Source organism: Pelobates fuscus, chromosome 10 (assembly GCF_036172605.1).
Source record: "Pelobates fuscus isolate aPelFus1 chromosome 10, aPelFus1.pri, whole genome shotgun sequence".
In the NCBI taxonomy this organism is placed as follows: Eukaryota; Metazoa; Chordata; class Amphibia; order Anura; family Pelobatidae; genus Pelobates; species Pelobates fuscus.
In genome coordinates this window covers 5815968-5888056 of record NC_086326.1, presented here as the reverse complement: position 1 = coordinate 5888056, position 72089 = coordinate 5815968, and the positions used below count along the sequence as shown (strand labels likewise).

Below are 72089 nucleotides of genomic sequence, written 5' to 3'. Positions count from 1 at the left end.
CTAAATCTGTTGCACTGTAATATATGGCATAAAATTTAGTCACGTTAATTCTATAGTTTTGTATGATACTGATGTAGAATTATTAAAAAATCTTATTGTATTTATATTGAATTGCTGCTCTAACTCTGTATTAACCTGATACTGTGACAAATCCTCCATTTTGTCCTCATAACCTGACTTCTTCATATGAAAACTACATTACATGACAGTATTTCTCAGCACATCTAATACAATAGACAAGGACTGTATTCTCCATAAGGATATGACTAACCCAGGAACTGTTGAATTTCCCCTAACTCGCAACATAGTATAATTTAAAGGCCATGAGAACACAGTAGTAATGAAATGTTCTATTCATAAGAGACCTTGCACCTAACCACGAGATTTGACATCACCGACCGAGTAAAATGACGCTCAAGACCCCTTGTCCCCCACCCGTGTCCGAAAAAGTACCACCTCTTGGTGGGTGGACACGGAACTAACCACTTAGCTTTTGATCCAATTAATTATATTGATAGGTGGACACTAACCCAGACACTTAACAATTAATCCAATTAATGATGTTTATTCACTGATATCTTGATAATCAATGATGACGAAATTGTCTCTTAAAAGGGCCTGCGCGCCCGCTGATTCTGCACTTGCCAATAAATTTCCTCGAAGTTATTTTAACCTGAACTCCGTGTGTCAGACTGAATTACTTCAGCGTATATACGCAATTCAATTCTCTTTAATTTGGACAGGAACAGATAGACACTTAAACATTTTGGTTTACCGAAAAAGTACCATAACAACTTTGGCGCCCGAACAGGGACTCCGGGCTATGTCTGGCCGGTGAGCCGTCCTAAGGAAGACAAGGGTGGACGGAGGAATCCAGGGGGAAGGAAGGGAGACTGATCACCTCCAAGTACACGGTAGAGACTTCTGCAGAGCCACCGGTATGTTCCGGCCCCTTTGATTGACCCGTCCACGTGTCTGTGACTGCTTCCCGGGAGGACATCAAAGACAGGTAATATCTTGCCCGGAGTCTTATTACCCATTTGTTACCTGCATTTAGTCTATCTGTTGCCTGGGTGTGTCTAGTTTGGTTGCCCGGGCTGAATGTTTATTTGTTTCCCCTTTTTGGGATAAAGGGGGGGGGTGGACCAGTGGTAGTTTGCTTGAGGGTCCTGTGTTTGTCTGTTTTCCCCTTTTTGGGATAAAGGGGGGGGTGGACCCGGGGGATTTGCCTGGAGTCCTGTTGCCTGTTTTACTCCTTTTAGGAGCCACGTGTTTGTGGCTGTAGGGAAAAAGGGGGGTTGACCTGTGGATGTGTTCCTGGGGGTCTTCTTTGCCTGTTTACTTCTTTTAGGAGCCTCGTGGCTGTGGCTGTAAGGAAAAAGAAGTTTGTGGAATTGTGGGATCTGTGTAGAATCATAGTTTCCTGTGATCCAATTTTGTGTCACTTTGATAGCCTAGCTAGCTTCACTGTGCGCTTTCGGACCATCCAGCTCTAGTTGAGTTGGGGACGTCCTGACCCGGACCCTTCGGCTCTAGTTGAGTTGAAGGTCCACTGATTATTTTAACTGTGGTAGGAGACTTAGCCTTGTGGCAGGGGACTCAGTTTCCTGGGGGGATTCAGGCAGGCATTGCTTGTTTTCCGCATCACGTGGTAGTGAGACTTATAGAGTGGGTTTTATAAGGGCACTACGGGAGTGAGGGTGGCGTGGCCACTTTAAGTGGACTGCTGTAACGAGGGAGGCTAGAAAGGATTTCGGACCGGTGTTAGCTGTTATCCTTGGCCGCTGGTAGTGAGACTTGAGGAAGTCATTCTCCGAGCGGGGACACTACGAGGTTGAGAAAGGTGACTTTGGAGTAAGCACATGTAGAAGGAAAGGGATTACTGTTGATTTCATTTGAACTGTGATGCATGCACTGTATTTCAACTGTACTGTTGTCTTGTTTGTTTAATGTGGAGTCATTTAAACTCCTGTATCTGTCTCTAAGGATTTTTTCTTCCCTTACTCTTTACCTTTTCTACACTTCCTGTACTATTATACTATCCACTCCCATTCCTCTTAATAGAGAAGTGATTGGTCACACACTTCTCACCTCGCTCCAATCCGTGTCTACCACCCCGGGTAGGCGGATTCAGTGACTAGTCTACGTTTTGGGAAGACGCACTTGAGAAAGACCCACGATTCTCAGGTGGCAGTCGAGCATTGTAGACGTTCCGGTTCAATTTTCCTTATCTTTCCCTATATCTGGGACGCTGGTGTAGGGGAGAAGGGATCATGGGGCAGGATTTAAGTAAGCCCAGTAAGGGCTGGTTAGCATGTGATTTAGTTGATGACAGAGAGGGTGAGGAGATGGTTAAAGGTGTTGAAAAGATTGCAAAAGTTTGTAAAATAGCTGTGCCGACATGTGGTAGATTACAACCAGAAAGTTGGCGTAGATTGTTGATGGAAAAGAAAGGCAAGCTTGCAAATTATGATTTATTAAAAACAGCTGAAGCATGGTACAGAGTAGCAAAGGCTATTCAGCAAGAAGGTTGGGTTGAAGAAGAAATAATTCACAAGGGTGTGAAAATGTTTGTGTATCATAATAATTGTGTGGCTGGGGCTCTTCCTCAGCCAGCGCCCCAAAATGGCGCCCGGGGGATGTCTATCCCAAAGATCCAGTCAGTAATGGGAGATTGCCAGCTGATTAATCCTCCCAATCCCCATCCCGTCACCTCTCCCGTTTGCCCGGTCCTAAATTCTGATGGATCCTACTTTTCCCCTTCTCCCTCCCTAACATTCCCATCATCCTCATCCATCCCCAAGCCACCTTCTGAGTCTAATGCTAACATCTCATCTGCCATTCCTTCCTCACACTTTGTCTCCGTAGATAATCCTACCCTCCCATCTGCATCTGCCCAGTTCACTAACCCCTCCTCTCCTGCCACTGTCAATCTTGCTGATCCCACTCCGGCTCCTCCTCCTTCAGGCACCTTTACTGACTCTTCCCCACCCTCTCCCTCGCCCGCCCCGACCACAGCCCAGTTTCCCACCCCCTCTGCTAATCCCTCCCCAACCTCACTGCCCACTCCAGGTTCCGCCCCAACTCCCACCCAAATGGCCTGGCCATACCCCTTCCCATACCCCTATCCTCACTGGCCATACCCCTTTCCCCAAGTCACTCCCCAGGTTCCGGTCATGCCCAGTCCGGTTCAGTCTGCCCCGGATGTGCCCACATCCAACATGGCCGCCACGTCTTCCCTTAACCCCAATGCAACTTCCTTCCCCGCCTCCAATATGGCGGCCCCCAGCCATTCAGCACCCCTGATGCCGGTGCTTCCCGGTGATTACCGGTCCCAAGGTTATGACCCAATGGCAACTCCCGCCTCCGGAGCTCCCTCCTATCCCCCGGCCCTGTCTCCTCAGGTGTTCCCCTCACGCAGAAGGTCCCAGATAATAGAGCTAGATGAGGAAGAGGATGACAGGCTGTCCCAGGGTTCAATGGAGGCTGCGAGAGCCCACCGTTCTATTGAAGATCCCTTCGGCCATCAGGGTCGGGGAGAACAGGCCCCTCCTAAATATGTCGCTTTTAACCCCACACAAGCTAGTGCTTTAATGAAATCTCTCCCTGACCCAGAGAAACAGCCTATGCCTTTTTACCGAGGGATAGTTCAGATACAAAAGACTTATTCCGCCGCCTGGCGTGACCTACTGAGCATTTGTGCTATTAAAGCAGGGGATGCATATTGGCCCAGCATGGCCCGCCACCTCAGTACAGATCTGCTTACAAGTGATGTTGATTATCCCTCCGGAGTAACCTTTTGCAATCAATTGAGAGATTGGGCTAAGGATAAACTTGCAGATCAAGCTGCTGGCCTTACTGATGTTGTGCAAGACAAAGGAGAATCAGTGGAAAGGTTTCATGCAAGATTATATCAAATGTTTACAGATTTGGGATTTGATCTCACTGACAAAATTCATTCACAAATGCTATCAGGTGCGTTTGTCCAAGGTGTTAAAGATTCCATACGCAAGGGAATCATTGCTGCACGCCCTGAATACAAGGTTGTTCCCCTAGATACGTTACTCCTAGTTGCTAGAGGTTTGGAATCTGCCCAAACCCCCAGAAGACCCAATTCAGCTCCTCTCATGGTGGCCCGTGCCACCCCCATCACCCCTGGCACCAAGGGTGTCAAGTTAGAGGACGTAACATGTTTTAATTGTGGGGCTAAGGGACACTACAGAAGTGACTGTCCAGAACCCAAAAGGGAACCGGGGGAGCCCAAAAAGTTTCCTACAGGGGAGCCCAAAAAGTTTCCCAAGCCTGCCCCGGCCCCTAAGACCATGAAAACGGTTCCAATTGTTGAGGAACCAGATGATGATTAGGAAATTGGCAAACCTGTGTCATTAACCCCTGTCATGGCAGTGTTTACAGGGGATAAGGGGGGGGGGCCACTTGCCACAGTGACTTTACCCATTGAAGGCCAACCTACCACATTTCTTATCGACACAGGCGCAGCCCGAAGTGTTCTCAGAGAACAAGACCTGCCAGACCCATCTTTCTTGTCAAGTATTGATGTCTCCTGTGTTGGAGTGGATGGCCAACCGAGACACAGTCCTCTAACAACCCCTCTGCGGGTTGGCACAAGCTTACTTGCTCGTTTTGTAGTTTCCTCCACATGCCCAATTAACCTGTTAGGCGCTGATGTCCTTTCACGCCTGCAGGCGTCTATAACCTTCACTCCAGATGGACAGGTAGAAATGTCTACACCTCTATCTGTTTCTGACACTTCAGCCCTGTGCTCCTTACCTTTGATGCTGCAATTAGATATATCCAATGAGCAAGCAGCAGAACCTAGGTCCAATTTCCCAGATGAGTTAAAAACTCAGGTGCCTGCTAAGTTATGGTCCTCAGGCCCAGAGGATATAGGTCATCTAAATGTCCCACCTGTGGTGGTTAAGCTTATCCCAGGAGCTAAGTTACCAAGGAAACCACAATATCCTCTAAAACCAGCACAGGCTGCAGCCATTTCTATTCACATCAAAGCGCTCCTGGAAAAGGGTGCTTTAGTGGAGTGTAAATCAGAATGTAATACTCCATTATTTCCTGTGAAGAAGAAGACTCTAAAAGGTGAGCCAGTAAAGTACAGGATGGTTCAGGATCTCCGTGCGGTCAATGAAGCCACTGTCCTGGACACCCCTCTTGTACCAAACCCCCATACCCTGCTCTCTGGCGTCCCACCTTCTGCAAAGTATTTCACAGTCATTGATCTAGCTAATGCCTTTTTCAGTGTTCCACTAGATCCATCCTGTCAATACCTGTTCGCTTTCACCCATGAAATGCAACAATATACATGGACTGTCATGCCCCAAGGGGCACAAAATTCTCCAAGTCAATTTGCCAAAGCCATGTGTACTATTCTTGACCCATGGCAAGCTGAACACCCAGAAGTTGTTTTACTCCAGTATGTGGATGATTTGTTGCTCTGTGGAGATGATATACCCACTACTGAAAAATGTTCAATTAGTCTGCTTTGCTATTTGGCAGAACAAGGATGTAAAGCTTCGCTTCTCAAGCTGCAATTCTGTCAACCCTCTGTGATTTTCCTTGGACATTGCCTATCTCAAGGTACCAGACATCTCACTCGGGACCGAGTCAGAACAATTCTGGACATTCAACCCCCAAGGACTTCAAAATCTCTTCATGCCTTCTTAGGCCTCATTTCCTACTGCAGAGCATGGATCCCAGAGGCCTCTCTGCTTATGCAACCTCTCTACGATGCACTCAAGTCAGATCCATTCGGCCTGACCAACGAAGCTCTGGACAATTTCAAATCTCTTAAACGTGCCATTGTCTCTGCTCCTGCCTTGGGCCTACCAGACTATACCAAGCCTTTCAAATTATTTGTCTCTGAAAGACTAGGTCATGCTACAGGAGTTCTTACCCAAACTAATGACTTAAAAGGCCGCCAGAGGCCTATTGGATACTTTTCATGCCAACTGGACATTGTGGCTAGAGGGACCCCTTCCTGCCTTAGGGCTGTTTTTGCTGCAAGAGAACTTATTGAAAGAACTTCAGACCTGGTCCTTGGCCACCCGTTGGTTGTTTTGGCCCCTCATGACATCTCTGCCATTATCAACCAAGTCCAGCTCAAGCACGTGTCTCCCGCTAGACACCTACGTCTGCAATGTCATCTTCTTCTGCCTGACAACATTTCTATACAAAGGTGTCAAGTTCTTAACCCATCCACTCTTCTTCCACTCCCTGAGGGGGGTATCTACTATGGGTTTGTCACAGATGAAACCTACATTTACCTTCTCTGTGGATGTATCAAGAAAATGCATCCACATTTAACTTTTCACGAGGACAAGACACCTCTCTGTGAAGGTCCAGATTACGCCTTCTGTACCATGTGGTACAAGCCAGACATTACTCCTGAACCTTGCTATGAAGATGAGCTCTACCACTGGTTTGAAGTAAAGCTCACTGCCCAAGATTTCTATTGTGACTCGGAAGGCAACAGCATGGTCCTGATCCAACTGCCCCCAGAACTCAATTACCTATACCATCATTGGGATACTGCTATTCCACATATTCCTGTTACCAAGTTAAAGACAAGATCATGGAATGACCTTGGGCCCATGGCAAAATTATGGGCCACCATGGATGAATCACAACTACAGGAAAATGGCATTGCCAAATACCCAGCAACTGACCTTCTTGAAGCATGGCCACGACATTTCCTGGAAAAAGAATTTAAAGACCTAGTTATAACAAATGACTATGACCCAGAAACTCCTCATGACTGTTTCGAACAGATGAAAATGGAAACAGTACACTTACCAACTGTGCATGAGAATCCATTACCGGATCCGGATTTTACTCTGTTTGTGGATGGTTCAAGGTATGCTGATGAAGAAGGAAAATACCATACAGGATATGCCGTAACCACAACAGGGGAAGTTCTCAAGTCATCACCTCTACCGCCAGCAATGTCTGCGCAAGAAGCTGAATTGCAAGCCCTGACTTCAGCATGCAAGATTTCCAAGGGAAAGCGTGCCAACATCTATACAGATTCAAGATATGCTCTGGGTGTGGCACATGACTTCGGCCTCATTTGGAAGACAAGAGGATTTCTTACCACTGCCGGTACACCAGTCAAACACAGCTCTGCAATCAAGGAACTAATGGATGCCCTCCTACTCCCTGAAGAAGTGGCCGTTTTGAAAGTAAAGGCACATGGGAAATTGGATTCAGATGAAGCAAAGGGCAACCATTTGGCCGATCAGGCTGCTAAGCAAGCAGCCAGAGATTTGCAGGAAGTGGATGAAGAAGTGTCCGGTCAAGAAGAAGAAGTTCCTATCTTTACCTTACAAACTCTTCCTACTGACCTAAGAATTCTACGAGAACAACAAGCTATAATTACCCCTGAAGAAATCCAGAAATGGAAGAAGAAAGGAGCTGTCCTAAAGGACGGAATTTACTACAACAATTCTAAATTTTGCCTTCCAAGAAACTTATACCCAGCAGTTGTCCAATGGGCCCATGGGCCTGCACATCTGTCAAAAGACCTAATGGCCGCCCTCATTCAAAAATATTATGAAGCACCTGGAATCACAACCCTGATCAACAGCTTCTGCAGGGCCTGTGTCATTTGTGCAAAATGTAATCCAGGAAGACCAATCAAGGTGCCTGCAAAGCACCTAGCAAAACCCATGTACCCATTCCAGAGAATTCAAATTGATCATATCCAAATGCCCAAGAGTGGGTCTCATGAATATGCACTAGTAATGGTGGATATGTTCTCAGGCTGGCCAGAAGCCTACCCTGTAGCCAATATCACTGCAAAAACAACCGCAAGACGCCTACTTACAGACATTGTATGTAGATTTGGACTTCCAGAAGTCATTGAAAGTGATCAAGGCCCAGCCTTTACAGCAACAGTGACTAAAGAAATTTGGACTGCTCTGGGAGTGACCCTAGCCTTCCACACCCCTTACCACCCACAAAGTAGTGGTAAAGTAGAGCGCATGAATGGCACTCTAAAAGCCAGAATGTTAAAAATATCACAAGAAACAAAAATGCCCTGGCCAGAAAGTCTGTCAATAGCTTTGTTCAGCGTTAGGCACACACCTAGAGGGAAACACTCGTTATCCCCATATGAAATTCTATTTGGGACAGCACCCAGGCTAGGTTGTTATTATCCACAGCAGTTACAGCTTCAATCAGATGTTTTAGTAGACTATGTAACTGAACTTGCAAGTGCCTTGAACAAAATACATGCCCAAGTTTTCTCTTCAATTCCAGATCCTGATCTGAACACAGGTACCCATAACCTGCTTCCCGGAGATTGGGTTCTGGTTAAGAAGTTCGTGCGGAAAAGCACCCTGGAACCAAGATTTGACGGGCCATTCCAAGTTCTCCTGATCACCGCAACTTCCGTCAAATTGGCCGGCAGGCCACATTGGATCCACGCTTCCCACTGCAAGAAGTCTCCTGCCCCAGAGGAAGCAGATACCGCACAACCATGTACCTCTGGTACATTGTCTCCTTAATTAGTTTAATTAAGGCCCAGCAAGTAGCCATCACTAAAGATGCTAGTGGGTACACCTTCTGGTATAATTCATCATGTACCCGTGTGGCTACCTATACCTTTGATTATTGTGACATCGTAGAATGCCCATTCACTACAACACAAATCCAGAATATCTATAGAGATATCCCTCATGTAAAAGATCCATATGTTTGTGTAGTTGACAAACAATGGGGGCATAATTGTGGCCATTGGGGGGCGGCGGGATGGAATGCCGGACCTTCCTGGGGCTACAAGCCAAAAAGTGCCTTATCTAAAGTAGATGATCATGGTAGGTCCCTCCTTCAAAGAATGACTCTGAGAAAGCCTGGAGGAGGCACACCAATGAAATTAATTCTTAATGTTGAGCATCCAAGCCCAACAGATGCAGACCAGTATGTATTGGGAATGTACTGGAAAAAGGGTTCCTATACTAAATTAGGGCATTTCTACCTTAAAGATATGTGTAATTCCCCTGAGTGGCAAGGAGCTACTCATATGGTCACAAACCCATTAAAACCACACATCCAGTCCTTTAAGGACATGATGGCCATTGCTAACCCCACCTTTGAAGATACTATGGCCGCTGAAACAGGTTTTAATGATGTTAACCTATGGTTAGAATGGATGAAATATAATGCCAACAAACATAACCGAACCGCATGCTATGTGTGTGGTGGTGCCCGGCCTCATCTGGGCACTGTACCTTTAACCCTGCCAGTAGATGAAGAAAATTGCATTTTAAGTCTTTTTGCCTACCAATATAATTTCAACAGGTCTCAATGTCAAGCATGGACAGCGGAGTATCCTCTTATAGCCAAAAATGTAAGACCTCCTCATGGTGTTACCGTATATAAAGGTAATTACACTTGCTATGTCAAACATGATGGGATTGGTAAATTTGTGGGTAACTTTCCCGCAGGTTATTGTACTACATATAGAACTGTTCCTGTACGTTTGCTGCAGCAGCACACTAGGTCACTGGGAGATATTTACTGGTTGTGTGGGGATTTACAGTTAAGATCCAGAATGGACACAGAGTGGTGGGGGGAGTGTACATTGGCCAAGGCCATTATGCCTATACACATTATTTCTGACACACACACCAACACCCATGAGTCCAGCCACACTAAGGCCAAGCGTGAAGCCCCAGTAAAAGGAAGTTTTGACCCTCACATTTACATTGATGCCATTGGGGTGCCTAGGGGGGTACCCAATGAATTTAAAGCAAGAGATGAAGTTGCTGCAGGATTTGAATCAATTTTTACCATAGTTACTGCAAACAAGAACTTGAATTGGATAAACTACATTTATTACAATCAACAGCGTTTCGTTAATTACACCAGAGATGCCCTCCAGGGATTAGCCGAACAATTGCAGGCAACATCCCAAATGGCCTTCCAAAATAGAATAGCCCTGGATATGATCCTAGCCGAAAAAGGAGGGGTATGTAAAATTTTGCCCGACACCATGACATGTTGTACCTACATCCCAGAAAACACAGGTCCTAATGGTAAAGTTACATTAGCCATAGCAAAATTAAATGACCTCTCAGAAGAATTAAAAAGGAATTCCGGGATAAAAGATCCCTGGGACAGATGGTTTGGTTGGATGACGGGTTGGAAAAAGGCTTTAATGCATATTGGTATGGCAATACTAATTTCTTTTTTTATCTTTGCTCTTCTCTTTTGTTGTGTCTTCCCCTGCCTGAGGAAAGCTCTCACGAAGACTATTGACCAAGCGGCACCCACTTTCACACTACTTGATGTTGATGACCAAGATTTCCAGGATCTCAACTCACCCTGTTTGCCGCTGCAATCCATCCCTTTTGATGATAAAGTGCGAGAGTTCTAGGAAGGGACCACCTTAGGGACAGCATCTGTCAGTGAATGGTAAAGGCCCCATGTGGAGAAGTGGTGGGTTAGCTGCCATGGGATACCCTTGGGTGTGAAGTGTTCGAGAGCCATACTGACAGATGAGCTAGCCTAGTAGGGTCAGAAAATAGGGACAGACTTGCACTTTGCATTAACACCTAGCTAGCGGCCACGGGGTTTCTGTGCCTTTGGGCTAACACGTCTTCTGGTATTAACAAATAAAGTTTTTATCTCTTAGAATCTAACATTTCATAGGGGGGACTGATGTAGAATTATTAAAAAATCTTATTGTATTTATATTGAATTGCTGCTCTAACTCTGTATTAACCTGATACTGTGACAAATCCTCCATTTTGTCCTCATAACCTGACTTCTTCATATGAAAACTACATTACATGACAGTATTTCTCAGCACATCTAATACAATAGACAAGGACTGTATTCTCCATAAGGATATGACTAACCCAGGAACTGTTGAATTTCCCCTAACTCGCAACATAGTATAATTTAAAGGCCATGAGAACACAGTAGTAATGAAATGTTCTATTCATAAGAGACCTTGCACCTAACCACGAGATTTGACATCACCGACCGAGTAAAATGACGCTCAAGACCCCTTGTCCCCCACCCGTGTCCGAAAAAGTACCACCTCTTGGTGGGTGGACACGGAACTAACCACTTAGCTTTTGATCCAATTAATTATATTGATAGGTGGACACTAACCCAGACACTTAACAATTAATCCAATTAATGATGTTTATTCACTGATATCTTGATAATCAATGATGACGAAATTGTCTCTTAAAAGGGCCTGCGCGCCCGCTGATTCTGCACTTGCCAATAAATTTCCTCGAAGTTATTTTAACCTGAACTCCGTGTGTCAGACTGAATTACTTCAGCGTATATACGCAATTCAATTCTCTTTAATTTGGACAGGAACAGATAGACACTTAAACATTTTGGTTTACCGAAAAAGTACCATAACAATACTAAAATCGTTTCTACACTAAAGTGTTACCGGAATTGATAGCACTAGGCTGGCAAGAGTGAGAATTACGTCATACAGAGTGAAATTTTGTATTGATGATTATTTTTAATTCCCATTATCTCTTTTGATTGTCTAATCATTGTGGCTAGGGGTTCAATAGTAAGGATGTAGAGCATGGGAGTGTCAGGATCGGGACAGGGATCCAACACGCAGAGTACAAACAGTAGCCAGATACGTATACCGGACCTTAGAATGGCCGGACTAACGTAAGTAGTACAGTATAGAATGGTCAAAGACAAGCCGAGGTCGAGGGTAACAGAAGACAGGTAAGCGAGAGACAAGCCGAATCAAGGGTAACAGAGATAAGCAGAGTAAGGTAAACAAGCCGGGTCAAAACCAAAAGGGATAATAGAATACACAAGCACTGAGTGACTAGAACAAACTAGAACCACGACAGGGCAATGAGCTAATGAAAGAAGCTCTGTTAAATACCCTGTTCAGAGCAGTAACCACGCCTCCGAGGCGTCCTGATTGGTCCTGCAGCAATTGACTGACAGGTCGTTCCGGGGGAGTGTCCTGATGACTACTTCCTGCCTAGATGCTGTAAAAGGCAGTCACTCCCTCGCGGCCGGCCTAGCATGACCGGATAGACCGCGGGGAAGGGAGCCATCAGACCGTCTGGATGGAGGAACAGCTAAGTCTCTACCTCTTTCGGAGGTAGAGACCACAGGTACCCTGACAGTACCCCCCCTTTCAGATACGCCCACCGGGCGGAATGAACCAGGACGAGATGGGAAGCGAGAGTGATACGCCCTGCGGAGACGGGGAGCATGTACCCAACTCCTCTCCTCAGGACCATATCCCTTCCAATCAACCAGATATTGTACTCTCCCCCGGGAGATTCGAGAATCAATAATAGAGTTAACCTCATACTCCTCCTGACCCTCCACCTGAACGGAGCGAGGAGGGGCTATTGTGGAGGAAAATCTGTTACATATGAGTGGTTTCAGCAATGAAACGTGAAACGAGTTCGGGATGCGTAAGGTATTAGGAAGAGCTAAACGATACGCAACTGGATTGATACGGGTCAGCACCCTGTAGGGTCCAATATAACGAGGAGCGAACTTCATGGAGGGCACTTTTAAACGGATGTTCCTCGTGCTCAGCCATACCCTATCACCTGGAACAAAGACCGGAGCCGCCCCTCTACGTTTATCAGCGTGTTTCTTGACCAACATAGAGTTGTGCACAAGGATTTGTCGAGTTTGATCCCACAACTTCCTCAAATTGGCAACATGAACATCAACCGACGGCACCCCCTGGGAAGGAGAATCCGAAGGAAGAATAGACGGATGAAAACCATAATTCATGAAGAAGGGGCTTGAATGAGTAGAATCTCAAACGAGATTGTTGTGTGCAAACTCCGCCCAAGGAATCAAACCGACCCAATCATCCTGGTGTTCAGAAACAAAGCATCGTAAATATTGTTCAATTTTCTGGTTGGTACGTTCAGCAGCTCCGTTAGACTGAGGATGATAGGCAGAAGAAAAGTTTAATTTAATACCAAGTTGAGAGCAGAAGGACCTCCAAAAGCGGGAAACAAATTGGGAGCCTCTGTCCGATACAATTTGAGAGGGTATCCCATGTAGGCGAAAAATCTCCTTAGCGAATATCTCTGCCAATTCGGGAGAAGACGGGAGTTTAGGCAGGGGAATGAAGTGTGCCATCTTAGTAAACCTGTCTACCACGGTGAGGATAACAGTCTGTTTTTTAGAGATAGGTAGATCGACAATAAAGTCCATGGCCAAACAGGACCATGGTTTTTCTGGAACCTCCAAGGGGTGCAGGAATCCACATGGAAGCGTATGGGGTTGTTTGGTTTTAGTACAAACTTCACATGCAGCGATGAACTCCTCAATATCCCTCCGTAAAGCAGGCCACCAGAAGTCCTTAGAGATCAAAGCGTAAGTTTTGCGAATACCAGGATGTCCCGCCATCTTGCTATTATGTAAACACTGTAAAAGTTCCAGTTGAAGAGCAGGAGGAACGAAATGACGGCCCGCAGGAGTCTGTTTAGGTGCTAGATGTTGCAACTTAATGATCTCGGCCAGTAATGGAGAATGAATCCTGAGATTCGTATTAGCAATGATATTGCATTTCGGAACTATAGAAAAAAGAACTGGTTCAGGTACAGTAGAAGGTTCATATTGGCGAGATAATGCATCGGCTTTAGAGTTTTTAGAACCAGGTCTGTAAGTCAGTACATAATTGAAGTGAGTCAGGAATAAGGACCAACGAGCTTGTCTAGAGGATAAGCGCTTAGCCTCCCCAATATAGGACAAGTTTTTGTGGTCCGTCAAAATCGTAATAGGGTGTAGGGTCCCCTCCAACAAATGTCTCCACTCCTTTAAGGCTTTAATGACTGCTAACAGTCCCCTTTCCCCGATGTCATATCTGCTCTCAGGCCCAGAAAATTTCTTAGAGAAGAAACCACAAGGGTGTAACGGTTTATCCACCCCTAACCTTTGAGACAGAACAGCCCCAACTGCTGTCTCAGAGGCATCGACCTCAAGCAAGAAAGGCAGAGTCGTATCAGGATGGACTAGAATGGGAGCAGAGGCAAAAAGTTCCTTGAGAGTCTTGAAAGCACCAAGAGCTTCCTTAGACCAGAACTTAGTATCAGCCCCTTGTTTGGTCATATTGGTAATAGGCGCAATGATAGAGGAGTATCCTTTAATGAAGCGCCTATAGTAGTTGGAAAAACCAATAAACCTTTGGATAGCCTTGAGTCCTTTGGGCAAGGGCCAGTCTAAAATAGATTGGAGTTTTACAGGATCCATTTTAAAACCTTCCCCAGAAATCACGTATCCAAGAAAGTCTACCTGAGACTGATCAAAACTGCACTTCTCCAATTTGCAATATAGACCATGTTGCAGCAGCTTGTGTAATACCTTTCTGACCTGTCTATGGTGAGTCTCAATCTCCTTAGAGTGTATTAGTATGTCGTCCAGGTAAACAATAACACAATCATGCTGAAACTCCCTAAGTACCTCATTAATCAAATCTTGAAATACTGCAGGAGCATTGCATAGTCCAAATGGCATAACAGTGTATTCGTAATGGCCATACCGGGTATTGAATGCCGTCATCCACTCGTGACCTTGCTGGATTCTCACCAAATTGTAAGCCCCTCTGAGATCTAACTTGGTGAAGATTTTGGAGCCCTTAAGACGATCAAATAACTCGGTAATTAGTGGGATAGGATAGGCATTTCTGACAGTTATTTTATTCAAGCCTCGGTAATCGATACAAGGTCTCAGCGTGCCATCCTTCTTCTTAATGAAAAAGAACCCAGCCCCGGCCGGAGAAGAAGACCTCCTGATGAATCCCTTTTCTAAATTCTCCCGAATATACTCCTCTAGAACCGAGTTTTCCTGAACAGACAAAGGATATACATGGCCCCTCGGAGGCATAGTGCTGGGTAGAAGCTTAATCTTACAGTCAAATGACCTGTGTGGATGCAAAGAATCTGCATTCTTCTTGTCAAACACTGCCCTTAAGTCTAGGTAAAGGTCTGGTATTTGTCTTTCTGTGGACTGAGTAGGATTCTCCGGTATGTTAATATTAGCTAATGGAGAAACCTTGCACAAACACCGATCCTGGCAGCCCTGGCCCCACGAGAGTATCTCTCCTAACTCCCAATCGATAATAGGGTTATGTTTTTTCAACCATGGGTACCCCAGAACTATGGGAACGGAAAGGAGACGAAATGAGCATAAGAGATAATTTCTCCACGTGTAGGATACCAACATTTAAATCAATGGGTATGGTCTCACGAAAGATAACAGGGTCTAGTAGTGGTCTACCATCTATGGCCTCAACGGCCAAAGGTATCTCCGTTAGCTGGGATGGGAAATTGTTCTTACTAGCAAAGGCTTGGTCGATAAAATTCTCAGCAGCACCGGAATCTATCAATGCCATAGCCCTTACTACTTCCTTCCCCCAAGTTAAGGAAACTGGTAGCAGAAGCCTGTGATCTTTATAATTAGGAGTAGAGGACAAAATAGAAACACCCAAGGCCTGTCCTCTAGAGAGACTTAGGTGCGAGCGTTTCCCGGGCGGTTAGAACAGTTCGAGAGTATATGACCCTTGGCTCCACAATACATACACAAACCCTCTCTTCTCCTGTGCTGTCTCTCCTCCTCAGAGAGGCGGGTATACCCTATCTGCATAGGTTCAGTAAGCAAAGATATCGTGGAGTCAGGACTTGGAAAAGCGGGAGCTAACCTAAAAGAAGGTCTCTGGTTCCTCTCTCGAGTGTTCTGTCTCTCTCTTAGACGTTCATCTATACGAGAGATGAACGAAATTAAATCCTCTAAATTCTCAGGGAGTTCTCTGGTAGCAACCTCATCAAGGATTACATCAGATAGGCCATTCAAAAATACATCCATATACGCCTGCTCATATTCCACTCTAGTGCATAATCCACCAGTGTTCGGTTCTCCTGTCTCAGGCGCAACAGTAATCTGGCTGCATTAACCTTTCTACCTGGAGGGTCAAATGTTCTTCTAAAAGCAGCTACAAATGCGTTATAGTTATAAACTAATGGGTTATCGTTCTCCCATAGTGGGTTGGCCCTGTCGTAATGTCAGGATCGGGACAGGGATCCAACACGCAGAGTACAAACAGTAGCCAGATACGTATACCGGACCTTAGAATGGCCGGACTGTAACCGCTGGCGGTTCCCTTATTTACCTCTATAATGTCTTAAAGCATAGAACTTAGCAGGGCTAACCATACAGATATCTTAGCCATAATGTTATATAGTTAGTAAGAGATCCTCTATTATATGTAAATAATTGAGAATACAATATAAAATAAGGATTGTCTTGGAAGCAATAGATTTTGTCTTTTAGATATTTATTATATAAAAAATATAAATGTAGACATATCAAATCCATTATAGCAGAGTTTATAAGATGAAATTAAATGCTTGCAAAGATCATTACTAGGTTAACATACCCTTCTGAACATGTCATCATGTCAGCCTCTCAGTCATTTTAAGATGGAGCAGCGTCTGTCTCCAAGTCTCTCCTCTGTGTCTTAACATTTAAAAGTACACCTATTTATACCTTAGGTGTCTTCATTTTAAGGTCACCATAGTTCATATATGAAAAAGTCCATAACTAAAAGCAAGTGCACACGTCATGGAAAACTCCCGGACCTGGGGAACTTCCATCAACTTGGGACAAGATGGCTTCCCAAAGTCTGAATAGCTTATCTGTTGTTTATACTAAGACGTAAGTGCACAGTCGTGGGAGATTCCCGGATTTGGGGAAGTTCCATTAACTTGGGGTTACCACAGTATATTGTGTACTGAAAGAGTCGTAGCATAGCCTTGAAGCTTGTTTATGCATTATTGTTATTGTAATTCGTCTGGGACAAAATGGCGCAAACATATTATGCACTGAGGTTATTGCTTAAAGAAACATCTATGAAAAAACAATATGTTCCATTTCTAACACCTTGTCAATTTGCAATATCTCTTAAAGACAAAGTACACAGTTTAAGAAATACAACATTTCATTCTAAAACTTGTAATATTTGCATTTGCCCTTAACACCCTCTCCATTAAACTGTGGTCATTGTAGACAATTTCTTCCTTAAATTAGTGAACCAAAGTTCTCCAACAGTCTAGGTTTTTTTTGTGCTCCCAGCATCTTTGATCATTGTTGTAACAGTAAAACATCCGTAGTGTGATCTTTGCCTGTAAAGGTGGTTGATTAAAATGAGCAAAGCTTTTGTCTAGGAAAGAATTGAAAAGAACACCAAGTTCCAGAGTAAGATATTCTTGGATGGATCCAGATACGAATTGTAATCCAAAGTTAAAAGTAGTAATTGTATTTGTAATCCAAAGTCTTTAAAGGCCTGTAGAAGTTTACATTCCTTAGATACATTGCTGGAGGTTGTGTTTGTAGAATACCCGGGTATTTGTTGTAGAGTATAGATTGTAGAGTCCAGCTTTCCAAATATTTGGCTAGAATTGGTTGCAGATATTGAATCAGCATTATCTGTTATCACCGTGGTAATGGTCTTTTGTCTTGTTTGCTTTTTGTTTTGTTTTTTTCCGTGAAACATTTTTACACCGTTTTATGATGTGTATATATTGGATAATCTCCGATATTCTTTTACGGAATAAATTAATTGACAGCATTTCCAAGACATTGTCTTAAGTGACATGGATCCCATTATAGTAAATGTTATGTTGATACAGCAATCGAAGTGGATTCTCAAGAACACCTCTTTTTGCTGTATTGGAATCTTTGTAACATCTCAGTGATAGACATGTCAATGATATTAGGTGCTGTTGTGCTAAAAATGTTAACAGGTAAAATCTGTGGACAAATCTTTACATTTGTTATAGTTTGTATAATAATGATAGATGAAATAGTAACATAGTTAATCTTTCTAGTGTTTTGTTTTAAAGATAAAAACCCTTGTATATGATTTAGAGATATAAGGATAATTCGAAGCAGCAAAGTATTTACCGCCTTTGTTCACAATGGTATGTAAAATTACATTCTCTTTAAATGATAAATATACTCTTTTATTCAAAATGTCTCAATATATTTAGAATAGATGCTAATTGGAAATATGACATTATTCATCTTTCTTGGTCCTGTTAGGTAGAAGACAACTTATTCCCTAAGTTATGGTTAGATAATATAATAACTACAGTTATTAGTGGCTTAAAATACCAGAAACACCCAAATATTGAATTTTATTTTTACCAAGATCTGACAGCCATTGTGGAAAGTTACGTTCGTGAGATTGGATGCTTAACAATGTGAATCTTAATTGTTTAAGTATATTTTTCAGTGGCTGTTGGGTGTGGCTTAAGATGATTTGAATGTTTTATTATTTCTAAAAGTGAGTTAAGAAAGCACTCAGATACAATATTGAAGGTATTTATATTATAACTCTACCTTTGTATAGGTGGTTTTATGTACCTTTAACCATCACAAACCAAATAACATTTCCTTGGTATTTGAAAAAACGATAAAATATTTGATTACGTGTATTTTAATATATGTACATAGAGTGGTATGGATGTTGAATTTATATTTTTGACATCTTTTCACCAGTTTGCAATAGGTGACCTAAATGATCAATTTCCAAAATAATCATGTATATCACCTGGACGGGTTAATCCATAATACTCTTTGATTTCCATTGGCTGGCCTTGGCTCTGGCAGACTGAATATTTTTATCATTATAAATAAACTTTATGATAGTTGAAGTAAAGTTTCTGCCTGTCTTTCAGTTAAGTTTTAACTGTTGAAGTACTTCACTTATATTAATTATACCACTCTGCAAACTTATACGGATATCGAGTAGTTTCTGATTTAATAAGAACAGTTCACATTTTCTTCTAAAGTTTAAACGTTATTGCAGTTGTTATTGTAATCATATGATCTTTAACTATCATGATTCAATTCTTTATCTGGGTAATTAGCTGTTATGCTCTTATACTTTAATATATTTGTTTGTAGGCCATACTGCAGCTGCATATGGCATTTTAGCAATAATCTTCAATTGCGTTTCAGATATTCACAAAGTCTATCCACCTTTGTAATTAACACATTATGTGTTTATTTTATACCATTAATTATAGTATCTGTATTATATTACACGTTGTCACTGACACATTTCTGATACAGGGAAAAAAATAGCATGATTGCTTTAGTAATTATAATTTTTCTGTCCATGCACCACATTCCTGGAAGTCCAGAATATAGCAAAAATCCTTTGTCGTTTGATTCTATGGAGCCATTTAACGTTTTGATTGGTATAGTTATACCAAAAGAGCAAGGAGTACATCGGTAGATCACATCTGCAACAGAACCATGACAGATTCCTTGTTGTAGCAATGTCTCTGTGTTTATGTTTACAGGAGTTCTTTGCTTTGCAAGTATGTAAATAATATGTAGAGTTTAAGAAAAGCTGCAAATCGTGCTTTAGTACAAGTGTTCCATGATGTCAGGTTTCTGAAAGATTTTGCTGGCCTTTTATATTCCATTCTCTTGGCAGGGCATCTGCTCTTAGTAGGCCTGTGTTGTTATTATTTATTAATTGCATCAAGGTTTCTTTCGTTAATTGATATGTTTCTTCCGAATTCAAATTCATATGCCACCAAATGTCATTGTAAAGTTCATTGTTGCAGAATATTGTTCCAGCATGGTTTTCACTCCAGTAGGAAATCTATATTCCTCTTCTTCTGCTCCTTCCTATTAACCACGTTTTCTGAGTTGTAGGCAACAATCTGTGTCTTGTACTGTGAGGTGCTTTGATAGTCAATCAGGTTTCCTCAGTACCATGTTCCATCTTGAGAAACAGCTGGGTGTTGACAGTTATCAGCCTTTATTTATTTTTCCGGTCATCTTCTGTCTGGATAATAGCAATGCCCAGAATTAACATAGCACTTCTTTTCAGCATAAGAAGGCTATTTGCGGTAGTCATTCAATGATAAACTATATTGCATAGTCTTTTCTTACATCACCTTCATAGGTGCATCCAAAGTCTTTCACAAGCATCTGTCTCATCTTTTTCTGTTTTCAGCATGCTTTGCCATCATCGTTGAGTCCATTATTAGGATTTGTAATAGTCCAATCACATCTCTCTTATGTATAATCGTTTTTTTGAATGATCTCAATAGTTTCCTTGTGAAATACCAGTGTATTCATTTCACTGTGAGCTGTGTCTCTCCTTTTGAGATAGTTCTTGGAGGCAGTCCTCACGATCACAGAACTTGTATAGTGTGCAGTCCAATTCAGTTCAGGCGCTTCCTGCTTGTTAACATAATCCCAATGCAGTTTTAAAACGACAGCTAGGGTTGATGTTATGATAATGCTGCAGATTGTAAGAAGGAGACACCATAACCAATTTTCTAGCATCCTTTTGCTTACATCTTTGCATTTCTTTCTTACTGTATAAGATAATTCAGGTTCAGTCTCTGTTTTCTCCAGAGTCTTTCTTATAATGATGTTGATGATTCATTTTTCATACATTCCATGTTAACTGTGAATGTATCACGCCTGTCTGTTCATCCTTCTCCTTCACATTTGCAGGTTCAGATGTCAGACCATGATTCAGTCTGTTATGTGGCTATGATTCTGGTGGCTGTGTTCTGGTGGCATTTCTGTCATCCTCTGTTTGTTTTATCTTGTCATCTTGTCATCTTTAACAGCATTCACTGTGTCAGTCAGTGGTTCTGTGAATATCTTGGAAGTATTTAGCAGGTTGTAAAATATAAAAACTCACTGTTCTCTGTTGGCTCTGATTGTTCTCTGTAGTAAAAGTTCTCGCAGTCACCCTCTCCAGGACAAGCTGGCCAACAGTAGGAAATAGGTGGTGGTGCATGGTGAGGTGGGCTGGAAAAAAAAATTCCCTAAATTTCTCTTATAGAACCAATGGTTCTAAGCTCTCCCTGGTGCAGAAATAGGTTTGTCAGTGAAAAACATGTAACATTTCATATGGTGTCTCACCATTTGTATCATCAGGTATGTTGTGAATGCTCACATGTACCATAGGAATAAATAGATACCACTGTGTGGGGCAAGCAACTAATAACTTGGTTAATAATCATTTAACCTCAGCATTTTCCCAGACCACAACCCCACTACTTTGGGGGTGGTTGGGGCACTGAAATCCCAAAGTAACCCAAATGTGGTTGCCCAGTTTTAGGTTTCCTTTGCAGTAACTGCAGGACCACCATCCAAATGGATGGTCCTGGGATTATCAAATGCATACTAAGGAAGTGAGACTAGAAAACGTGGCATCAGAGGTTGCACTTCGCACAGGATATATCCAAGTAAACCTGGTACATGCATCAACACATACAAAAACATATTTATAACCATGAGATGTTGGCAAACTTCCAATATATAGTAATTCAAAAAGTATGTTAGATAGTAATATTTCAATGAACAGTACATCAGTAATGTGGCAATAAGCAAATGCTTATGATTACTAAACACATGAATTACAGTATTTCCCATATTGGACCACCAATATTCCTTTTCAGGAGTTAGTAGTAGATTACCTCTCTCTATAAGAGCTTGTCCTAGCCATGAAAAAGCTTTTGGGCAAGTCTATCTTTCCTCTATAGGAAGAACAATCAACATATTACCTTCAATGGTTATTATGTAATTAACCCCTCTAAACGATAGGAGTATTTATGCGGATACCAGGTGGATGAGGTCTGGATATCCTTGCAAGCATAAACTCTGCATCATGACTGAGAGATAGGGTATGCTTTTGTGATCCAGTGACCACAGAAAAGCGTTGGTAGACACATTGCATCAAAGTGCCTGTTAACGGCCAACTATATGAGGAGAGGGCCCATGCTTTGTTATAAGCATGTCCATACACGTATTACAATGCCAGGCTTTTAATTTGTTTCCACAAAGCAACATGCAGTTGTGGATATAAACACACAACGTAGCGTAAGAAAAACTATTTGAACACCAGACTGAGACTCGAGATCAGTGGACCAAAATAGATAAATTAAATCCTATCAATTAATATACTTTCAATATACTTTCTCTAAATTACTTTATCCTCTGTATTAACTATGAAATATTAAAGTTAAAACAATAACATTTAAAAGCCAACTTTTAGTGTGCATAGGAATTACAAGGCCGTTCATGATGTGAGATAAAGAACAGCTTTTTTTTAAAAAACCGAATAGTCTGTGAACACAAAATGACCTTGCGCTGAAATTCCACTTGCAGGGGGAAAAAAAAAACCTTTTTCTCTTTAGTAAATTAATTAATTAATTAAACGTAGTTAGAAACTCCCTCAAAGTCCCGATGACTTTGCAAGAAACATGTCGTCTTTAAATACTGGGTAAGTCTATTAAACAGTGAAATAGTATTTTTACCCTGTATATTATGTCACAGCTATAATGTGCAGTATTACAAACTATTCATAAGTGTTGTGCAAACTGTTCAATAAAAGCCAGTGGTCTAGCGAGCTATAGAACATTTATTTATTTATTCTTTAAAGCTCTGACCTCAATCGGCAAAGCAATATTGTAATGGTGTCCATTGCAATCTGCTATCTATACTTGCTGCTCTCAAAAATTCTGAATATGTTCAGAGATTTCTTGGGCAATAATAAATCCCCAAAAAACAACAACTTTGCATTTATGCTAAACTTGCCTGTTGTAAATGTATTCTGTATATTTCTTGACATAAGTACTTGTACTTAAATCTGTTTAACAAAGCTGTTTATATTGTGGTAAAAATATATATATTTATTATTATTTATTTATTTTTAACATTGCCTAATTTTTAAAGATACCTGCATATTTAATTAAATTATGTATAAATATTTAATTATGTCTTTAAGGCATAAAATATCTGCAAATTAAGATTTTATACAAAAATACATGTTCTGGATGTTCCCACAATACCTCTTCTATTATTATATATATGTATATTTTTTTTTTGTGAAATCTGATTCCTTTTAGGATGAGCACCCTTCTTAGCCCCCCAGTTTCAGAGGCCCCTTTGGAGGTGACCACAGAAAAGTATAGATTCTATAAAATAGATATGAGGGGGCTTTGGACAGTAAAGTCACTTTAATTATACTTTTCATATAGCAGATATGTGATATGCAATGGGATTTACTATATCAGAGCATTATCACTTTAATTGACACTGCATTATTCTTTATGCATTATGATTTTTCTTTTTTTCTTAGATTTTAATATCTGTTTAGAATATTGCAGGCTTTGCAATATCACATTAATTTTGCAGTATATATATTCACAATGCTCTTACAACATATTATTAAAATTAGCCTCCTTCAGTATTAGCACTATCTACCACTGGAATTAGTGTAAGATACACCAATATGTGGTGGAACTGAATCCCCATATATGAGATTTGAAACTGTATTTTTATTTCTACGCTGTGCCCTAATCTGTATTTATATACATAATTGTGGCAGCATATAGCTTTTAAAGAAGCAATTATTTCCCCCATCATGTGTGGTTGACTGTGGACTTTTTAAAACCTACTTTATTTTTATTTTTTCATAAATCCGTTTCTGGCTCTGAGAGAGCAGGCTGCTGAATGCATGTAAATGCTCTTATTACCAAGTCTATATACATTTATATATAAACAACTTTGATATTTAATCTTATTTTATATTATTTTATGAAAACCTAGTTTATGAAATTCACTGAGATTACATGTGTCTGATCTGATTACAGTCAGTAGTACAATATCATTGTTCTAATTTCCTTACTGCTAGCAATACAGGTACAGTGGGATAGTACCACTTATTTAAGTAAGCTTTCCCTTTTAAAATTGGTGGATTTTAATCCTGCCATTGCAATAGACTAAAGACTGTACCTGAGTAAGCAAAGTCATTATGTGCAGGAATTGTGCACTTTAAATAGTAGAATACTTATGCTATTCTAGTGAAATGGGCTGGCTGCTTAACACATCATTTAGTATCTTTTGGTCACATTTAAAGCTGTAAATGTATTTAACATTTTATTTAAATAAGCCTTTAATAATTTCTGTTTAAAAGTTATCAGAGATCCTGTGTAGTTACAATTTTATTTTGCCCTGATTTATCTTGCATATATATTATTTTTAATCATTTTATAAATATTTATTTTTGCAGAGCATTTAGGGAAGCAAAGGATGTATAACCACCGGTTGCATTTTTTCTAGGAGGGTAGTATAATTTCAACTCTGTTTAGGAACAAATATGAGCTAGTTATCATATATTATATAAAATATATGCTGCAGTGTACTGCATTGTACTGCATTGTACTGCACTGAATGTATTTAAAAGCCATGTCTTTCTCATTATGGCTGTATGTAATAATGTTGTTCCTAATTTGGAATATAAACCAACGACTTCTCAATTCCTTGGAATGTTTACATGTCTCTGTATCTCCGCAACCTTGGCTGGAAACTCCAGACTCCAAAAATAGTTATGCTGTTATAATTCCTGATTTTCAATCAACAGCTAGCATAACTGACAATATGGAAATTATCGCTGTTTTATAAAACTTTTCTTTTATAGTGGAGATTGGAATCCAGAATGCAGTGATGCAATAATTAAAAATCCTGTCTGTCTGTTGCATGAATGTTTTCATTAAGCCATAATGCAATTTTCTTTGCATTCTTGGAATTAGACTTCAAATTTCATCGCTCTGTCTTATCACTTTTCTTTTTACAACATTTTGCATTAATCTTTTTCCTGCGCATGCATACTACGCAGCTACAAAGAGAACATATCCCCCTGCCTGCAATCCACTGTCCTGGAATTAATGGGCAATGCTGTGCTGGTGTATTAGGCATATCAGGTAGTTTACCAAATATGTATATTTGCTCTCTTATGATATTAAGATCCACAATTTCAGCATTGTATGCTAATTACAATGTACCTGGCACCTGAACTTAAAGTGCCTTGTACAAGTTCACATTAAAATCATCTCTATTGATGAAGATCTCTCTCTGAGTCTGGGCTACAAATAGCTCATTAGATTCTTGATATTTCAAGACTTGTGCCATGACAAAGTATTGTGTCTTCTCTTACGTATAAGAGGTTACCTAGGTATTTATTATTTTTTATTTAACGCTTCCAAGTACAAGTCCCTTCGTGGTCGCCAATTGTAACTGCTGGCGGTTCCCTTATTTACCTCTATAATGTCTTAAAGCATAGAACTTAGCAGGGCTAACCATACAGATATCTTAGCCATAATGTTATATAGTTAGTAAGAGATCCTCTATTTAACATATGTAAATAATTGAGAATACAATATAAAATAAGGATTGTCTTGGAAGCAATAGATTTTGTCTTTTAGATATTTATTATATAAAAAATATAAATGTAGACATATCAAATCCATTATAGCAGAGTTTATAAGATGAAATTAAATGCTTGCAAAGATCATTAATAGGTTAACATACCCTTCTGAACATGTCATCATGTCAGCCTCTCAGTCATTTTAAGATGGAGCAGCGTCTGTCTCCAAGTCTCTCCTCTGTGTCTTAACATTTAAAAGTACACCTATTTATACCTTAGGTGTCTTCATTTTAAGGTCACCATAGTTCATATATGAAAAAGTCCATAACTAAAAGCAAGTGCACACGTCATGGAAAACTCCCGGACCTGGGGAACTTCCATCAACTTGGGACAAGATGGCTTCCCAAAGTCTGAATAGCTTATCTGTTGTTTATACTAAGACGTAAGTGCACAGTCGTGGGAGATTCCCGGATTTGGGGAAGTTCCATTAACTTGGGGTTACCACAGTATATTGTGTACTGAAAGAGTCGTAGCATAGCCTTGAAGCTTGTTTATGCATTATTGTTATTGTAATTCGTCTGGGACAAAATGGCGTGAACATAATATGCACTGAGGTTATTGCTTAAAGAAACATCTATGAAAAAACAATATGTTCCATTTCTAACACCTTGTCAATTTGCAATATCTCTTAAAGACAAAGTACACAGTTTAAGAAATACAACATTTCATTCTAAAACTTGTAATATTTGCATTTGCCCATAACAGGACTAACGTAAGTAGTACAGTATAGAATGGTCAAAGACAAGCCGAGGTCGAGGGTAACAGAAGACAGGTAAGCGAGAGACAAGCCGAATCAAGGGTAACAGAGATAAGCAGAGTAAGGTAAACAAGTCGGGTCAAAACCAAAAGGGATAATAGAATACACAAGCACTGAGTGACTAGAACAAACTAGAACCACGACAGGGCAATGAGCTAATGAAAGAAGCTCTGTTAAATACCCTGTTCAGAGCAGTAACCACACCTCCGAGACGTCCTGATTGGTCCTGCAGCAATTGACTGACAGGTCGTTCCGGGGGAGTGTCCTGATGACTACTTCCTGCCTAGATGCTGTAAAAGGCAGTCACTCCCTCGCCGCCGGCCTAGCATGACCGGATAGACCGCGGGGAAGGGAGCCATCAGACCGTCTGGATGGAGGAACAGCTAAGTCTCTACCTCTTTCGGAGGTAGAGACCACAGGTACCCTGACAGGGAGCAAGGGTTGTCTTGTCCCGTTGTTTATCACGAATATATCAGAATCTAATCCCCCTCCACAAACTTTTGCAGATGGAGATTTATACAGGCTCATTATTCATTCGAATATAGTACATTGAAACCCAAAGACTTTTTAAGCCCTCCGACAGGTAGGGCCAACTAACCCTGTCGAAGGCCTTTTCAGCATCAAGAGCCACGAATACCGCAGGATCTATATTGCTATTTACTTCTTGAATCAAATTCAGAATTCTGCAAATATTATCCCTTCCACATCTATTAATAACAAAACCTGATTGATCGTGGTGGATCAATTTAGGAATCGCCTTCTTTATTGTTTCCGCAACGGTCTTTGAAAATAACTTAATATCAATATTTATGAGAGAAATTGGCCGATAATTACTAACAAAATTATGATCCTTGCCTGGTTTTAAAATTGGAATTATATATGTCGGAAGCATTTCTTGGGCAAATTCCATCTGCTTGCTGATCCCATTAAATAGTTTTAGTAATATGGGCAAAATCAGAGGCTCAAATCTCTTATAAAACATTGACGTATATCCATCAGGCCCAGGGGCTTTTCCTGTTTGAGTTTTTAATATTCCTCGAAATCTCCTCCAATGTTATGGGAGCATTCAACTCAGTAAGCGTTATACTTTCTAAATTTGTAAGTTTTTTTTTTTTTTTAAATAAATTCTGTCGCTGCTGTTGATGATAAAGTGTGGGGCAGGTAAATTGTCCAGCAATTTGTAAAAATCTCCAAAAACGTTACTTATTGATTCTGTGATAAATGTACCTTGTTACCTTCTATTTTCCTAATTGATGTTAAAGTTTGATTCTATACAAAGAATAAGACAGCGCGTCTAGAGTGAATAGAAAATCAAGACTTTATTTTATTTTAGATTGCCATAGCAGACTAATCTGTGTATATAAAGGCTAAAAACATTAATAAAAATCAAAAACAATGGGTGGATAAAATATCCGGTTTAGTAGATGGAAAGGCCACTCATTGGAATCTTCTGTTTAAAACTAAAATGAAACAAATAGTCAATGTGTACAAAAATACACAAAAGGGTTGTATGAATGTTGAGATAAAAAGGACAGACCCCTCCCATAATGCCGGCTATATTAGGACCCACGGCTGAATGCAGCACATGGAGACAAGGTACTAAACCGTTATGAAGGTGAGTGATTGACTGATTTATATCCTAAATAATCTGTATTGTATTCAATCTGGATTTTAACCCTTTAAGGACAGAGGCAATTGTCCAAATTCTGATCAGAACAAACCTAGAATGTGCGCTATAAGTCTATTCAGCCATAATTTACCTCTTTTATATTAAGTGCACACACAATTATTATATATAATATTGTTTAGGAGAAACAGGGCTTTCATTTCAAATCAAATATTTATATAGTAAACATAATTATATATATATATATATATATATATATATATATATATATATATATAAAATCTGAAAAAGTTGTACGCTGCATTTTAACTGTGAATGTGAGAATACTGTAAGTTTTTTCTGCAATAAAATACATATTTGTGTTCATCAACGTCTCACGAGTATAACAGTACTCCCCATGTACAGGTTTTGTGGGGTTTTGGAAAGTTACAGAGACAAATATGAACCCTGACCATTTCAGTTTTTAGACATTGCAATTTGTTAGATTGGTTAGGTTGTATGTGAGACCATATGGCAGCCCGGAAATGAGAATTACCCCAATCATGACATACCATTTGCAAGAGTAGACAACCCACGTTATTCAAAATGAGGCATGTCCAGTCTTTTTTAATAGCCACTTCCTGGTCAAAGTTAAGGTCTATATTTTCTTTTTTCTATATTTGATCATCCTAAATCTACATTTTCAAAAAAAAAAATTATTCATAATGTTTTCAAATTGTATATACAAAACATATCACATTATTCAGGAGAATATACCGTATAGCATGGTATCTTGTAAACATATGTTGGTTTTTGTTCTGCTGAATATGTAACAAAATAACAAATCCATTCACATTCATTCTCATTCACACAAGAGGGATAGGATTAGGATTATTAGGATGATGTAATAAGTCTACTTTGTATTTAATTGTTCTCTTTTTAGTTTCTGTATATATTATGTTTCTAAAGAAGTCCAAATTTGGTTATGCCCAGGTGCCCATACTTTCAGATTTTTCATGGTTATTAAAGTTATTTGAGTAGACCTGCCACATTCTAAGGGCAAAGTCATATCTCTCTCCCCCCCCCCCCCCACCCCCACCCGCCCAAATTTTAAGTATTACTAATTTAAATGCCAAGAAAATATGAATAACCCTGTTTCTATTCATATTCAAGAGTGAGAAATCCTTTATTCCTATATAGAGACGAGCCATGACTATATCCATATGGAGCTTTATCCATAAGAGGGATGACATTGTGGAAAATATCTTTATTTTTATATATATAACATGCAAAAGGGGGGCAAAAGGGTGATAAAACATCAATCCAATTGTCCCCCAAAACAAGGACAGAAGGTGCCTGTAGCAAGTGTGTTAAAAAATGATAAGCTTAGAGTCATGTCTACAAATGCTCGCAGTTTAGGGAATAAGATCCATGAACTTGTGGCAATAATGGCAACTGAGAGTGTAGATTTAGTCGCTGTTACTGAGACATGGTATAATGAGAAAAATGACTGGGACATAGCAATACCAGGGTACTCTTTATATAGAAAAGACAGGGAAGGCAAGAAAGGGGGAGGGGTGGCCCTGTATGTAAAGAATAGCATAAAATCTAGCCTAATAAAGGTTAGTGAGGCGAACATAGAGTCAGTTTGGGTTACGTTAGAATTTGGTAATCACACAGTAACTCGTGTAGGTGTGATTTATAGGCCCCCAGGACAAATTGAAGAGTTAGATAATCTACTAGTTGAAGAAATAGCTAAAATGACAATGAAGGGGGAAGTTATCATCATGGGTGGCTTTAATCTTCCTGATGTAAATTGGAAAACAAAAATAGCTACTTGTGCCAGGAGCACACATATTCTAAACTCCCTACTGGGATTGTCTCTAAAACAAGTCGTTGAGGAGCCAACTCGTAAGGAGGCCATACTAGATTTAGTGTTAACAAATGGAGATTTGGTATCAGATATTACTGTAGGTGAAAGTTTAGGATCCAGTGATCATCAGTCAGTGTGGTTTAATATAAGAACAGTGACTGAGTCACACCACACAAAAACAAAAGTTTTAGACTTTAGAAAAACAGACTTTTCCAAAATTAGAATATGTGTAAAGGAGTCATTATCAGACTGGAGCAATTTAAATGGAGTTCAAAAGAAATGGGATTATTTAAAAGTTTCACTACTGAAGGCAACAGAAAATTGCATTAGGCTTGTCAGTAAAAGCAAAAAATTCAACCACTGTGGTACTCCACAGATGTAGCCAAAATAGTAAAAAACAAAAAGTTTGCATTTAGTAATTATAAAAAAACCCAGAGTGAGGAAGACAGAATGACCTATAAGATTAGGCAGAAAGAGGCTAAGCAAGTTATAAGAGCTTCCAAATCACACACAGAAGAGAAAAGAGCACAGTCAGTAAAAAAGGGGGACAAAACCTTTTTTAGATACATAAATGAGAAAAGAAAAGTAAAACAAGGATTAGTTAGATTAAAAACAAAAGAAGGAAGGTATGTAGATGAGGATAAAGGTCTAGCTGACTGCCTCAATGAATATTTTTGTTCGGTATTTACAGATGAAAATGAAGGAAAGGGACCTCAGTTAAGAAAAAGGATAAATGAGTCATTTATTACACGTGAGTTTACAGAGGAAGAGGTTCTATTTCAACTGTCAAAAGTAAAGACAAATAAGTCAATGGGACCTGATGGAATACACCCAAAGCTATTAAAAGAGCTTAGTGGTGTACTAGCAAAACCATTAACAGATTTATTTAACCAATCATTGATAACAGGAGTAGTCCCAGAAGATTGGAAGTTAGCGAATGTTGTGCCCATTCACAAGAAAGGTAATAGGGAGGAGTCGGGCAACTATAGGCCAGTAAGCCTAACTTCAGTAGTGGGGAAAGTGATGGAAACCATGTTAAAGGATAGGATTGTTGAACATCTAAAAACACATGGATTTCAAGATCAGAGACAACATGGGTTTACTTCAAGGAGATCATGCCAAACTAATCGTATTGATTTTTTTGATTGGGTAACTAAAATTATAGATCAGGGTGGTGCAGTAGACATTGCTTACCTTGATTTCAGTAAGGCTTTTGACACTGTTGCACATAGAAGGCTTATCAACAAACTACAATCTTTGAGTTTGGATTCCAATATTGTTGAATGGGTAAGGCAGTGGCTGAGTGACAGGCAACAGAGGGTTGTAGTCAATGGAGTATATTCGAAGCTTGGGCTTGTCACCATTGGGGTACCTCAGGGATCTGTACTTGGACCCATTCTCTTTAATATTTTTATTAGTGATATTGCAGAAGGTCTTGATGGTAAGGTGTGTCTTTTTGCGGATGATACTAAGATATGTAACAGGGTTGATGTTCCAGGAGGGATAAGCCAAATGGAAAATGATTTAGGTAAACTAGAAAAATGGTCAGAGTTGTGGCAACTGACATTTAATGTGGATAAGTGCAAGATAATGCATCTTGGACGTAAAAACCCAAGGGCAGAGTACAGAATATTTGATAGAGTCCTAACCTCAACGTCTGAGGAAAGGGATTTAGGGGTGATTATTTCTGATGACTTAAAGGTAGGCAGACAATGTAATAGAGCAGCAGGAAATGCTAGCAGAATGCTTGGTTGTATAGGGAGAGGTATTAGCAGTAGAAAGAGGGAAGTGCTCATGCCATTGTACAGAACACTGGTGAGACCTCACTTGGAGTACTGTACACAGTACTGGAGACCCTATCTTCAGAAGGATATTGATACCTTAGAGAGAGTTCAAAGAAGGGCTACTAAACTGGTTCATGGATTGCAGGATAAAACTTACCAGGAAAGGTTAAAGGATCTTAACATGTATAGCATGGAGGAAAGACGAGACAGGGGGGATATGATAGAAACATTTAAATACATAAAGGGAATCAACACAGTAAAGGAGGAGACTATATTTAAAAGAAGAAAAACTACCACAACAAGAGGACATAGTCTTAAATTAGAGGGACAAAGGTTTAAAAATAATATCAGGAAGTATTACTTTATTGAGAGGGTAGTGGATGCATGGAATAGCCTTCCAGCTGAAGTGGTAGAGGTTAACACAGTAAAGGAGTTTAAGCATGCGTGGGATAGGCATAAGGCTATCCTAACTATAAGATAAGGCCAGGGACTAATGAAAGTATTTAGAAAACTGGGCAGACTAGATGGGCCGAATGGTTCTTATCTGCCGTCACATTCTATGTTTCTATGTTTCTATGTTTCTAAGATCCAGCGCACTCGCCCATTCACTAAACAGCAATTTCAAGTGTCTCAGAATATAATAGGATTTTTTTTTTAAACCTCCATAATTGTTTGCCTAGGTAAGGTGTTTGTAAAAAAAAAAAAAACTTTTCCATTCTGTGAGACTTGAAATTGCTGTTTAGTGAATGAACGAGTGCACTGGATATTGTATGATGTATAAATTGGCCCCAGCAGCACTCTATACTGTGTGCATGTTCAGGTGACGGCAGCCTCTCGGTTTCTGTAGCACCGGAAATGTCATTTTGGCGATGTATACAACAACAAAAAGAAGAGATAACGGAAACGAATAGGGCAGTAAGCTAACATTTTTAGAGGGAGTAAAAATAAATCAAATGTGCACTTAAACAGTAGGCAAAAAACAAAGATGGCGTCTCAAGCTGTGCCATGTGAGTGGCGTCAGGCAAAGCGAGGAGACAGAGATGTAAACAAAAACGGTGCAGCGAGCTGGGCCAAATGACCGGCAGGGCCGAGGTGTCAATGCTTTACAGGAGGAACCTGGAGGTATTAAAAGCCGAGGATTAGCTCTCCATAATGGATGAGCTCCTCAACAGGAAAGGGAGCCAGGTCAAATACAATGTCGCAGCTCCACAAGATGGTGTCCAGTGTAAGCAAATGCAAATAAATAAAAATAGACATAGAAAGATAATAATTAAAAATAAGTAGTAATTTAAAATTAGAGGTTGTACAATCACATTTTGAGGACAATAGGAAACTCATTAATAACGATATGATGTACACTGTATATAAAAATAGATGAGAACATATTTTAAAATTATAAAAAATAATGTAAATCAAAATCAGCGTTAAGACCAGTAGTTTTTGTTGTGTATTGGGAAATGTTTAGACACTGTATGGTTGATAAACCTTTAGTTAAACGTTACTCTGCTATCCTTATTTTAAGACATTTTGTAGTCACACCAATGTATTGGAGGTGTTACACGTAACATTTGTATTTCGTTCTCCTTCTTGGTAACATTGGATTTAAATGTATTCATAGTATTAGAAGATATGTCAGTAATTTTGCAGGCCTAACATACTTTGCATTTAAAAAAGAAGCCTTGTTTATCTAAACTAATTGTTATATGTGTACAGTCCTTAGTACGGTCCTTAGTAGTTATAAGCGAATCCTCTAAAATAATTTTTGGTTTGGATGGTAAAATTCTCTTTACTATATCATGTTCTTTTAGTATATCCAAAAGCTTGTTAATATTTTTTTTTCACTTGAATGGCTTTTGTTATAGTCAAAAACTATAGGGAGTGTTCAGTGATGCAACTAATGTAGAGAGGGCCCTGGAGCAAGAAAGTCCCCCTCCCTAACCCCTCAGTGCAAGTGTGGCCAAAATGTAGATCCCCATGTATTGTACAATTACAATGATTCTATGCCACATGTATGTGCGCATGTAGGGGTGTATTTGTATGTATTGTTGCCATTGGAAGATAGTGGTGTACTTGTGTGTAGTGTTGGCTTTTGAATGAAGGGTGTTTGTGTATATATAAACAATGCACAAGATCCAGCGCACTCTCCTATCTACTAAACAGCAACTTCAATGTTGACAGATTTTATTCGTTTTTAAAAGGTTTTGTTTAAAAACACCTTATCTAGGCAAAAAATAATGGGGATTTAGTTACATTATATGATCATACATTGCATAAGCCTGCCACAACGTCAATGTACCCCATCTTTGGCAGGTCCTACTCTCACAGTCTAATGTCTGCTCTTATGAGATTAACCACTTACTTGGGAATAAAATCCATCTGAGGCGCTCTGCAGTACAAGGCTAAATAGGGACCTGAGATGAGGAACCTGTGACAGGGAGGGGTGCAAAACCAAGGAGTTGGCTAGACTCCCAAATATATATATATGGAACATGGGGGGGTGGTTGCACTCACCTGAACATGCTTAAATGGGGTGCTGCTGGGGGCCATATTATACAATAAACAAAACACAAGATCCAGCACACTCTCCTATCTACTAAACAGCAACTTCAATGTTGACAGATTTTATTAGTTTTTAAAGGGTTTTGTTTAAAAACACCTTATCTAGGCAAAAAATAATGGGGATTTAGTTACATTATATGATCATATAATGTAACTAAATCCTGATTATTTTTTGCCCCAGCAGCACCCCATTTAAGCATGTTCAGGTGAGTGCAACCACCCCCCCATGTTCCATATATATATATTTGGGAGTCTAGCCAACTCCTTGGTTTTGCACCCCTCCCTGTCACAGGTTCCTCATCTCAGGTCCCTATTTAGCCTTGTACTGCAGAGAGCCTCAGATGGAATTTGTTCCCCAAGTAAGTGGGTTAATCTCATAAGAGCAGACATTAGACTGTGAGAGTAGGACCTGCCAAAGATGGGGTACATTGACGTTGTGGCAGGCTTATGCAATGTATGATCATATAATGTAACTAAATCCCCATTATTTTTTGCCTAGATAAGGTGTTTTTAAACAAAACCTTTTAAAAACGAATAAAATCTGTCAACATTGAAGTTGCTGTTTAGTAGATAGGAGAGTGCGCTGGATCTTGTGTATTGTATAATATGGCCCCCAGCAGCACCCCATTTAAGCATGTTCAGGTGAGTGCAACCACCTCCCCCATGTTCCATATATATTGTGTTTAATACAGGGGTGTGTCTGTATGTAATAATTGTGTTAGCATGCAGGAGTGTGTTTGCATGTTGTGTTGGTGTTTGCTTGGAAGTATGCACATACATACATACACTGCAACATACATATACGTACACAGATATACATACGCATTAACACACAGATGCACATATTTTATGAAGAAATTATTGTTAATTGTTATATGTCTAACATTCAGCAGGAATGCTTGTTATATCACATTGCTATGGTTTTTTTTTTTGTAGCATGCACATGTAACAATCAATCAATCAATCAATCAAACGATCAATCAATTAATTAGTTTCTGGTTTCTCTCTCCTTTCTAGATGATGTTGGCTTTGTGGACAGTTCTTGCCTTAGTATGGGCTGTGACAGGTAAGGAATCATTCAGTAAGCATTACTTATAGGAATCCAGGCTGTCAAAGTGTTTCAATGACAATCTTTGGGAAAAATCTATTATGCTATATACAGGTATTATATACAGGTATTATATACAGGTATTATATACAGGTATTTTGGGGTGGCTGTTGAGTTATTTCAACCAAAAACATTTGACACGCACACGCACACGCACCCCCTTCATTCATGCTTGTTCCATAATGTATGGCTAGCACCCATACCGTACTATTGGATAAATACTGAGTGCTTTGTTTGTGTACATCTATATATATATATATATATATATATACATACACGTGTATATATATATCCCTCACAATATCCCGTAGTTTCCTAGCCATTGGCAAGTAAATATTATTCCAGGTCTGTGCCGCAGACTCCTCAGGCTTGCAGTGGAGAGTACATTTTAGGCCTGTCTGGCAGTGTAGGACTCGGAATTTGGAAAGCGAATGCCATATATCTCTATCTCAAAAGTAAGCCCTGAACTCTGGCTTAATTCAATATTCTGTGCAGAAGAAAGTTTGACAATTTCCCCTGTAATTGCTGTCTGATTTCATGAACAATGTAAAAGGGTTTATTGAAAAGCTCTTCTCGCCAGGTGAATCCCATACCTACAATTGTCTTTATTAATTCATTATTTCAATACCAAGTGCAGGATATACACCATCATAAAAAGAGACACCATTCAACACATACAGGCTGGAGCAAGTAAGCTTTTCTTTGTTAAATGGAGGGTTTGAGAGCTTCACATATTTTTTTTCATCCAGATTCCTTAATCTCTTCGTGCGGTAATAGTGATTTAGCAATTTGTTCCCATTGTGAGGGCGCTGGCATCTTTTAAAATAATTTAAAGTGACCCTGTTTTTGCCATTCTTTGATTTGTTTAAACTGCTGTAGCCATCCTTAATTGGGAAATGAAAGGCGATTGCATACAATATGTTTTTCATGCAAGCATTACTTTTTTTGAACCAATATAACATTGGATTAATAGTACATTATTCAATTAGTGTAAGATTGCAATACTTGTCTGTAACAGTAAAATGTCACGTCAAGAAGGAATTTTTTTCCTAGTTTGTTGCAAAATTGGAAGTGCTTCAGACTAGGTTTTTTTGCCTTCTTTTGGATCAACAGCAAAAACATGTGTGAGGAAGGCTGAACTTGATGGACGCAAGTCTCTTTTCAGCTATGTAACTGTCTAGTTTATTGTACAAGGAGCTCACATGTTCCAACTTTCCTTCTATAAGACAGCAGTGATTGGCAATAAGGCTCCTTCTGAATGCTTCCTGCACGGATAATTCCACAATAAATATGACCGATAGTGAAACCATCATACCATTACTATTATCTTGTGCTAAGTTTAATTTCTTGTAATAAACTACATATCCGACTGATTCCCTCCGCTAATTACGTCTCTCAGCCAGACTGGAACCATTAAACATGCTGATAAACTCTGTTTGGGGGTTCCTGTGCGAAAACCATGCAAGGGATTCTCTTGATTTCGGTGTACGAATGCTCCCCCCCCAGTCGGTAGTTCCCATCTCCAGAACGTCGTTCACATAATTGGTCGGGAAATAGAACAGGCAGCGGTATAACTTTGTCGTGTGAGTGCCTAGCCAAAAAGAGTTCCAGGCACTCGATGACCAAGTGCCGCTGCCCATGTCCAGGAGACAAAAATGGCCACCATTCTTTTGCTGGCCACGTGCGTTCGGTTATACGAAACGGCGGCCACCCAGGGAGCGCATTCATGAATTACTTTCCTTGCTGTTTCGCACTTAGGTTACAAGGTGAGAAGGTTCTAATAGGGTACCAGGGAGTTCCTCGTTCGGGAGTCAAATGCCGAGTGTTCTGATACTACAACTCCCGAACAGATAAAAGTGAAACACACGAAATGAATGGTATATTCTGCCAAAACAACAACAAGAATGCTACTGGTCTCAGTGCAGATGAAGCCCTGAGACCAGGTCAATTTATTTATTATATATATATATATATATATATATATATATATATATATATATATATATATATATATATATATATATATATATATATATATATATATATATATATATATATATATATATATATATTAGAATCCGTATATCAATGTACTGGCTAATAAATAAAAAAATAAATTGAGACCATAAAATAAGTAAAAAATAAAGTGTATACAAGTGTAGCTAATGCAACTATGCATCCAGGATATAGACCAGGAAAGGGTAACTCACATATATGTATAGGGATGTGATATCACGTAAAAATATATATATCTTTATTGGAAAACTGGCTTAAAAATGAAAAATCAATCCCAATGTATTACCCCTAACCCTGGTATATCCAGGGCACTCCTCTTGGTAACCCTATACTAGATAAGGCTAAATCTCAGAGTCTATACTCACAGGTGAAAGAAGATAATTGCAAATCCAAAGTATCTCTGTAGTAGTTATATCACATCCCTATACATATATGTGAGTTACCCTTTCCTGGCCTATATCCTGGATGCATAGTTGCATTAGCTACACTTGTATATACTTTATTTTTTACTTATTTTAAGGTCTCATAATTTGTTTATTTTTTGATTTATTAGCCAGTACATTGATATACGGATTCTACATTGCTATATATATATATCCAGTGAATGTTCCTGGTCTCAGGGCTTCATCTGCACTCAGACCAGTAGCATTCTTGTTGTTTTGTGAATATTACTGACGCTGTGGTTAAGCCCCTGGAGTCTCCTTGCAGTACAGAAGATAAAGGGGTACACCCGGCACTATTACCTTGGGGTAGAGTGCGGTGGATTGTACTCACTGTCTTCTAACTTTTGTTTGTATATTCCACCAAACCCCTGCTAGGCAGAGAACTGATTGATTGTGCTCAGCTTTAATTTGTGAAAACTGTGAAAGTCTGGATGGGGTAACAGTTTTTGGTTAATTCCTGAAGTTGGAGGGATCACTGCAGTGATCCCTAACCCTCTCCGCCTGCAGTCTAATAACGTGTTTTATTACTCGGATCGTGATGCTGTCTATGTGAAATACATTTTGTGAGCTCTTCTCTTTCGGGTCAGAATGGTTTCTCAAACCTGTAATTATTTTTTTGTGCATGCTTGTGGCAATTAATAATAAAAAGAAAATTAGCAGGTAATAGTAAAAAATAAATGGCAGGTTTTAGTGGAGGATATTGACTGAGATCATGAACGTGGACCTAGAATGGATAAATGTTATATTTACATCTCACGCTGAGTAAATTATCTCTCCCATCTTTAATCTGTTTCTATCATGGTTTATGTCTACAGTTATATTGTATTTGCATGGGTGGTTGATGTGTAAAATAAAGAAGCCATTCTGGTCTCGTTACAGGGAGAGAGGTCTGCTATCGTGACATTGGATGTTTTACCGATGATAAACCATGGTCAGGAACTCTACAGAGGCCAATCGCCCGCTTACCGTCCTCTCCAGAAAGCATTAACACTCGCTTCTTGCTACATACTAAGGAAAACCCAGAATCATTTCAGGTAAGTGGTGCACGTGTCACAGACCGCAGGTAGATTAGTGATATGGGGTTTATGTGTAAAATATTTGTGTTCTGGAAAGTGGTCTAAAGTGCTACCAGCGGGACAATCACCATGGAAACTGGTGGAACTAGCAGGCACATTCCTTTGGTAGCTCCTCCTCCTCTTTTACATATTTGCAACAATTTTCAGAACTTTAACACATTTTGGACATAACAATAACAATATTTCCATAATTCATATATCTGTATGTATTGCATAGTGACGATAAAAACAAAAACATATCCATATCGAACTGAATAAACTCTGACATATTGCTGCATCATTATCATATTGGCACATTATAAGGCAAAGTTTAGAAAGAATCACACATGCTGGATAATAAATCTGATTGAAATAAAATGATGTCTCTCGACCATGTGGCCTCGCTCCCATCACGTTGACCACCTAATTGTGGGTGTGGCCCAATGGCGTTTACCGCCCAGGGCGGTCTCTCAGTTTGCTGCCCCTCTTGTGGCTTTATTTTTTGGCCTTTTGAGCAATCTTTGGTAGAGCCAGTGTGGGTGCTCTCCCTGGGGTCCAGTTTTTGGTTAATTCTTGGTGTTGGAGGTAATTGTCCACCTTAACCCTCTCCGCCTGCAGTCTCATAACATGTTTTATTACTCGGATTACTGCAATCTTCCAGTTCCTCACTGCTCGCTCTGTTTAGTGATGCTGGGACTGGAGCAATGTCGTATTCTGGCTCCCAGTATCACCACAGAGGGCGTGCAAGGGATCAGTGAATATCAGTGTTCCCTCGCTGCCGGTCTCCTCTCTCCACCCTGGTATATTTCAACAGACTAGGCACCTGCTGTTCAGGGTCAGTAGGTGCCTACTCTGCATTGGTAAATAAGTGCCCATTTCAAGATACCCTCCTGGGCCCCCTGTGGCAGACCATTGGCCCCATACTTGAGGCATACCCTCAAAAAGTGCCACCCATGGTGGGCGACCTCCTCTACCCCTTCCAGCTACTCTACTGGTCTGGCTATCAGTTCAATATAACTTCCTAAAACCCACAAGCTGTCATTACCCTTTCTAAAGTTGAAGTCATTTAAAGACAGAAATGATTGGGTTCTAGAAATTAAAGCTAAAAACACTTTTAACCCCTTAAGGACCAAACTTCTGGAATAAAAGGGAATCATGACATGTCACACATGTCATGTGTCCTTAAGGGGTTAAAGCTAAATATTGCATGTTTATGTGTAAAGTAAAAATACAATGATTTGAAACAATGTGTCACATTTTCTCTTCTGCTTCGAAGGGAATTATAAATCTACGATATTTCATCCTAACGTTGTTTAATATGTTTCTATTTCGGCAATAGAGGATTAATATTTCTTCATTACAGTGAAGTTATTAAAGGGCCGGTATCATACATACATAACATAGTATCACTAACAATACTAAACCAAAATATGAATTTCATATATTATTACTATGACAACTAAACCCAAAATACAAATATGCTGACATACATTTACATGCTTTCATTCCCACAATAGTACATAGCATTCTCTGCATACGGACTAGTCCATCAAAACCAGCTCTTCATTCATCCCTATTGTAGCTGCAGATCCAAAAGAAATAAACCCCACATTAAGGAGACTTTAGAAATGGGGGAATCCATTCTTATTGATCCCAAACATCAGTCGTAATTCCATCTGGAGCAACCAGCTGTTATTAAAATCTTCTAAATATTACAATACTGTGTTACGGAAGTCGGAGGTCATACCATAGTGAAACATTGCTGAGTTTGTGCTGCCTGTGATAGGGAATTAAAGGAACACTCCATATATTGCTTGCTGAACTGCTTTATGTGTCTGGAGTCTGTCACATTGGTATCAGATTATTAAATCTTTGCTTTCAAAAGAAAATGTCACTTTTATAATTGGAGCAAAAACACCTCCCTGGCTGTCACTCAGATGCCAAGTCTTTCAGACACCAACATCTCTCAGACAGCCATGAAGGTTTCCTTCTTATTCAGTCAACATCTAGGACCTAGTGTGTGCCTGCCTTGCCCCTTTTCATTGTTCTGTGCTACATCTCATTGCAAATCCTCTGACTGGTGTATTCCTCAGCAGACTTCCAGTCTGTGTGGGGCATAGGTGTCACTACAGGGGCCAAGGGGAGGCCCCTGTGTTGTGCCTTGCCCTCTGTGTGCCTCTCTGCCAATTTATCTGTGCCCTTCTGCAAACACAAGCATATTCTCCAACTGGACCATGAGAGATAAGGTTTCTCTCATTCCTGGCCAAAAGTAAGGCTCAGAGAGTAAGGAATAAACAGTTTGTTTTGTTCTTTTTAAATGTATTCATTAAAATATCCCCTTCTTACTGCCCCATACCCCATCACAGCTCCTACCCCTAACGTCTGCTCCACCCGACCACCAGGGATAAGGATTCTCCCCTCTCTGGCCAAACGTATGGCTCAGGAAAGTGGACTAAACCCTTTTTAAGGTATTTGTTTTTTAAATATCCCCTCACTACTGCCCTTTACCATATCACAGTTCCTACCCAATGTCTGCTCCTATCCTCCACCACAGCCCTCATTACCCCCTCCACCCACTACATTCCCCATAGCCCCTATTTTGCCTGCGCCAACCCAGCTTCTATTACCCCTTGTAGTTACTATAGCCACTAATACCCCCTGTATCCACTACAGCTCCTATTACCCCATGCACCCACAACAGCCCCTTTTTGCCCCTTGCTCACTACAGCCTCTTGCACCCCTATTACCCCCTGCACCCATAAAAATCACTAATATCCCCTCCATCCACTACGGCCTCTATAAATCCCTTAACCCACTAAAGTCAACTAACCCACCCCAGCACCCACGACAGCCCCTATAAACCTGCACCCACTGCAGCCATATCACCACCAGCACCAGCTACAGCACCTTTCCCCTTGCATACCCTGTTACCTCCTGCACCCACTATAGCCCCATTATGTATTGCACCCACTGTAGCCTGTATTCCCCCTGCAACCACTGCTAATGTGGATTCATAGTGGAATTTATCAGTTGAGGTGGCATTAGGCAGCAATAGAAACACTGTCTTTACTCAGATCAGGCCATGTCTGTATCACGGAGTATACAGGAACTTTGATCTGTAGTAGCTCTGGTGTCTAGAGTTTCCCTTTAAATCCCACAGGGCAGCTCGGTACATTTTAGGAGAGTAGTCCCTGCACTGCTTCCATTTTAGGGTAGATTAATAGGTGTTTAGTTCAGGAGTTTATACACTGTTGTAATATAATTCTATAAACCGCTTTTCACAGCTGCTTACTGCTTCAAGTCCACTCACAATTTCAGCATCGAGTTTTAAGTCCACCCGGAAATCTCGATTCATTATCCATGGGTTTATTGATTATGGGAAGGACATGTGGCTGCAGGATATATGCAAGGTAAGTGTCACCATTACTATTTACTGAATTTATTAATGAGAAAGCGATTCACACCATCTAAAGGAGAATGTCTGTCTGTAACTGAAATAAAACCTACTTAATTTTAGGCAATGCTACAAGTGGAGGATGTGAATTGTTTCTGTGTTGACTGGAGTGGTGGATCGCGCACAGTTTACACCCAGGCTTCCAACAATGTCCGTGTCGTGGGAGCAGTAGTCGCCCATTTTATTGACATTCTAGTGGTATGTAATTACATTTAATTCTCTGAAAACTGTTTTTATCATAAAACCGTTACTAACTTATGATAACATGTACTGTAGTTCTTTTTTTTTAATTATTATTTCTTTTTAGTTGAAATCATAGGTACAATCAGACCAAATACGTGTGCAAGAAGGTTAAGCGCGTACGTCAACATTTTGTGCAAAACATTAGAGAAGTGCCTAAACCTAAACCACAACCTATGAGATACATTTTCATTTTGTGGTGGATAGTGACATGCTGAGTATATGTGGGTTTGGGGCTAGGTACGTCTAAGATATCACTAACATTGCTGAATTACGTATGGGCACTATTCTTCAAGAATAACTCCTGTTTATTGCACACGTCAGTCCCTGCTGTAGCGGAGCCACGGTTATTTAACACCTATTTGAGGGAATGCTCACTGGGATATGCTCTTAAACCACCAAAAATTAGGTAATGAGTTGGTCTTAGAACCAGTCCAGCTGAAAAGTGTAAGGTATGTATGTATGTAATGTGGAAAATAAAACTAAGCAAGGGCACTACAATAAAATAAAAGTTATCAAAGAAGACCACTTGAGTGGAGGTTAGGCAGTCACTTTAGATGATTCAAGTTCTGAACGCCACATAGCAGTCCGGTGCAGACCTCCAAGGGGTGAATGGGATTGCATCCTCTGGGTTCCAGCAATGCACAGCTCGGGTAGGTGCTCTGGACCCAACACTTTTTTTAGAGAGTCTTGAGGTAGGTTCATTGTCGCTAACAGAGCTGTCACTTCTGGAAGGTCATGGACCAGATTCATTTGTTTGCTTAGAAGGACCGCCAGCGTGCATGCCAACCACCATCTGTATTAAATATCATGTTTCCTAAGGAGAGATGTAAATGTAAGGCACCCATCTTGCCTGACAGGCCTTGGATGTCAGAATGGAGCACTGCCACATCTGTCAATGTTTCTGTTGATTAGCTAAAAGTGACTTCAGTACCACGGCTGTCACCAGTGTAGCATCCGAACCCAGAGGTGCCAGTAGTTGTTGGACCCGTGGGACTTCCACCTGATCAACAGGCAGTGTCAGATAAAGGAGGGGGCAACAGGGCAATTGTCCCCTCTCCCCCCGAGAGCTGATGCTCTCCCCTGCAGGGCCGTTGCTATCCAAGCGCTGGCTCTGCTATGTGGATTACGGACCGGAGGGGAGATCAGAAATCTCCCTTACCAGTCTGCAGGCACTTTGCTGGCAGCTGGCAGCTGCTAGAGTTCACTCTCACCACTAGGACCACCAGGGATTGAGAAAGATCCCCCCCCCCTCCCCAAAAAAGGTAAGAAGGGAGGGAATATCTAAAGATTATTTATTTTAATTTAAAAAACACACATATATATATTTTTTTAAATCCTCGCCTTACCCTCACACTAAATAACTTTCCCAGTCACACACTGCCCACCCACATATTCCCACCCCACACACTGCAGCCCTCACACACACACACTGCAGCCCTCACACACACACACACACACACTGTACCCCCCTCACACACACTGTACCCCCCTCACACACACTGTACCCCCTCACACACACTGTACCCACCTCACGCACACTGTGCCCCCCTCACACACACTGTGCCCCCCTCACACACACTGTGCCCCCCTCACACACACTGTGCCCCCCTCACACACACTGTGCCCCCCTCACACACACTGTGCCCCCCTCACACACTCTGTGCCCCCCTCACACACTCTGTGCCCCCCTCACACACTCTGTGCCCCCCTCACACACTCTGTGCCCCCCTCACACACTCTGTGCCCCCCTCACACACTCTGTGCCCCCCTCACACACTCTGTGCCCCCCTCACACACTCTGTGCCCCCCTCACACACTCTGTGCCCCCCTCACACACACACACTGTGCCCCCCTCACACACACACTCTGTGCCCCCCTCACACACACACTCTGTGCCCCCCTCACACACACACTCTGTGCCCCCCTCACACACACACTCTGTGCCCCCCTCACATACTGCATCCCTCACACACACACACACACTACTGCCCCTATATCCTACTGTTCTAAAACGGTTTAACTAATTATTCTGAGAGGGCACCATGCACTCATGGCACCATAACCACTACATAGAGCTGTAGTGGTTATTGTGCCTAGATTTTTTTAAATAACCTACCAGTGCCACTCCCCAGATTATGTTTTGGATCCGCTCCTGTCAACAGGTAATATATCATCCGAGAGGTCGGAGTAGGCCTCTGGGTAGGAGGCCATCTTGGGCCCTGTCGCACCTTGCACCTGCCACCATAAGTTGCGGATGCTTAAGCCCATATGGGGCTTCTCAGACTTTTTTTCTTGGTCTTTCGACCCATGGTGCCTGTCCCATCTTGGTAGAGGGCCACGTAGGAAAGTATTTTAGTACTTGCGGCTTGGAGCTCTCTTTTACTGCGGCCATTCCGCTCGGCTGCTTGGTTCTGGCCCCCTATACTGTATTTCTGATTGACCGATTATGTTTGTTTAGCCTCATGCAATTTTTTAAATTTATTTTGTATTTATTTTTTTACAGAAAAATTTCAGCTACTCTCCTTCTCAAGTGCACGTCATCGGTCACAGTCTGGGCGCACATGCTGCCGGAGAGGTTGGAAAAAGGATGCCAGGAATTGGGAGAATTACTGGTATGTTAACTGTATAAAGATCATTTAAAAAGTAAATATAACAAGAGGGCTCAACAAATTTAATAATAACACAAATCGGTGCGTAAAAATAATGATCAATAATAATAAAATCCCTATAAAAAGGCTGCTCAACACGAAGAGAATCTTCCAAATTCAAATCAACATTAAAATAGTAGACAGGCAGTGTGAGCACTTAGTAGATGTACTTGTCTTCCGTTATATTATATTTACATTTGCCTATATCGCACCATAATAAAGATAAGTCATCTATACCCACTCTATTAGATTACATTGTATACCAAGGTTGAACCATTGATTCCTTTAGTTGTAATTTATGTATGTTTGCAATCATATTTGTAGTTCTCCTTAATTAACGGATATCCAATTCCAGCTTAAAAACCCCTTCTAGGCAGGAACAAATATAACTTGTAAAGGTTGATTGGATTCTATCAAACCATTTTTTTTTTTTTTTGAAGTGATAGAGGGAGCATACAAGATAAGTATGCCCATTTTGGAATAATATACGCTTTGATGGTATTTACCCGTCCCCACCAGGAGATCTCATAAAATCTCCATTCTTTTAAAAGCCTATTGGTGGACTTAATAAGCCTCAAAAAGTTAGCTTCCATTGTGTCCCTGGGATCTGAAGTCATTACAACACCCAAGTATTGGAACTCTTTAACTGTCCACCTAAACTCATATTTTTTTTATTGATTGGAGATTGTCCATATTTTTAATAAGAACGATGGTTTTATTCACATTTAAATTGTAGTTTGAATTACTACTATATATATGAAATTCTCTCCTGAGCTCTGGGAGAGATTCTATAGGATTTTATTGATGTTAAGCATTCTGCTTCTTTAATATGATGACAACATATGGTCTTTTTATATCGTTTCTCAATTTACGCATGTTATATTCTATTCTTGCTGAAATGTTTTCCATAGTAAAAATAATCTTATTTTCTGCTTATAAATTATAAAATTTAATAAAAAGGTCAGGCAAGTGTATTCCCCTTCTACGTCTTTCCTGACTAACCAATTTGATCCGTTACCCTCAGGTTACTGCTTTATATATATTCCAGAGACATTTTGAGAAGACTTCCTCTGACACGTTTTCTTTAAAGTATAATTCTGACATCTTCTTAATGTAGTCTGTATTATCTTTCAAGTCTAATAGGGTCTTGTTCAATCTCCATGACGGAGGTGATCTCTTTTATTCCTCTTTTAAGTCTACTACCATAAAGCCATGGTCTTAGCCATGTATTAGCTCTGATGTTAATAGTTTTTATAAAGTTCACCAGACTACTGTTACCCAAAACCATATCGATTCTCACTGCTGAACTGTGTGGAATAGATCTATGGGTATAGTTCCACTCATCTGGGTGAAAAAGTCGCCAACAGTCATAGAGTTCATGTTTCTTACACACTCTAAACAAGGCCGCAGCTTGTTTTACTACATTCTTATCAATTGTTTGGAACCCAAAAATTTGTCCCACGCAGGGACTGCCACACAGTTAAAATCTCCCGCCATTAACGTGAATCCTTTGCGAACCGGGTCCACCAAAATTAAAACTTTTGATAATAACCTGATGGGGGCTTTTTAGTTGAGTTAATGTTCACCAGAGTATAGTCTACTCCATTTATTTGCCCTATTAAAATAATAAATCTGTCTTCAAGTCCTGAGTACTCACTAAAGTAGTCATAGGGAGGGCTGGATAGGAAGGTGAGGAGGCGTATATTCTATCCCCACCCCCATCCCCACAGCATTTCATCTATCCCCCAATACCTTTAACTTTATCTTTCCTATTTCAACTTACAGCCCTTCCTTTTATGTCTATGTTCAGTATTAAAGTGTCATAAGTTTATTGTTCCTTCCCTCTTTTCCATACCTTATACTTTATACAGAGGAAGGGAAGGGGGGAGAGTATAGGAGTAAAAAAACAAAAAGCTTAACTTCGTGTTTAAATGATTTTCATTTAGGAGATTCTATTATTTAACATTTTAGTGACCTAATTGTTAATGTTATTCCTGATATTTCCTGATTAAACCAGTATTAACATATTCTATATAGTGAATAGATATCAAAGAAAGTGGTTACACTACTATTCTAAGAGATAAACCATCCTCCCATATACTATATATGCTATAATCTATATACAATACTTTGTGAGGATAAATATCTGGGAAATATTACTTTCCTTGCCCCTTAACAAAAGTGCTAACATCAAGTGATATAAAACTAAATCACGTGCCTTATTAATTTAATTTAAATACATCATTGACAAATAAACAAAAGAGAAGAGAAAGGGAGAGAGAGAAAAATATATTCTTCCCGATCACCTGTTTCCTGCTAATTATTGAAACGTTTAATACATCCACCCATATAAGTGATTCACAGAAACGATCTATATCTTAAATATTCTTTTCTGACAATTAACCCCTTCCTTTTTAACTCTCCTCTCTCTATTTTCTCTTAGGAATCATAATAAACATTTACATAATGTGCTTAAACTCTTTGTCTAGGTATGAGCAATCCTTAAATCAAACAATCAATATCAGTGAAACCATTCAGCTTGACTTGCAGTTACAGTATGAATAGATTTCGTAGTTCATATGTCACTTTTAAGATCCTTACGCACTACATCCAAAAATTCCTAAAACAAACTTGGTGAAAGATTATTTCTTTCCACTTCGGGAGGTTGTGTGCCGTGTGACAGTGTCATTGAGGAGTCTGCATTGTCTTTTTCCATCATTTCTGAATTTTCTTGTATTGGGAAAAAAAGATGCTAACCTCTTTTCTTGTTTTTGACCTTTTTTGTCATTCTTGGAATCATCTTTCTTTTCTTGAGTTCTCTTAGATGCCGTTGCTGGTAGTCCAAAGAGGAAATGATACAGTGAGAAAATAATTTTCTCTTTCCCTTTCTTTTGTTTCACTTTCTTTTTTTCTCTCCTTTCCTTTTTTTGCCCTTTATTCTTTCTTCTCTTTCCTTCCCCTTTTTTCCCTTTTGCTCCCTTTCTTATCTTTTTCCTCTTTTTCCTTCTATTTACATTTCTTTTATTTGATTTTTATATAGAAAGACAAAAGGCAGAACTATGCAGTGCAGCTATGATCTTGTTTGATAATGTTTTAACCTAAAGGTTTTATCAGATTATTGATTAGGTCTGTAGTAATATTTATTCCTAGAGCAAGTCTAACACTGAGGTCTAGGAAAAAGTGGATAATCCCTCTTCAGTAATACAGCATAATGCCGTTAGATTAAATCTTTGGTTTGTTCTTCACCTTTTCCCCCAATTTCTTTAAATCTTTATAGACTATCTTCCATATTTATTTAATCTCGTGGAACATTAGCTACCCCCACAGTTATTATCTGGGATATTTAATTGTCATATGACTCTGTACCTGGGGATCCTCTATAAACGTGGCCGCCTGTCCCTCTTCGAGATACGGCGTGTACTGTGCCCTCAGGTTCCCACTCCCATCTTGCCAGGATATCTCCTCGGCCCTCCTCCCCACTACAACAATCCTCATTAAAATTACTTGTTCACAATAGGATCAGAGTGTCAGGGGTGGCGTTCCAATGACCGGGACCCAGTATGCCTGATGTTGAAAGTAGGAGTCACTGTGTGGAAATGGATTATCAGGACCTGGTGCAGGGTAACTGCACGCCCCCTGGTGTTGAGCACTAGCATTCATGCGGCCACATACCAGGACCCTGATGCAGCTTCTGTAGATCCCAGGTGCCAGATGACAAGAAGCAGACCTTCCAGGATCTGAATAGGGAGACTCTGCAGCAGATATGTATCCAGTACAGAAGCAAGGAAAGACTAGAATAGACACCAAACAAGACAGAACTAGGAGAACCCAGAACCGGAGCAGGACAGAAAGCAGAACCCAGAATATGTACACAAGACATGAGGAAAACAAGAACAGAGCAGGACATGACATGACAGGACTGTACATGAACTAGGAATACAAGACAAAATAAAACAAGACAAGAGATACAAGGCAAAACAAGAGGAGACAAAACTAAGTACTATATATGTAAAACATTTGAGATTTAGACACACATAAATGGCCAAGATATATGCAGCCCACCCAGTGGCGTACACATGACCCATGGGGCCCCGGTGCGAAAATTGATCCGTGGGCCCCCCCCCCCCCCCTCGCGCTTACTCTGCGCGGGCCGGGGCAGCAACACATGGCGGCGGGCACCTGGTCGCAGGGCTGCGACCGCGGTATGTACGCCAGTGCATGCAGATGCACACACACTTAAAGGACCACTACAGTGACCCAGATCACATCAGCTTAATGAAGTGGTCTGGGTGTCAGGTCCCTCTAGTTTTAACCCTGCAGCTGAAAGCATAGCAGTTTCAGAGAAACTGTTATGTTTCACTGAGGGTTACTCCAGCCTCTAGTGGCTGTCTCACTGACAGCCGCTAGAGGCGCTTCCGCCATTTTAAGACACTGAACGTCCATAGGAAAGCATTGAGTAATGCTTTCCTATGGCCGGTTTGAATGCGTGCGCGGCTTTTGCCGTGCATGCGCATTCGGAGCTGAGAGGCGGAGGGATCCCCAGCGCCATGGGAGTCCGGCGCTGGAGAAAGGTAAGTGCTGAAGACACACACATACACACACTCTCACGAACAAATGCATACACACTAGCTAACAGACACACACATTTACTGACAGAGACACACTCAGCGGCAGACATACATACACACTCACTTACAAAACATACACTCTCACTGACAAACACACACTCACTAACAGACATCAAACAGACTCACTAACACACACACACAAACACACTCACTAGCAGACACACACACACTCTAACACAAACACCAACACTCACACTAACACACTCACACTAACACACTCACACTAACACACTCACACTAACACACTCACACTAACACACTCACACTAACACACTCACACTAACACACTCACACTAACACACTCACACTAACACACTCACACTAACACACTCACACTAACACACTCACACTAACACACTCACACTAACACACTCACACTAACACACTCACACTAACACACTCACACTAACACACTCACACTAACACACTCACACTAACACACTCACACTAACACACTCACACTAACACACTCACACTAACACACTCACACTAACACACTCACACTAACACACTCACACTAACACACTCACACTAACACACTCACACTAACACACTCACACTAACACACTCACACTAACACACTCACACTAACACACTCACACTAACACACTCACACTAACACACTCACACTAACACACTCACACTAACACACTCACACTAACACACTCACACTAACACACTCACACTAACACACTCACACTAACACACTCACACTAACACACTCACACTAACACACTCACACTAACACACTCACACTAACACACTCACACTAACACACTCACACTAACACACTCACACTAACACACTCACACTAACACACTCACACTAACACACTCACACTAACACACTCACACTAACACACTCACACTAACACACTCACACTAACACACTCACACTAACACACTCACACTAACACACTCACACTAACACACTCACACTAACACACTCACACTAACACACTCACACTCACACACTCACACTCACACACTCACACTCACACACTCACACTCACACACTCACACTCACACACTAACACACTCACACTCACACACTCACACTCACACTCACACACTCACACACTCACACACTCACACTAACACACTCACACTCACACACTCACACTCACACACTCACACTCACACACTCACACACTCACACACTCACACACTCACACACTCACACTCACACACTCACACTCACACACTCACACACTCACACACACTCTCACACTCTCACACTCTCACACTCTCACACACTCTCACACTCTCACACTCTCACACTCTCACACTCTCACACTCTCACACTCTCACACTCTCTCACACACTCTCACACACTCTCACACACTCTCACACACTCTCACACACTCTCACACACTCTCACACACTCTCACACACTCTCACACACTCTCACACACTCTCACACACTCTCACACACTCTCACACACTCTCACACACTCTCACACACTCTCACACACTCTCACACACTCACTCACTCTCACACTCTCACACACACACTCTCACACACACACTCTCACACACTCACACACACACACTCACACACACACACTCACACACACACACTCTCACACACACACACTCTCACACACACACACTCTCACACACACACTCTCACACACACACTCTCACACACTCACACACACACATGTTTTTTTTTTTTATTTAATCCCCCCAGCCTCCTTACCTTTTGGAGAGCTGAGGGGATTCCCTGGGGTCCAGTGGTGCTGCTGGGCTCCTGGGGGGACGGTCACCCGGCGGGCAGTCAGGCTGGCCGGTGCGCGAGGGAGCACTCTCCCCTGAGTGCTTCCTCTTCAGCTCCCTCGCGCGCCGCGTACTGATACCGGCGCCGGAAGATGACGTCATCTTCCATCTCCAGTATCATTGCGGTGCGCGAGGGAGCTGAAGAGGAAGCACTCAGGGGAGAGTGCTCCCTCGCGCACCGGCCAGCCTGACTGCCCGCCGGGTGTAAGCAGGGCCAGCCTCGGGGGGCCCTGAGGTGGCCGACTCCTGGGGCCCCCAGGAGAAGAGGCTGGCCCAGTGCGTACATACCGGGTCGCAGGGGCGGCCGGGCCCCCTGGTGGGCCGGGCCCGGTCGCAGCCGCGACCCCTGCGACCCTGGTATGTACGCCACTGAGCCCACCATTGCGCCAAAGTACTCCAAATACAGTGTGTCCTAACTGCCTAGATATGCATGACTAAATGAACAATAATAAAACACACACAGCACTTACCTGCAAGAAAGGGCAGAGGACTTGAAGCATCTGCCTGCAGGAACAGACTGAAACAAATAGGATTCATGGAAAAGGAACGGTGTGGCAACATGAAACAAACAATTAAAGGAATCCAGGAGACTGGGAATTCCAGGAACGGAATAAAGGAATGAACCCAGAAAACTCAGCATAAAGAAAACCAGACATGGAATCGAAAACCAGAAAAACCAAGAAAAACTAAACACGAATTGTAAAAAGAGTAAAGGATACCAGAAGCCAAGGCCAGACATCTCCGCAGAACAGAGCAGGATGTGACAGTCAGCATGTGGATTCTGAAGGGTTCTTCTTGTCTCATGTAACACTTTATGTAAAACTATTTGATTATTCATTATAAATACAGTCCATAAGGAAGATATAGAAAATATTGATTTTACACTTTGCGTATGGGACATTTTTACGAATATCTGTTTTTACAAAATACATAAATTAACCTGTCAATCAGCAGTGGCTAAGACCAGTAAAGTATTGTCATGTATAAAAATGGGTGTTAATTCTCGGGATGAAAGCATAATTTTGCCTCTTTATAAATCACTGGTAAGACCACACCTTGGATATGCCGTGCAAATTTGTTGGGCACCTGTTCTAAGAAGGACATTATGGCACTTGTAAAAGTGCAGTGGCGGGCTATGAAGAAAGGTTAATAAATGTAAATCTCTTTAGGTTAGAAAAACGTCGCCTCGGAGGGGATATGATACACTGTGTGGAAATCTATTCACAAACTGGACTTTACATAGGACACAAGGTTGCTCTCTTAGACTGGAAAAAAAAGAGATTTAGTCTAAGGCAAAGGAAAGTTATTTTTACAGTAAGAACAATAAGGATGTGGAATTATCTGCTTTAACAGGTGGTTTTATCAGAGTCTGTAGAGATTTTTTTTTTCAATTTATAATTTTATTGAATTTTCATGATAACATAAAAAATAAAACAAAGGTGGAGGGTACAGAACAAAGAGAAGGGAGGGGAGGGTGGGGGCAAGCGGTTAAATTTTTTAAGACCTTGTAACATTGCATAGATCAGCTGAGTAATTGCAGAGGTCCCTCAACAGTTTATGTAACAGTATACATTAACGACAGCACAGAGCAACACAGGAAGGACCAAGGCCCCCGAGGGGATAGCCAGGTAGTGGTTTCTTTTCCCCAGCGGTCGGGTGTGGCCTTAGAGGTTAATCGTGTCGCTAGGGGGAGAAGGGGATAGGAAGAGGGGGGTAATGAAGGGTAACTTAAGGGGGCAGCAAAGCGCCCCGCTGAACCTTAACGTCATATATGTGATAGTGAATGTGTGTCATCCTATGTGGTGTCATCTAGTCCTCAGGTACCTTCGTGCTGTATAATCTGCATACGGTGTTTTGTGTAACGTACTCTTTGGAGGTGCTGATATGCCGGTTAGAGATGTGATACGCATGTTTGGGAATTTCCGTGAAGGGCGTTAGCTAAATATACTGTGGTGTTTTGTGAGTGCCATTATCTAGGGGGTGTATATATCAGCCCACTGCTTCCAGGCTTCTTGGAATTTGTCAGATTGTGCAATGGAGGTGTTGGACATTCTTTCATAGAGGTAGTACAGGTGTATTTTGTCCATCAATTGTTGTTTGGAAGGGCAGGTGGTGAGTTTCCATCTATTCGCTATGAGGTTTCTAGCTGCTAGGATGGTTAACATCGCCACCTGTTTATAGGGTTTAGTCATGGTTGTGGGGAGGAGCAAAAATAGGCATGTTAAGGGGTCGAGTTTGACCTCTGTAATATTCATCAACTGAAGGATGTCCCTAACGTGTCCCCAAAGAGGTGTTAGTATGGGGCAGCCCCACCAGATGTGGAGCATTGTGCCCACTGTTGTTCCACATCTCCAGCATTCTGCAGGAACTGTTGGGTAGAACTTGTGTAATTTACTTGGTGTTAGGTACCATCGATAAACTAGTTTCCTGTGAGCTTCTAAGTGGGAGTAGCAAGTGGTAATGCCTTTGAGCGCATTGAGAGAACGTAACCAATCTTTACCAGATGGCGAGGGAGTGTATTCTGCCTGCCATTGTTGTTCGTAATTGGGTGCTTTGGTGTCAATATTATTCGTTAACATGTTATAACATACAGACAGTGACTTGGGTTTTGCAGGTGTGAGCCAGCAGCGGTCATAGAACGAATCCATGGGTTGTTGGCTGGAGATCGGTATGTCAACTTTGGTGAGTATTTTAGAGGTGGCAATGCTTTTTAATTGGAGGTATTGGAAGACGGAAGAGTTAGGAAGGCCATACTTTTCCTGAAGATCTGGGAAGGGCAATAGCCGGTGATCGTGGTATGTGTCGGCTATGTGATGAATGCCTTGTTTCGCCCAAGAATTCATTGACAAGTCTGAAGCTAGGGAGTTCAGGGCCGTTATTGGTGCTCTTGGGTGAAACCTATTGAGTTTGTGTTGTGTGCGATGTAGAGAGTCCCAGTGCTTAATAGTTAGAATCGAGGTGTTAAAGAGATGAAGGGTGTGCGACCTAAGCTTTTTAGGTGTCCACAGTATCGGGATCAGAGAGCCTCCAGGTGCTTTGGCATGTTCCATGTCCACCCCCTGGAAGGTCCCCTTAGGGGCATGGAGTTTAATCGCCGCCTCCAAGAGGGACGCTTTATGGTATCTAGAAACATCGGGGAAACCCAGTCCCCCCTGCTCCAAGCGCCTCTGAAGAAGCGACGCCGACAGTCGGGGTTTGCGGGATTCCCAGATGAACGAGGAGAGAACTGCCTGGAGATGCTTGAAAAACGTCGGTTTGACATAAATCGGTAGCATCCGAAATTTGTACAGAAGTTTTGGGAGAAGCATCATCTTTACCGAGTTAATTCTTCCTAGCCAGGAGAGCTTAACTGCCTTCCATTGCTGGGTAAGTGGTTTGAAGTTAAGTTTAAATACGTCTGTTGGGGAGGGACCAAGTTTCACTCCTAGTTAAGTAATATCAGTCGTTCTCCAGTCAAAGGGGTGGGATTGTTTAAGCCGTGCTGTCATTGAACTGGATAAATTTATAGGAAGTGCTTGAGTCTTACCGAGGTTAAGCTTATAGTGGGATAGTTGCCCATACTGGTGGAGTAAGTGAGTTAATGCTGGGACGGATTGTTCGGGTTCTTTCACCGTGAGCAGAATATCATCTGCGAACATGGAAAGACAAAATGTGTTCTTCCCTACGTCCACACCTTTGATCATGTCATGATGTCGTATTAATGCCGCTAAGGGTTCTAAAGATAATATATAGAGCAGTGGTGACAATGGGCACCCCTGTCTGGTGCCGTTAGTTATTGCAAAGGGAGTAGAGAGCCTGAATTGGATACTCTCGCTTGTGGTTTATTATAAAGGGCCATGATGCCCGAGACAAGGCCCTCTGGGAAGCCGAATTTGTACATAACTTGTTTCATGTATTCCCAGTTGACCCTGTCAAAGGCCTTTTCTGCATCAAGGGCTAAGAGTAAACCTTTGTCATGTGTATCTTGCATGTGTGTTGAATATATTCAAGACTTTCCGGGTGTTATCGGAACCCTGCCTGCCTTTGATAAAACCAGATTGGTCGTTATGGATCAGTGAAGGTAGAAATTTGGCTAGCCTATTAGCTAGAAGTTTGGCGTACACTTTGACATCCGCATTTATGAGGGATATCGGTCTAAAGTTTGGGCAGTGGGTTGGGGGTTTCCCTGGCTTGGGCAAGATCGAGATGTGAGCTGTCAACATTTCTGAAGGTATACGTCCTGAGGTGTAACAGGAATTGTACAGGTCCGTCAGGTGTGGCGCAAGTATAGTCATGTAAGTTTGGTAATATAGGTTGGTAAAACCGTCTGGTCCTGGAGCTTTTTGTTTGGGCAGGTCTTGTATTGTCCTTGTCACCTCCTCTATAGTGAACGGTGATGTAAGGGTCTCGACATCTGAATCATGCAATTTGGGGATATCAACGGAGTTTAGGAAGTCTACAATGGAGTGTGGGGAGGGCTGAGCCAATTTTCTAAATTGTGGGCAATAGCTTCTTGACTGCCATTCTGGGGTCAAGAAGGAGTTTTTTCCTAGTTTGTTGCAAAATTGAAAGTGCTTCAGACTGAGTTTTTTGCCTTCTTTTGGATTAACATAAAAAAATAGATGTGAGACAGGCTTAACTTGATGAACATATGTCTCTTTTCAGTCTATGTAACAGTGTGTCCTCAAGAGCAGTGGTCCCCAACCCCAGTCTTCATGGACCACCAACAGTCCAGGTTTTGTCAGTATCTTCATTGGAATTAAACAGGGAAATACATAACACCTAGACTGTTTAGGATTTTCACTGCATTAGTGTTTATTTCTATCCAAACATTACATTTCCTTATTAAACACATATTATATTATATTATATTATATATTTTATTAGAAGTAGCATAATAAAGATTTTTTGCATTTCATTTGAAGAAGAAATCTCTCATTTGTAAGGATGTCACACCAGTATAATTCCTACTTTAATCTAGGTTTGGATCCGGCAGAGCCCTATTTCAAGGGAACTCCAGCTGAGGTCAGACTGGATCCATCAGATGCACTTTTTGTTGATGCCATCCATACAGATGGTTCTTCAGTCATTTCCCATGCCGGTTGGTATAGAAAGGATTACATAACTGGAAATAATTATATGTGGATGGTCTTATTATATTAATTATGTGTGGAATGTCTTTTTTATGTTTCAGGATTTGGTGGTTATGGAACGAGTGAAATGGTTGGACATCTGGATTTCTTTCCCAATGGAGGAGAGCACATGACCGGATGCAGTAAGAAATCGGTTATTAGAATGATTGACATTGACCACATGTTGGAAGGTATTTACATGGGAAATGTTTGTATTTAAGTTTGGGTAATTTTATGACTATTTTGAAATGTTGTGATCTGATGATTCATTTTTTCTTCATTAGGAGTTAGTGATATGTTTGCGTGTAATCACCTCCGAAGTTACAAGTATTACACTGAAAGTATCCTCTCCCCACAAGGGTTTGTTGGATACCCAGCTAAATCCTTTGAAGCTTTCAAACTGGTAAATTATCAACAACAAAAACTGATCTTTAAACTGAATGTTTAAGAGCATTTTTTAAGAGTAAATGCCCATGATATATTGTGTCTAACTACAGAACTCTGTTTCTTCTCAGGGTGTTGGATTCCCATGTCCCAGCGGTGGTTGTCCTTTAATGGGTCACTTTGCAGATACATATAAAGGAGTCACTGGGAGAAATCAAAAGTATTTCTTGAACACTGGAGCCCAAAAACCCTTTTCACGTAAGTTTTCTTATAAACTAACTTAGTAGCCTTACACACAAGGACATCTGCAAGTTCCTATTTGCCAGGCATTATCCAGGCACAACAGCTACAGTAGAGAGCACGGCAAGTTATCACTCTTGGAGTTTGCCTTTAATTTACTAAAAAAAAAAGAGAGAGAAAGAAATCAGGAGAAACTCAAACACTTTATGAAGAGCCACCTGAATATCCCAAATAATTATGAACTAGTTTAATCAGGTAACATAGTATCCGTGTTTACAGAACTCTGATTTATATCTAATTTAATATATGTTCACTTACTGCAGGCTGGAGATACAAGGTAACTGTCCACATGAAAGGAGATAGTTACATGTCTGGGTATTTCCAGATTGAATTACTTGGAAAATCGAAATCATCCGAGAAACATCAAATTTACAAGTAGGTACACACAACTCTACATAGTGTAAAGGGATATTATCTGTACTTTTTAAAATAAGTGACATTATCTCTGCATAATACTAACAAAGAATATTATAACTGACTTAAAGACACATCCCTGATCCTTGAAATGCTATATGTATGAAGAGTATGTCCTATATTTTTCATTTTACACAAAGTACAGATCACTTTGATAAATTTACCTTGTTACACCCCCCTGGCTGTCAATCAGACACCTGGTCCTGTTACTTCCTGGTTTGTTTAGCTCAGTGGAGATAAACTCAAGAGGCAGTAATTGCCCAGAGCACCTGCCTTGCAAAGACTTCTCATTGAGCTGCACTGTGATTGGACAGTCTCAGAAAGTATGGGCGGGGTAAGGAGGGGTAAGCTTATAAAGACATCAGACAAGATAACTGCAGTTTTACCAAATGCAGAATTAACATTCATGTTTCCATTTGAGTATATCTACTAAACAGTGATTGTTATTTTTCTCTAGTATTTGGGTAGTGGAGTATTATTTTAAAAGTAACTTTTGAAACAATCTGACCATTTTCTGTTATTTATTCACGAAAGAAAAACAAATAATTGTGTGTGGGAATGTTTGTCGCATGTTTCAATGGATAATGTAGTTTTTATAAAGATATCAATTCTTGCAGAATCCCCCACTGAACTTGCACAGGGCCAGTATTATGTGTTATCAGAACACAAGTAACATGCAGATTGTTTGTGTTTTGCACAGGGGATTCATCCGCACCGGAAAATCATACACGGCTTTCATTGATGTGCAGACCGATGTTGGAGCCCTCACTAAAGTTACATTTTACACAATGAACTTGTCTATGAAATCAGTGTATCCTGAGAAGATCACTGTGCAGAATGGAACAGATGGCCAGGTGTAAGTATTCTAGCCAACGTGTAGTTAACACATTTATAAACAAGACAAAAAGTTGGCAAAGCAAAACAACTCTTCCAACTGTTACAGCGATAGTGTGACTGCATATTACATGTTGTGCAACCCATTCTAAGCAGTGAGTTAGTGAGAAGACTGGTACGCTCAGTACAGCAGCCATTTGTCCAGTCCCCTCTGAATATTTTCATTTTAAACGTTACCAATAGTTTTGAACATTACAATTGTTATTTCGGGCTATAGATTCCCTTCTGTCCATTTCTTCAGTAAAATGAAGTTCAATTAATATTACTAACCTTGTCTCCAGTGCCAAACTCCTACATTGTGGCCTCCAGCTCCACCTCTGATGTCAGCGAGCATGCTGACGTCACCCGCAGTCTCATTGAATTCAATGCTTCCCATAAAGAAGCATTGGATTAGAGAGCCCGTGTGTGGCAAAAAGCCACATCCAATTCTATTTTTTACTCAGTCCGGAGCAGAATGCACTTAATGACTGCAAGAGTTAAATCCACCTCCAGTGGCTGTCTTCCTGACAATGTAACTTTGTACCAACGGCAATATGTTACATTTCAAGGTTAGAACTACATGGACCACTGCACCGGCAAGGTTCATTGACATGAAGTGTCGGGTGACTATAGTGTATTGTCAAACTATTGTGGCCATTAAAGCGTTCAATTGCATCAACATATTAATGGACTTTAAAGAACGTCGCATTGGCTTTGAGCCCCAGGAGATCCGCGGTACTCATCCCTCCGCCGCGATCAGATTCAGGAGGACTGTCTGACAACACAGTCAGTCCCGCTTGGCAAATTAGGCCCCCGAGGGCCATGTGTTTACTCTCAAAGAGCTGCAGAGGGACTGCCTGGGCTGTCAGGCAGTCTCTCGGTTTCTGAAATCTGAGATAAAAATGAATTATTAAGGAGCCATATATATATCTAGATATAAAAAAACAGAGGGTATCCCTGCACTCAAGCTGTAACACTTCAATAAATGCCGGGTGCCAGCCAGGGCTCAATGTATCCAAGAAAAAAAGCAACAAATGTAGCTGCACTCACAGACTTGTAGTTAAAATCTTCACTTGTTTATTGTTTCACATAAAAATGGTCGACGTTTCAGTCCCTCATAGGGACATGTCTTGATCCTGAGGAAAGTCCCTATGAGGGACTGAAACGTCGATCATTTTAATGTGAAACAATAAACAAGTGAAGATTTTAACTAAAAGTCCGTGAGTGCAGCTACATTTGTTGCTTTTTTATTATATCTATTATATGGATATATAACATTACACAAATAATCGTGTGTGTCATAATTCAGGGATTTTATTAATAATAATCAGAGAGACCTGCCTGACAGCCCAGGCAGAAATAATTTAATTTGTAAGCCCTATATATATAATCGTGTACCAAAACACCATAAAACCAGTACATGTGGGGTATTGTATTACTTGGGAGACTTCGCTGAACACAAATGAGTGATTTAAATGATATAATCAGTAAAAGTGCAGTTTTTGTGTAAAAGATGCAAAAAAAACAATGAATGCGAAGTCTGATCAGGGTTTGTGAGTAAATGGCTACTAACAAACACTAAACATACCCCATTTTGAATACCCCTGGTGTCTACCCCATCACGACATACTATTTGTACATGGGGGTAGTGTTGTACTCATAAGACATCGCTAAGTACAAATATGTGTAATTTATTGCAGTAAAAGTAAACAGTATTATTACAGTTAAAATGCCACACAAAACAAAAATACGGCTGAGCAGACATGTAGCGCAAATGCCATTTTTTGCTTTTTTTTGATCAGAACTTGTACAATTGCCTCCATCCTTAACGGGTTAACCATCACAAAGTGTCCCTTTAAGCACAACATATTAGTTCAATAAGATTGAAAATGAATACACATCGAGCAGAATGATGGCAGATAAGAACTCTAACTGTGAGAAGGGTCTTTATTCACTGTTTAAGTAAGAACATATATATATTGGCATTGAAACATGTGTTAGACAAAGTTATTATAGTCATGCTTTTTTATCGCAATGGTTTCACATTAGCAAATATTGACTTTGAACAAATTGTGTTTTTTACCCTCAGGTATACTTTCTGTGGGAGCGAAAAAGTCAAAGATCCAATACAGACAATCAAACGTTGTGCTTGAGTTTAGTGGTTTTTTTAACAATAAAAATTGTTTCTTTTTGCGTAATTTTTGTTTTCTCATTGAAGTACTGCAGACAGAGAGCGGTGCAGACAGCTGACAGTGCAGACAGCGAACACGGCAGAGCGCGAAGAAAGCACAGACAATACACACAGTACAAGACAGCATTTTATTAAGGTGCCATCCCATAGATGGCAAGATTGTCTGTCTGGTGAAATTTTCCATATCAAGCCTGTCAAACTCAAAGGCTAACGCGGGCCAAATAAATAAGGTTTAAGTTTATACGGGCTGCAAAACGGATAAAACTTCAGCTTTCATAGAAACATACGTTTATTTAGAAAAGTACAGTATAAAAAAAGTTACCTAACTGACACTGGACGTCCTCACGCATGTAAGGCTTCAAGAAAAGTTTGGTAATGGGACTGAAATGGTGAATGTATGCTGTTGGACATCTGTAAAAAATAAATGTTTTGTGTTGATTTTGAAGTCCTATGAGTGTGTTCTTCACTTTGGCAGAGATCATCAAACTTTATGATCTCAGCCAATCCAATGCTTTCCCCATCTCAGTCGGAAGCGTTCAGCGCCTCCATGCAGACTCCCTCCCCATTCTAATACACTGCCTCCGTCTAATACACTACCTTCTCCCCCATTCTAACACACTGCCCCCATCTAATACACTGCCCCCTCCTCCCAATCTAATACACTGCCCCCTCCTGCCCCATCTAATAAACTGCCCCATCTAATACGCTGCCCCACTCTCCATTCTAATACACTGCCCCATCTAATACACTACCTCCACTCTAATACACTGCCCCTTCCTCCCAACCTAATACACTGCTCCCCTCCCTCCAATCTAATTTAATACACTGCCCCTCTCCCAATCTAATACACTGCCCCTCTCCCAATCTAATACACTGCCCCTGTCTGATACACTGCCCTCTCCCCCATTCTAATAAACTGCCCCATCTAATATACTGCCCCTCTCTCCATTCCAATACACTGCCCCCTCTCCATTCCAATACACTGCCCCTCTCTCCGTTCTAATACACTGCCCCTCTCTCCGTTCTAATACACTGCCCCATCTAATACACTACCTCCACTCTAATACACTGCCCCTTCCTCCCGATCTAATACACTGCTCCCCCCTCCAATCTAATTTAATACACTGCCCCCTCTCCCAATTTAATACACTGCCCTCCCCCAAATTTAACATATTACACAGGAAGGTTCCCCAAGTCCCTCTTCTTCTACCTTAAGATGTGCCGCCCGTCCTCCAGTTCCAGCCCTGCTCTTCTCTGCTCAAGCAGGGCAGACGCTCCTCTGGCACTGCAAGTAGAAGGGAAGGGGGGGTGGCTCACACTGCAAACAGGACGGAAGGGGGAGTGGCTCACACTGCAAACAGGACGGAAGGGGGAGTGGCTCACACTGCAAACAGGACGGAAGGGGGAGTGGCTCACACTGCAAACAGGACGGAAGGGGGAGTGGCTCACACTGCAAACAGGACGGAAGGGGGAGTGGCTCACACTGCAAACAGGACGGAAGGGGGAGTGGCTCACACTGCAAACAGGACGGAAGGGGGAGTGGCTCACACTGCAAACAGGACGGAAGGGGGAGTGGCTCACACTGCAAACAGGACGGAAGGGGGAGTGGCTCACACTGCAAACAGGACGGAAGGGGGAGTGGCTCACACTGCAAACAGGACGGAAGGGGGAGTGGCTCACACTGCAAACAGGACGGAAGGGGGAGTGGCTCACACTGCAAACAGGACGGAAGGGGGAGTGGCTCACACTGCAAACAGGACGGAAGGGGGAGTGGCTCACACTGCAAACAGGACGGAAGGGGGAGTGGCTCACACTGCAAACAGGACGGAAGGGGGAGTGGCTCACACTGCAAACAGGACGGAAGGGGGAGTGGCTCACACTGCAAACAGGACGGAAGGGGGAGTGGCTCGCACTGCGTACATGAGGGAAGGGGGAGTGGCTCGCACTGCGTACATGAGGGAAGGGGGAGTGGCTCGCACTGCGAACAGGAGGGAAGGGGGAGTGGCTCGCACTGCGAACAGGAGGGAAGGGGGAGTGGCTCGCACTGCGAACAGGAGGGAAGGGGGGGTGGCTGGCACTGCGAGCAGAAGGGAAGGGGGAGTGACTGGCACTGCGAGTAGGAGGGAAGGGGGGGTGGCTGGCACTGCGAGCAGAAGGGAAGGGGGAGTGGCTCGCACTGTGTACATGAGGGAAGGGGGAGTGGCTCGCACTGCGTGCAGGAGGGAAGGGGGAGTGGCTGGCACTGCGAGCAGGAGGGAAGGGGGGGTGGCTGGCACTGCGAGCAGGAGGGAAGGGGGAGTGACTGGTACTGCGAGCAGGAGGGAAGGTGGATGGTTGGCACTGCGAGCAGGAGGGAAGGGGGAGTGGCTCGCTCTGCGTGCAGGAGGGAAGGGGGAGTGGCTCGCTCTGCGTGCAGGAGGGAAGGGGGAGTGGTTGGCACTGCGAGCAGGAGGGAAGGGGGAGTGGTTGGCACTGCGAGCAGGAGGGAAGGGGGAGTGGTTGGCACTGCGAGCAGGAGGGAAGGGGGAGTGGCTGGCACTGTGAGCAGAAGGGAAGGGGGAGTGACTGGTACTGCGTTTCAGAAAAATCTTTGTCTTTCTAAATAAGCACTGTGTGCAGGAGGGAAGGGGGAGTGGTTGGCACTGCGAGCAGGAGGGAAGGGGTAGTGTCTGGCACTGTGTGCAGGAGGGAAAGGGGAGTGGCTGGCACTGTGAGCAGGTTGGAACAGGGAGTGGCTGGCACTGCGAGAAGGCGGGAAGGGGGAGTGGCTGGTCTGCTCTGCAGACAGGCAGGCACTCTGCGCTCTGTAGTGTTGCCGCTGCGCAGCCGCCGGATATGACTTCATACGCTGTTTGCACAAATCCAGGGGCTGGTGAGGACTAATGCTTAGCGTTCTTTCGGCCGCTGGAGCATGCGAACGTCCATGGCAGGGCAGACAGGAAACAGACAGGAAAAATCTTTCCTGCTTGCAGGTGATCACAGCACAAAGTGGCTCCAGGGCAGGTGGGAGTCAAAGATACTCATTGTGGGTGCCGCATGGTGCTCCATATCATGTCATTTAATTTCACCACCTAACCACACGATAACACAACTTATTAACTGTAAGTAATTAGTTTACAGCCATGCTGGTGTGGCCCATTCTCCTAGTTTAGCATTAAGTGATCGTTAATATTTACAATCTGTGGTTCCAAATAATCATTCAGTGTTTATTCTCAGAGCTCTTGGGTCGTGTTTCTGCCCTTTATATAATCACATTATCGCATCCTGTTACAGCAGATTTTAAATTCTTTATTTTGCTGATTTGGCCTTTATTCCCACATCAAACACTGTTACATTTGTGAAAGCCGTTTGACATCTTTTATAAACATTTCTCTGTGTTTATTTATTTTATAAAACGTTGAATCTAATTTTGAAAGTCAGAGCTCAATGTTACTGCTAGGTTGTTTCTGAAAAATCTTTCTCTTTCTAATAAGCCATTTCTCTAAAAGTTTCTTAGTTTCTTTATGATGGGTATTAAAATTCAAAGCGATCCAATCTTGTTCTACCCTTCCTTTTTTATATTTTTCTTTTTTTTTAGCATATTCTACAGAGAAATTTTTATATATTTGACACAATGTCTTCCAGCCATAAAGCGGTTCTGTCACTGTTCCTTATTTTATTTGTATTATAATTTCAAGATATAATCCTAATGAAATACTGATCCTAACTGCAGTGGAATTTCATTAAAATATTCCATAAGACAAAGTAGGAACTAGTTTGTCTTAATTACAATCCTGAGGTTGACAAGGCAGAGCTTCCGTCACCACCTTCTGTCCAGTCCCAGCAGTCGTATCAAATTATGCATGTGGAATTCAGACATCAATCGATGGGCACTCCTGGGGTCTCCATAGACCTCAGTGTGGTACTCTCATGCATGCACAAGAGAATGAAGCACCAGGACCTGAAATAGACCACCAGGAAACCTCAGATAAGTAAAACCTGTTGAAGATCTGCAAACACCAATACATATACAGTGTTTGTTTGGTGGGAAACATGCTAGCTCAGCTAACGACTGGGACACCCAGCTAGACTGTCTACAGGCCCCGTGTATGAAATAATAGCCATGCTGCAATAGTTCTGAGGTTCCACTCAGACAATACGGCTGGTACTTCAAGCACCGATGCCTCGCCAGACACTCTATCTTCGCAGAATGATTTAAAAAGGGAACAGAAATGAGCCAGTAGTGTGCTGTCAAGGCGCAGGGGGTTTGTATCGACGCGACTGCGCCTTATCAGTGCCATTGCGTCGATACTTCAGACAAAAGTAAGTCCCTGATCAGTGCGGCCGAATATGAGCAGGGCGGTCGCACCGAAAAGGGAAAGTTAAACTTACCTGGATTGTGGCGGTGTGCCGCCCGATCCTCCCAGAAGACGGGTCCCGGCTGGTGCGGTGTTCTAAAGGACTCCAACCACTGCGGTCCCATTCTTACTGATAAAGGGCACACTGCCCACATTAAAGTTGGCGCCGGTGTGCATGTAACATCACAATGTCAACGAACACGCACGTTTTGGGGTCAAAGGCCATGTGCTGACTAATCACAGCACTGAGGGGCATATTTAAACCCTGCAATGTCTTTTGTCAGTGCCCTGTCATGGTTTTGACTTGTTGGTTGTAAGAGAGGTAATATTCAGTAGTCAATAGTCAGAGAGGTAATATTCAGTAGTCAATAGTCAGAGAGGTAATATTCAGTAGTCGATAGTCAGAGAGGTAATGTTCTTGGTAATATTTTATATTTTTTGTCTTTGGCTTATGTTTTCCCTACTTCTGGTATCCTGATCTTTGGCTAGTATATCAGTATTGTCTCATTCTGTATCCCCGACCTCAGCTTATTTTGACCGTTCTCTTTTACTTTAAGGCCAGCCATTCTAAGGCCCGGTATACGTTGTTTGTGTTATCATAGTTTTGCGTGTTGGGTCACATAGTAGTCTTGACATGTGCTTCAAAATATATACATAATCTAATACTATGTATATAATTTGCAGTGCACTAATAGTAGCATTTTTGCACCTTTTGGTTCAACGATAAAGGCATCCAAATCTATGCGTTAGGTAAACTCGAAAAAAATCATTCCAGATTTCAGGGTGATTTTCTACTATTGTTGAGCAAATGGGTTCCTGACCCTTCTGCAGTTTATGATGGACATTTGGTTAACCTGTTTCTGTTGGGATTATCTTCAGAATTTCAAGGGAGCCCACAATATGCACAGGTCCTCTCACTGCTGGCATAACGCTACACAGAGGGACACTCCTAATGGAGGAGCATGCCTCTCTGTCCCCACGCTATTGACTCCCACCCTTACCATGTCACTTGGTGCCAGTGGGTGAGCAATGTGTGCACTCTATAAAAGAAACACTTGATTAATGCCTGAAGATACTAGTTAGGATTAAAATAAATGTAATGGCATAATATGCAAGACGGCAGGGAGAGAGAGAAGAAAAAAACAGGTCATAAAAATAGTAAAATACCTAGGTCGTAAAACTACTGAATGGGAGACAGTATAAAACACTGAACAAAAAAAAATAAAAAAAAATAAAAGTAAAAAAAAGCATTAACTTTAGTCCAACTTCTTGAATAAACAAGAAAGCCCACAAAAGTCCCTTAAAAATTAAGTATTAAAAAACAGCAATCCAGGATTTGGTGCTATTGTGGCCTATAGGGTTTCAACAGCTAAGCAGCCAAGGGGTAAATGGATGCTGAGCTCAAACCTATTTGCTGAAATAACATCATATTTAAAATGTTATTTTACAGATAAGTACAAATAACCTTGGCTCTTGTTAATTACAGAAAATGACCATGTGTAATAATATAAATATCCACTAGGTGTCCTTAGCTTACCTTCAAATTACACTGGATGGCTAGATAGCTTTTAAAGAACCAATCGAATGTAGTAATACAAGTATCCTCTTGGTGGCCTCAGTATGCCTAAAAACATAAAGTACCGTCCATAGTGCTTTCTGTATGATTAAATACTTTATTCAAAGGGACACTATAAGCAGGGGTGTATTTACCACAAGGCAAACAAGGCATTTGCCTAAGGTGACACTTTTATGGCTGGTAGGGGCGGCAAAAAACGCCGCTCCAAGTGCCCAGGTAAATGCCTTGTTTGTCTTGTGTACTGGGGAGCCCAAGAGCTGGCTGCCACCTTAGGGCCCACCCTAGTTGTTAAAGTACTAATATTCTAGCTGGGCGATGAGGGAGATATGTCCTTTTTGAAAATATTATATTATATCAAATATTATTTAAAAAAATAATAATTAGTAAAAGTATGAGTGTGTGTGTGTGTGTGTGTGTGTGTGTCTGGCAGTGAGTAGGTTTGTGACTGTGAGTGATTGTGTGTGTGTCTGGCAGTGAGTAGGTTTGTGATTGTGAGTGAGTGTGTGTGTCTGTCAGTCAAAAACAGGCCTTGACACGAATTGGTGGGGCAAATTTAGATAAGGGGGTGCCGAATTTAGTCATGCCTAGGGCAGCACAAATCCAGAATTCACCTCTGACTTTAAGTAGCGGTATACCCACAAGTATCTGAACTGCCACTGCCGAGTCCCCTTTCCCCAGAGTTATTATAGCACCTTGCTGCTGTAGTATAGCTGTCTCAGACTTAGTAAAGACTTAGTGAAGGGTGAAGAGGAACTTTTTTATTGGGATAAATGCCACACTTTTTTACCTGGGTCTGAAACAGGAGGTCCCCAGAAGAACAATAGCATTGCGACATCCCCAGCACCTAGGTGTCTGTACCTGTGCAGGAAATTTAATTAGTGGCCAGACACCTTGGCACCAGGTTAACAAAAACTAAGGTCCCGTGTCTACATTCCCACAATAGTGCCATCTCCGAGAGGCTCTCTCCTTGGTGCCTACTCTGCTCAAAAAGTGCTTGGATCAGAGGTATCTAGCCTGAATTAGATAGAAGGTAAAGTTTTCAGCGGGCCTCAACAATCCTCCAATCCGGTGCAGAGTTCCACAGTGCTTTGGTGTTTCCTGCCGGATCTTTGATTCGCTACTGATTGATTTCCTTGACTCTGACCTCTGACCTTGAAACAGCAATTGGATAAATACTTGCAAAAACATAACACACAGGGATATAATTTCTAATTAGTGGGGTAATAGCTGATTGATCGAAGGAGATATCTGACTGCTATTTTGGGGTCAAGAAGGAATTTTTTCCTAGTTTGTTGCAAAATTGGAAACTAGGTTTTATGTATTTTTTTTTGGATTAATACCAAAGACAGATGTGAGACAGGCTGAACTCGATGGACGCATGTCTTTTTTCAACTATGTAACTATATAAAGAAAGCATCCTCACTTGTTAGGGGTTTGTCAGATACCCTCCTGATTCTTTTAAAGATTTCAAACTCGCAAGTGATTATCACTGTTATCTTTAAGGCTGTTCAGAAATGAATATGGACTCCCAGAGTAACTTATCTATACTTCTCCAAATCTGTCTCTCACTCTCCTAAAAGAGCCACACTCCACTCTCACCTTGAGCTCTGTTACTTTTCCACCTTGTTTGGTGGTTGTCACCCTTGCTGCCCTGTTGTGTATTTGTACCCCACCTCCTCTAGACTGTAAGCTGAGTTTGTTGGAGCTGGGTCCTCATCTATCTATGGTTCCTGTGTCACTGTATAATTGTCTCATTTATTGTAAATTTACCCCTTTCATAATATTGTAAAGCGCTGCAGAATTAGTTGTCGCTATATAAATACCAATAATAATAATAATAATAATAATACCACGGTTCATGCCATGGCAATAACTTTCCTATGGGAAAACATTGGATTGGCTGAGGTCATCTAGATTGATGATCTCAGCTATGGAGGTGGAGCAAGCAGCTGCGAGACCCGATAAGATGCTCTCCACATCTGCCCTTTCAGGAAGATTATTCATGAGAAGCCAGTGCAACTTAGTAACTATCCTCCCCACTGTCACTACACGGGAGGATGGATTCGATGTAATAAACACAGGCACTTCATGGTCCGATTAACTGAATAAGGTAGGGTTAGCAAACGTATTCAACATCAAATGAGACAGATTGACTGAACAGACTTTTTATTTTAATTTAATGAAACTATCCTCCCTAGCTATAAATTCCATAACAATAAAAACCCAGGAAAAGCAAATCAAACTACTGGAATTTGTAAACTGTCCCTAAATAAACCATTTTTTGTAAATTGTTATTGAATTGCCAACTGTGTGAACACGGCAGGATGAAGCAGCTGGAGGTCTTTATCTTTCTTCTTTCAAAGGAGACAACAAAATCAGGGATAAAGTTTTGAATCATTTAGGTTTTTAGTTAAAGGCACACTGCCCAATATAAACTACAAAATTAAACTACGCAAAAGGAAAAACAAAAACAGCTCTCTTGTCTGCAGCGCATGCTAGCCCTCCCCTTCTAACCCCGCCCAGACTTTCTGTGGCTGTCCAATCACAGACTTCCCAATGCAGCTCAATGAGAAGTCTTTGCAAGGCAGGTACTCTGAGCAATTGCTGCTTCTTGGGTTTATCTACACTGAGCTAAACAAACCAGGAAATATCAGGCCCTGTTATTAGATTGACAGGCAGGGGAGTGTAGCAAGGTTTAATTTTAAAAATGAGACAAATCTGGACCACTACTGCCTATGTTCCCAGTAACTGGTGGTATACATTTGTTTGAATGCTGGTATGAATAAAGGGCTTATCTATTTCACTTTTAGATACAATTATTCAAAACTTTGTAGGGTGGTGTCACACCAGAGCTCCCCAAAAAAAGAAATAGTATGTTTCAAGATGTGTATTCAAGACAAGTAACAGGAAAAGAAGGCTGCTGCTTTATTGTATAGAAATCGCTGGGTAAGGATTGTCGGGTATCCACTGTCAGTAATAAGCTAAATTAGATCTGCATATATTTACTACTCAGTTTATATTGTATTACCCTCTTTCCATACTTTTTGGCATTCATCCCAGAACAGTTTGCAAGAATGTAGCTAGACCCTTTTATAATGTATCGGCCGCATGATGTAGGGGTAATAATGAAAGCCAAGAGAGCAGTATAACCAATAAACTCGTGCCCCTAAGTAGGTGTGTAGCTACATTGTTGCAAGTTACACTTATTTTTTATTTTTATATATAAATAGTTAGTTTCTCCCATTGTTCTGATTCCTTCACCATCTCTCTATTATAAAAGGAGAGTCAGTCTGAATATCCTCGTTCAGGGCTGATGGATTCTAGCTCTGTATAATATGATAAAGCCAGTTGAACCTGTTTTTCCACTGTCTCAGACTTTTTCCCAGAAGAACCTAACACCAGTAATAAAGGGTTTCTATTGTATTGCATGTAATTACCAACAAAGTGACAATTCTCCTTTAAGGCCATTCAGAAATGTTTTCAGGGTAATCGAATAAATGAACAATTCCAAGTAATTAGTCTATTATAAAATTATCAGCATAAAGGTTCAAATGTCAAAACAAAATCAGAATCGTCAAACAACAAGCCAAAGGTCAACATTTATATAGCGCCAACAGATTCTGTAGCGCTTTACAATATTATGAGAGGGGGGATGTAAGAAGTAGAGAACTGCCCTTTAGGAGAGAGCAAGAAACAGGTATGTGAGGTAGAGGTTACTCTGGGAGGCCATAAGCTTTCCTGAAGAGCTGGGTTTTGAGGCACTTCTTAAACAATTGAAGACTAGGGAAGCGTCTGATGGCGGTAGGCAGGCTATTCCATAGGACAGGAGCCGCCCGCGAGAAGTCCTGCAAGCGCGAGTTGGCCATACGGGTGCGAGCAGCGGACAGCAGAAGGTCACGGGCAGAGCGGAGGGAATGAGGAGGGGCATACCTGTGGAATAGTGAAGAGATATAAGAGGGGCTAGAATTGTTCAGTGCTTTATAGGTATGGGTTAGCACTTTGAATTGACTCCTATAGGATACAGGAAGCCAATGTAAGGACTGACAGCGGGGTGAGGTGTGAGAGGACCGACTAGAGAGGAAAATCAGTCTGGCCGCTGCATTCATTACAGACTGTAGCGGGGCAATACGGCTTTTGGGAAGACCAATTAGGAGAGGGTTACAATAATCCATGTGGGAAATTACTAGAGCATTGACAAGCTCCTTGGTAGCATCTTGTGTAAGGAAGGGGCGGATGAGGGCTATGTTTTTAATTTTATTTATGTTTTTAATTTATTTATAAACACTATTCTATTGTGTCATTTATCCAAACATTTACAACTGAGAGAGGTGAAGACCCAGATCCTGGGGCTGCTTCAGCTATTAACTAAACTTCAAACTGGCATCTGAATCTTAAAATTGGTTGTAAATAGCCATTTGTGACTTATAATGTGGGAATTCAGAAAACTGAATATGGATATGTTAACATAATCACCAATATGGAGCGATTAACACCAAGATGCGTACATAAGACCCGTGTTTAATAGCAGCCTACATAGCTCTTAGCTGTTATTTTATTTTCAGAAATAGTAAGTATATAAAGTTATATTATCTGTGTTTGATGGGAGTTGCAGTCCATTAAAGGTGCAGTGTTGCTATATAGAAAGTCATTTTTCATTCCATGATATTGGAGTGATTCATATGTTGAGTAGTGTGCGAGTGTTATTAACGAGTATTCGGTCAGTAAATATGTCCTTCCACCTCTCACATTCCTAAAATAAAAGGTGAGAGGTTTACTAATCGGTCGGTGCTGCTTGCTGTTCTAGTTGGTATAATTAAACAGAACTAGCTGGACCGGTTTCTACAGCTTGCTTTTTCTCAGGAGGCAATTTGTTAAATTATTTACCTAGTTTGGCAATGTACTCTACTCCCTAACTGTACCCAGTGTGCAGGGATGTGCTGTGAAACACGATCTGGTGGCCACTGGGTGTATAAAAGAAGTGTAATCTCCGTCTGGTATTCATAGTGTTGTGCTGTTTAATATTACCATATAATGATGTCAAACATACTGTGACAGCTGCCAAGATACATGTATCAGCCGGTTAGACGGTTTGTGTAAATTAGGGATGATTTTTCCCACTAGTGGTGTACAAAGTATATACACAGACTGCAGTTGTAACTCTTCCTATTTTATTGACTTATTGAAAATAAAGACTTTCTAAAAAAAAAAAATGTACATTTCGGTTTGTTTACTAAAAATAGAAAAACAAAGGACTTTTTTTTATTATGAGAAACATTTCATACACATCAGTTCTCTAAATATTCAGTTTAAACAATGTATGCAAAACATTGAAATATTGAAAGTAATTTTATGATGATGATAAATGTGAAATTAAATTGAAAATAATAAATAAAGTTTTTGGCAAGATTTTCATGTGTGTGAAGGCAACCAGCTAAAATATATGCAAATTGAACTCCGTTTTTTTCAAAATACATATATTTAAATTGGATGGAAGTTGTTTGTTATATATTTTAAAGTGGCATCAAAAAGAAATGTAAATAACGTTAATAGAACCACTCTATCTAGAAGGTGTGAATACTAAGACAATAATCTAATATCGCCCCCCCCCAATTTTTATTTATGGCCCCCACTCACCACTCAGGGGT

General features: G+C 41.2%; 1 protein-coding gene across 2 annotated transcripts; it reads left to right on the top strand.

Annotated features, from left to right (window-relative positions):
* The first annotated feature begins 34166 nt into the window (after window positions 1-34166).
* Window positions 34167-60656, top strand: LOC134575698 (inactive pancreatic lipase-related protein 1-like). Of its 2 annotated transcripts, XM_063435060.1 has the most exons (14): window positions 34167-34244; window positions 34385-34527; window positions 34903-34951; window positions 38332-38486; window positions 41792-41917; window positions 42025-42159; window positions 44708-44816; window positions 56219-56338; window positions 56432-56560; window positions 56654-56772; window positions 56885-57011; window positions 57317-57428; window positions 58168-58323; window positions 60430-60656. In XM_063435060.1, the coding sequence occupies exons 2-14, from the start codon at window positions 34492-34494 to the stop codon at window positions 60491-60493; spliced, it is 1437 nt and encodes a 478-aa protein (XP_063291130.1). In that variant the 5' UTR covers window positions 34167-34244; window positions 34385-34491; the 3' UTR covers window positions 60494-60656. The 2 variants fall into 2 exon arrangements, with proteins under 2 accessions (XP_063291130.1, XP_063291131.1); XM_063435061.1 differs by lacking the exon at window positions 34385-34527 and having other exon boundaries at window positions 34171-34244.
* The last annotated feature ends 11433 nt before the right edge of the window (window positions 60657-72089 follow it).

Coding starts and splice junctions, on each gene's coding strand:
- LOC134575698 (XM_063435060.1), top strand. CDS start 34,492: ATGGCCCCCAGCAGCACCCCATTTAAGCATGTTCAG. Junction 34,952..38,331: donor CTTAGTATGGGCTGTGACAG/GTAAGGAATCAT, acceptor GTCTCGTTACAG/GGAGAGAGGTCTGCTATCGT. Junction 38,487..41,791: donor AAAACCCAGAATCATTTCAG/GTAAGTGGTGCA, acceptor CGCTTTTCACAG/CTGCTTACTGCTTCAAGTCC.